At 42.5% G+C, this 72,089-nt stretch overlaps 1 protein-coding gene across 1 annotated transcript; it reads right to left on the reverse strand.

The window, feature by feature from the left end:
* Positions 1 to 3,550: 3,550 nt before the first annotated feature.
* nrip1b (nuclear receptor interacting protein 1b) lies at positions 3,551 to 47,434 on the reverse strand. Its single transcript, XM_034226797.1, has 2 exons — positions 47,177 to 47,434; positions 3,551 to 9,844 (listed from the first exon to the last, which is right to left on the reverse strand). Exon 2 carries the CDS (start codon positions 9,387 to 9,389, stop codon positions 5,769 to 5,771), a length of 3,621 nt encoding a protein of 1,206 aa, XP_034082688.1. The 5' UTR covers positions 9,390 to 9,844; positions 47,177 to 47,434; the 3' UTR covers positions 3,551 to 5,768.
* Between the last annotated feature and the right edge of the window lie 24,655 nt (positions 47,435 to 72,089).

Genomic DNA, 72,089 nt, shown 5'->3' on the forward strand with positions numbered 1-72,089 from the left:
TTGAGTAAAAGTAGAAGTACTCAGATCTTGTACTTGAGTAAAAGTAGAAGTACCAGAGTGTAGGAATACTCTGTTACAGTAAAAGTCCTGCATTCAAAATGTTACTCAAGTAAAAATAGAAAAGTATTGGCATCAAATATAGTTAAAGTAGCAAAAGTAAAAGTAGTCTGATTTGTTCATTTCAGAATAATATATATGATATGTTTTATAATGATTGATCTTTAAAGTGTTCTCAAAGCTGGTAAAGGAGCAGCTAGTTTGAATGCCTTTGTATACTGCAATAATAATAATAATAATTTCAATTTCTATAGCGCCTTTCACGAAACCCAAGGACGCTTTACAATGGGAAGTAACAAAACAAAACAAAACAAGTAATAATAATCATACAGATACATAGGCTGAAGGGTAGCTTGTGGATTTACTCCAAGTGGAACTAAAGTCTGATTTAACACTTGATTATATTTCACATCATTCATCCACATCTGTAAAGTAACTAAAGGTATTAAATACATGTAGTGGAGTAAAAGTACACAATTTACCTCTGAATCGTAGTGGAATAGAAGTACAACGTAACATAAAATGGTAACTCAAGTATCTCAAAATTATACTTACAGTACTTGACTAAATGAGTTACTTCTCACCTCTGTTGGTAATTTAATTCTATTTTGATGTCAATACTTATATACTTTTAGTAACATTTTGATTGAAGGACTTATAAGAGAGTATTCCTGCTCTCTGGTACCTTTATACAAGATGTGAGTATGTCCCACCTCTGGTAGGATGTCATTGAAAAGGCTCAACAAGAGTGAGCTTCCTCTGAAGAGGAGGCAGAAGAAGACATTGGCAGGTGGGGACTGACATTGCTAGTTCTCCCCAGCCAGTTTGTAAAACATTTACCCTTGTGCTTATCTGACAAGGCAATATCATCCATGTTCTTCCAGTGTCAGCCATCATCCCTCCAGCTGACAGGCTGCATGGGGCACAGCGCTCCCACTCTTCATGAATATTACATTGGCTCTGTTTGCTGCACATGGCCACCAATAAGCTTTACAAAACAGCTATCAATAATCAGATCAAAACCTACACTGAACAAACTGACACTTTAATGAAATGTATTATGTCAACATATTTCACATCACTGTATTATGTTAGTTGAACGCAATAATAAACATAATAAAAAAAACATTAGGTTCAACTTAATATTATTGCTTTCAACTAACCTAATACAGTTATGTGACAATTAATTTAATTAAATTCATCATTTCAGTTTTTTCAGTGAATGATTTCTTGCATTCTACTCTTTTGTCTTAATTCTAACAACAGGCACTCGTGAAGCAGTCTTTTCACATCTCCCCCCCCCCCCCCCCCCTTCTGCAGACTCTCTGCACATCAGGCTTTTTAGCATGACTAATATCTCTGCTTCATGTATGTGGATAAGGAGGCCATGGAAGCAGTGGGGGTGGGGGGGGGGGGGGGGTGGGGGCAAGAGGATATCAGGCAGGCATTAAGGGAAAGAAAGGACTTGCTGCCACTTGTCATATTTACACAAAATGTCAGAAGAATGGGCTGGAGAGGGGGGGTTGTATGCTGTGGTGTGTGGTGGAGGAGGAGGAGGATGGGGGAGGAGGGGTGCCACAGCTGCAGGCCGACAGTTGATCCTGCCCCGGGAAACAGGATCATCCAGGTCAGGGCGGAGAGGGAGGCAAAAGGTTGCGACCCCTGGGGGTTAAGGAACCGACTTCACAAAGAGGTACATCTTCAAACGCAAAGGCCCCACTGGGGGAACCAGGAGAAGGTTAGGAAAATAAACCAACGTGACCCCCCCTCTCAGAGCACCAGCTTCACAAGGTGTTCTTCACTGACTCTGCTCTCATGAAGGAGCAGGAGTGTTACTTCAAGTCAAAGTACAAAAGGACTTTTACTAGTATCTTTATTGGAGGAAACTTATGTTAGTTTACAATTTGTATGACTATATTCTGCCTCCAAGGTACTCCAAATCGGGTCATGAGACTCATAACATGCTAATTTACATTGTGTGTTTGTGTGTGTGAGTGTGTGTTTACATAAGTGAGGTCAAACCATGTGCTCAGAGTTCAATGACTTGTATGAGGTGATTGAACATCTGTCAGCATATTTATCACACTAATCACCATGACAACTAGTGACAAGTGTGAGCTATGTATGGCCTCCATGTGAATAAACAAAGCACCTAACAAGAAAGTGTCTCATTACCACTCACATGTCTGCACAATAGTAGTTCATGTGTTCCCATGTAGATAAGCCCCTTGATGTCAAAGCAATTTAATTGTTAGTCAGAAATCGAGTTTCTGTAAATAGTTTTTTGGGGCTAATTCTATGAAGTGCCTGTTGTGCCGCGCTCACTTCCTGTCAGTCTCATGCTGAGGTCAGGAAATCAAAGCGAGCAGCCTCAGACAAACAGCCGATTGTCAAGTTTTACACCTTGACCTCAGTTTAAACTTGTGACTCCCTCCTTTATGTTCGCCGCTGCTTTGGCAATCGGAGGAAATCAAGGGGTTACTGGCGGTTCAGCCTTGATAAGGATCTTGAAAAGGAGAAGTTCACGGAGGGGAAAGGTTACTTGGAGTTTAAAGAGAGTGCAGCCAGTCATGGGGAGTATTAAATAAAAGGGAAGTCGGCGCCGAGGAACTGCGCTGCGATTTTTAAAAGTGCACTGCAGACAAAAAGCCGTCTGTTCGCTCACTGGACTTCATATTCAAACACAGGGCAGGGGAAGTTTAGCCTGAACTCATCTTCACCTTTGGGGAGTCTCACGCTACAGGCTGCCTCGCTCAACTCAAGGAGAAATGGACAACTTTCTACAGAGAAAACAAGAAATAAGGTTTGTGTTTATACCATGGGGTTCTAAATAGAAGATACACTGTTCCACTCTGTAAGGCACATCCTTGGGCATTCAGTGCCCATGTGGTGACCTCTATGAGTCCCCCCCTTTCAAGGCCTTTCCTGCCTTTGTTGCACTGTAGTGAACAGCAGCCCTCTCAGAAGCAGTGGTTTTAGGCCAGATGCAGGACATCCTCTCACTCAGACCAGCCTTTGATTATACAAAGTGCAGTTTGGCTTTGATGTCAATTTCAAATGATAATATTCTTTACTGAAGGCAAATCAGATATCTACTGTAGATATATGGGGCCAAAATGTCCTTACAAGTGACTTTATAATAGGGTTCCTGAAGCCCTTCTCCACATGACACCAAAAGTCCTCACAGCATGGCTAGACACCTTGAAAGATGATGTCACAATAGAGTTTAATCACTAAACAAGCTTCACATTTCTTACCCTTAGTCAGGAAGACAACTAGGCTGCATACTGTATGACCCTTTTACAAGAGAATAGGAGAAAACACATGTACTGTTTAAGATAATATACACACATATGTATTCCCTGAAAGACTATTGCTGTCCCCAGATAACATGTCATGTATAATAAACTTGCCCACATCCTCAATTTGTCCGTAGAAAAACACACTTCTAAATGGCAAACTAGAAAAAGAGGAACACGTTGATACTAGGTCATGCATTTTAGTACTTTATTTTTGAGATATCAGTGCAAATGAACACCAAAAATGAAAACATAAAAAAATGAAATAATGTTTCAAGTCTTCACATGAAAAAAATGAAACATCTTTTTTTATATTTGCTGCTACAAATGTATTTCTCAGATGCACAATGCAGATCTATGATTGTACGTCAATCCCCCGCTATAGCCCGAGCTCTCTCCCAGAGCTTTGTTAACCAGTAACAGAAAAAGAAAATCACAAAAATATTCAATGCACGTTTATTTTTCACACAATTTAATCATCTTGCTCAACAGTCTGTGGTTATTTAGGGACTGTTCATATTCTAAACGAACCTCTCTGTGATAAAAAAGACCTATTTTAAGACTTGACATTTTCCCCCTTCACCAGTAGGGATACACAGGTAGTTCCCATGCGTCTGCATGCAACAGGCAGCAGTGAGGAGAGTCAGACATTATTACACAACACAGCGCAGGATAGATTATCATAACCACATAGAGACACATGCAAAGAACAAACCAACCAAAAACGATGGGCATAGCATCCTCTGCCTTTGTATGTACACTTGTACGCATATAATTCATATTTACATATCAGGGCATTAAAAACTAGGGTATTATCTTTTCTTAAACATTACAAAATAGTCATCTTTCATACTGAAAGTACTATTTACACAAATATATTTAACCATTGTGAAAATGTATTGATAATTGAAGAGGCGTACTTCATAGGTATATGTAATAAAAGGATCACAAGACTATATGAATAAAGCCGTGTCTGACGTTAACTGAAAAGAATACAGTACAAGATAGCAGATATCCCTCCAGACAGCCAAATGCTGCAGTGATGATCGGGGCCAGGTACACATATCCAGCTGTTTAGAAAACAAAGATGTACCTGTGGTCTTCTCTTAGTTATCATGCAATTATTTTGTGAGTTGAGAGACTGCCACGAAAATAAAGAAGATGTCCAAAAACCACAACAGTTAAAAAATGATGAAAAAAAAATCACAAACTGTCAAATTCTCAACAGATCACAATACTGACTTTTTTTTAATTACATGCCATTAAATTATTCTTAAAGAACACGGGGACTTCGATAGTGCAAACTTTAGGTGGTGCTTTGTATGAAGAGAAAAGAAAAAGCCATGTACTTGACACTTTTTGTGTGCATGAAGGAAACTGGTGTAGGTTTACCCAGGAAGGGGAGATGTGTTTCTCAGACACTGCAGCCTGTTAACTGTTGCTCTAGAAACCTGTTTCACACAGTTGCTCAACCGTAAGCACTACACACACTTCAACCCATCTGCTCAAATCTGCAGACACAATCTTCACACCCTGAGTTTGCACTGTTGAATATTGCCCTTAAAAGTTCCATTCAAATGAAAGCATAACTCACTGAATTGTGACTATCAAACCTCCATTAACATATTCCCCCTTTATTGGTAATCATGCCACACTGAATCTTGAGAAAAACCAAGACAAAGCATCCATCATGGTAGGATCCTCACTACCAAGACAAAGCATCCATCGTGGTAGGATCCTCACTACTGCAGTGTGTTTCAAGGTCCTCCTCTGGATGAATTGATCATGTACATTGTTGTAATAGACCGCTGTGTCTGCCCTAGAATGACTTTATTTGGAATCTTATCTAAAACTGATGGGTCTCTGTCTATCTGAAAATGTTCTGATGGAGTAAATAAATAAATGTCCACTGTGCTGAACGCTAACATTTTCGGTGTCATCAATAATAAATGTTGAAATGTTCTTTCTAAATGTGTTGCAGTGTATGTCAGGCAACAAAGGGGACATGGCACATTGATATGTTTACAATTCAGATACAAATTAAAAGTCAAACAGGGTCAAATTGTAAAGGAGTACTTGTTCATTGACTAAATGAAATATGTGGTGCATGATAATCACTGATGGGAAAGGTTGTGAGTTAGACAGTAGTTTTGGTTGAATCAATTCTACATGTTGCTAAGATAGACCTGTTTTGTACCATTCCATGACCTCAGTATTGAGAAAATTGAGAAAACAATGCAAGTATATGAAGTCACACTTGTTCTGTTACACCTTATAAAAAAACTGTTTTGTATTCTTCGTTATTTGTTCCATCAAACTAATTTGGCAAGTCATTCAAAAGAAAAAAAAAGGGGGGGGGTAAAGTCAGAGAATTTGATTCCGCTTTGTATTTTTTTGTAGTTGATACAACTTCTACTCATATGATTGGCTCAGCCCCTGGCTCTCATGGCTGTGCTTGTCATTGTGGTTGGCTGATTGCGGAATAGAGCTCATACTGTGTTCATATGCATGCAAGTCACTGATTGGCTCTTCTTTAACTCGGACCACAGACGTGGTTCCCTCTGCCTGATCCTGCAGCTCCTTCCTCAGCTGGATGCTGCCCTTCTGCAGCATGTAGTACAGGATGGGGTTAGACCGTGAGAGCCGGGGAGAGTCCAGGTTTGAGTCACATCCCTCCTCCTCCTCCTCCTCCTCCTCATTCTCCTGACTGCTCCATCTTGCAAGGCTCTCGGGCTCCTGCTTGACTAGAGTAGGGTGGTCCCGCTTTTGAGTGACTGGCCATGGAGCTGGGTGGTGGCTCCAGGGGGTGTGGACAGGGCTGTCGCCTGCAGGGGGGGTGGGCAGTGGTCTCAGATTACTCGGAAGCCCTGAGTTGAGGGAACCATGGGGGGGCCAGCTTGGCAGGTGGAGGAAGCTGTGATTGTGGGCAGGCTGACTGAGAATGCCGCCGTTAGCCTTGCCGTTGCCCTGCAGGACAGAGGGGCTGGGGGTCCCCCGGGGCTGCTGGGACAGCTCCTTCAGGCAGTTGTCTGAGAGCAGCAGCTGTTTGAGCACGTTGAAGCCCCGACTCTCCCTGGTGAAGGTTTCGCTCGGTGGAGCCTCCTCTTCCTTCACACTCCTCTGATGGTCAAGCTCTTCCTGAACAGCATAAGATGCAAACATGTTTCTGTCGCCACTGTCCACTGCTCTTGGAGAGATGGTATTATTCAAACTGTCCGTCCGGTCAGAGCAGAGGCGTCTCTTCTTAGGACTGGGGCTCGGGTAGTCCCTCTGTTCCTCTTTGACCTGCCTGGGCTCGGCCTGCACAGCAGAGCTAGTGTAGTAGGTAGCAGTCTGTTGTTTTAGCAGCTGGCTGAGCAGGCCGTACTTTGCAATGACCTCTGCAGGCCGTGGTTCTATTTTGAAGTCCTGCTGAGAATTTGAGAGGGGGCTATTCTTCTCAGAGCCGCTATGTCTCTTTCGGCCACTTGAGTCCTCAGACCTAGCCGAGGACGGTCTCACATCCTCCATGAACTCAGTCTTGACCTTTACGTCCAAAGGGGTTCCATTGGAGCTGTCGTAGGTGAGGGGGGCTCCAGGGCTCTTCTCGTAGCACCCCCCTGAAACCTCGACACTCCTCCGGCCACTGCCACCAGACCTATCTTTGCGGCTGACTGTAGCAGTACTGGAGCCTGTTCCCAGAAGAAGCTGCAGCACAGTGCGCCTCTCTAGAAGGTTCTCAATCTGTGACGAAGGAGGAGAGGCTTCCTTCTGACTGTAAGGTGTGCCGCTGCCTGAGGGTCCGTCAGAGAATGGAGTGGTGGTGATCCTGTTGATTGGAGCATTGAGCCTTTCTAATAAGGCGAGGGGTCTGCTGGCATCATGCTCCTGAACCAGCCCTTTACTGGAGGGGATGGGTGGGGAGGAAGAAGCTGTGCCACACTGAGCCAGATTTTGTAACAGTTTACTGGCACTGAAGGCAGGCTCTGAAGTCTTCTCAGCAGGGAAGGGTTTAGACTTACACAAATCCAATGGGCTAGACTGGACATGGGGGGAGGGGTAAGAGTAAGGGGATAGTGCACCACTAGGGTCACGGTTAAGTGAGTAGAGGGGCTGGGCTGGGACTTCAGATCTATCTAGGGGGCTCTTTGTCCTGGTCTCCTCCCAGGCCACGAGCCCCGTTGGTTGGCCACGAGACATGGTGGCCATAGTTATATCAAGTGGCAACTCCGGGTTACCTTTGTTTATTTTCCCCATCTCATTGTTTCTGCGCTCAAGAAGAAGCTGCATGAGTGTGACCTTAGAGTGTGACTTTGGGTCTGGGCTCATTTCAGGCTCCTTGTTCTTGCACACATTTGGGCCTGATGGATCTGGCTTCCACTTGTTTAATAAAGATTCTGTTAGTTTGTCTAGGGAGGAGGTAGAGACACAGGAGGAGGAAGAGGAATAATTAGCAATGGAAACAGAGGACACAGCAGTAGAGGATGGTGAGAAGGTGGCAGAAGGTTGAGTGGAAGTTTGAGGAGAAAATGCCACCGGGGGGGAGGAAAATACTGTCGTGGAAGAAGAGAGGGCAGAGGAGAAAGAGGAAAGGGAGGAAGAGGGGACAGACGTTTTGGGCCATGTGTAATGTGTTTTGGGCCGGCTTCTCATGGAGAGGTCAATGGGAGAGCAACTGGAGTAGGAACTCTCTGCATCGCTGCTATCTTTCGTCAGACTCCTCTCCTGGATGGAGCACTCGCTGTCCGATGTGACTGAAGAGGAGCCGCTCGCTGGTAGGATGCCGCAGCTGTCCTCAAGGTGACCGTTCTTGGTCAGCTGTTTCTGATTGTTGTGGTTGTTGAGCAGCAGCAGGAGCAAGCTGCTGCATGTCTGGGGGGGGCGACTTGGACGGGAGTCAAAGCCACGCTTCTCCCTAGGTGTTTGGCTGTGAGTTGGGGTTGGAGCCTTTGGGGGAGTGGGTGGGGAGCTTTGGCCACGCAGCAAAGAGGGGCCCTGAGGACTGGACAGGGCCGTCCGTGGGAGTGTTGTTGTCATTGTGGTTGTTGCCGTCATTCCATTTTGCGTTGTAATGGGTTTTAGTGTATCTGGGGTACTGGGCAGACTTCCCCCCACACTAGGCGGCCTGTTGTCTGGGCCTAGCTGCTGGTTTGCCATGGCAGCTAGTCTCTCGCTGGCAGATCTTCCAGAGAGCTGGGCTTTAAGTGCGTGCTCTCTGGAGTACTGCTGCAGATGGGCCTCACTGGACAGCAGCAGGGCCAGCTGACTACAGGCCACACTGGGCTTGGGTGAAGGTGCTGGACTAGAACGGATTTTCACCATGTTGGCCACCGCCTTCAGACGGTCGGCACAGGACACTGACTCTGCAGTTGTAGGAGCAGAGGGGGGCGTGGCACTGTGTGCTGACCGAGGGGATTCTGGTGGGCGGTCCTGGCTGTGTCCCCGGCGACTGTAGGGTGTGATGCTGTGGTTTTGAAGTTTACTCTTCCGCATTAGGCCCTTTAAGCGGCTCGAGGCAGTCCCATACACAGGATGGGGCTCTTTGTCTGCAGGTGGGGCCTTGGAGGGAGAGGAACACTCACTGGGGGGTTTAGTGGAGTGCTGAGACATTGCCACACTCTGAAGCCGTGAGCTGAACGACTGAAGCAGTGAAGCCAACAGGGTGCTCTCCCCAGCATGAGGAGATCCCTCTAGCCCTCCATTCTGCAAGACTCCCCCTTGGCCATTCAGCTCCATTGGGGGTGAGCTCATCCGCTGGGTCCCTGGATCATTCCAGGCTGCAGAGCGCAGTAGGCGGGCCTTTTTCAGGTTCTGCGAAGAACCTAGCGTAGGCCCATTGGTTCCAGCCTTAGGGGCGGTGGGGCCATGGTTGGGCAGTTGGAAAGGCCCGCCTACCTTGTCGCCCTGCTCCTGGTTGCTGTGGGCAGCCTCAGATCTCCCGCTCGCCGTGGCCCCAGGCCCGGCTACCACTGGATGCATCAGTAAACCTTCCAGATAAGTTAGAACAGCTGAATCCTTGTGTGTCTCAGGGCCAGGCTCCTCCCCATGAGTCATGTTCAATACTATGATCCACTCGTATGGTTCAGCACTGCTACTGGGAAACTAATGTCCACTAGGTCATCTGGCTGACGGTGTAATGGACTTCCTAAGTACCAAAAAGAAGGCAATGGAAAGTGAGTCTGCAGGGAAGGGGGGGGGGGGGTGCACTGACCAGATGTGACCCCTTTCTGTAGTGGGCAAAGTCAGCACTGTGGTGTAACAGCATCCATGTTTGCAGGCAATCTGGGGCAGGTGGGCCCCCCAGGCATTGTTGTAGGCCTTTAAACACTGTAGGATCCCAGAAGGCCGAGCTCCCGGCTTATATGAGGAGCAAGCGAGGAGTCAGCGGGATTTCACCGCAAATATGTTGACACATTCCGTGGCTGTGGATGTTTGGGATGTCTGTCCTAAGGCCTGGCTGAGGTTCCGTCAGCGGCACCTCGCAGCTTGGCAGATCTCACATGGGGGACCTATGGGAGAGAGAGAGAGAGAAAAGGGGGGAAACTGTGTGAGAAGCAGGGATTTACACAGCACTATATCACATTCATTTCACCACCTTGTCTGCCATCTATGTTACTTAGCAACATTTCAGATTGACTGCACACGGCTCCTTCTCTCTGCACTCTCTCCTCGCAGCCACAGAACAGACGACAAATGTAGATTAGGCCTGATTGGTTCCAAATTGAGAATTCTAGCCCACTACCTTGAAAACATTTAGGTCTTGAGCTGTAAGCCCCTCACAGCAATGTCTTTCAAAAGTGAAGGGCCTTGTAAGAGCTGTGAATAATTTCATATACAGCTTGTCATTTCAGTGGATTATCCTCCCCTGCCACCTCCTGCTCCTTACGCACTTGAGCAGCATCTCACATGAAGCAACCCCCGGTCCACACAAAGCCGCAGCCACCCACCTATATGCCCACAAGAGTAAACACAAGCATGAATATGCACATGAAGACGTGCTTACATGTGCATGCATACTCTTACACAGATTAAGTGAAAGCCGCTGTGGTGGCAGCTTACTCTCACCCCACCATTGTGTTTATTAACACCTGGCCACCTGTGAATCGTTGAATAGCTCAGTGCTTTTGAGCCTGAACTGTTTTCAAATGAGAAACAAGATGAAAGCAGTACACTGAAAAAACTCAAACGTTGACTTTAATTAAATCAACATAACTGTATTAGATTTCACATAATTGTATAAAGCAATACTATTATGTTTACATAAGAAATAATAGGTTCAATTTAATATTATTGCTTCCAACTATCCCAATACGGTTATGTGAAATGTGTTTATATTAAACACTCAATTCAAGTCAATTTTTCATTAATTTCTGTGTAACTGACTTGATGTGATGTGACTCGTGTTTACGGCTACAGTACAAAGGCGGTGGAGAATCAAAGCAAGGATATAGCTAACAGACTAGCAGGACTAGACTGTTTGTGTGTGTGTGTGTGTGTGTGTGTGTGTGTGTGTGTGTGTGTGTGTGTGTGTGTGTGTGTGTGTGTGTGTGTGTGTGTGTTGAGGGCTCGGGGGTGGTTTAAGGATCAGGTGCACCTGTCACACCACACAACTGTCAGTAGGGCAAGCCAGTGACACTGGGGTGAGCTCTATGCCAGTTGCCATGACAGTGTCAGCGGCGCTGCCCTGGGAGACCTCTGCTCTGAACCCTGTCAGAGTGGTTTCCGTGGATACAGGACACCTCCGACAGTCCTGGCCGCATCCCATAAAGGTTAATTAATACAGAGTTTCCACCTCGCCTCAGCTGCTGTCTGTGTCCTTCCCCGATGCCGCCCTCACCTTTAGTGTCCGCTGAGTGGACCGACACAGAGGGTCACACACCAGGACAGACACTGATTATGACGAAAGGCCACGGCAACCCAAACGGCCACTAGCCTAAATACTTCACAGAGTTCAGCAGCGAGGGCCAAAAACAACAAGGTAGCAGGCTTCTAATCAGGCTGAAATCCATCTATGAGGACAAGGTCCACAGGTTGTCATGACAGTGATGGCGACAAGGTGGCTCTTTAAATGCCACCTTGAAAATTAGCTGGGATTAGACGATGGATTTAGGTGGATCAGTGCGCAATTAAGTCTGAGTCGCAGTAGGAAAACAATCAGGTTGGAAACTTTAAGACCGTAAAGCATTGTATAAAATAAAACAATTTACAGTCCAAGGCCATTTCTAAGCTCATGACCTAAATCTGACAACAACAAAAGCCGACCTGGTCATACTGGGCCATCTGACGTCTGATGTCATGCTAATCTTAGATCGTCAGGATTAGAGCTATTTTCCCGCCAGTAAGCTTAGCGCAATTATAATAGAATGCCCTGTAACACTGCGTTTGATCAGCACAGTAAACAGTACACATGTTTACCTTAAATACAGCTTGGCAAAGTAACTAATATGCTGGCAAACAGCCCCACCCCCCCAGTTATTGAGAGGAAAAATGTAAATGAAAAACTGACACGGTTTCAACATGGGAAATGACGTTAATCTCTCTGCTGCTGGCAGTGAACCTTTGGAATTACAGTTGACCTTCTCTATGTTTTCGCCCAGAGAAACTTCAGAGCAGAGCAGACATTATGACTTTATGTATAATAATAATAATTTACATTTATATTGCACCTTTCAAAACCCACGGATGCTTATTGTATGACAGTGTCCAACATGTTAAGAGTGTGTTGTTTAATAAAGTATATAGTAAGAGCTTGTTTAAGATCACCCTACAGTATGTTTGTCCTCATAAGTCCTACGTTTTATGGTATTTTCTCTTTTTGTTTTATTTGATCTAGTTTTATTTGTATCAATTTGATTTTGTATATCTATCATATCTTTTGTAATTTTCTTGTAATTTGAATGATCTATTGTTAATCTGTAAATCCACTGAGACAAACATATTTTATGATAGTAGGCTGTATAAATAAACTTTGATTTGATTATATACAGAGCTGCGGCATTCACTATCTACTGTAAAGAACAGATAACTCTTTAAACAAAGTGCTCTTGAGAGACACTTCATGACTGAGTCGGTGTCACACAGCAAGGGCAAGAAGAAATCAGTTGTCCTCAGTGACAGAGCTCTGCGAACAGATAAATGACCTTAATATAGGGAAAGCTGTCCTCTGCGCTGAGCCCTAAAGCACACTCCTCCCTGCTCTCCTCACAATGTGTGATGTGTGCATTACTATTGCATTATCACCCCTGGTCTATACATTGAAAATGACCTTACACATCTGTTAACATGTCATCTCATTCATGGTGGCACCCAAAAAGCCTGACCTCCACCGCCCCACCCCCCCACCCCCCTCCTCCACCGTGGGACACCAGAGCACCAATGAGCCGTTTCTGTGGTGATTATCCATTATCCTTGACAATGTCAGCCAATGACAGAGCAAGCACCATTCTAAAGTGATTTTTACCCCTACAGTTGGCCACGTACATGTGGGAGGGAGGGGTCCACTCTGCGTCTATTCCTCTCTGTGTTCCGCTCCTCTTGTAGTTAAAAGACACCAGAAACAGTAAAGGTCACTGCACTCTCAGCCGCTGTCTAAGTTACATAGAATTGCCAGAAGGCCAACGTGAAAATGTGCGGATGCAGGTGCCGTGAATTTAATCTCAATGTGACCTTCATTTCATTCCTTCATTGACCTCCAGATTACACCCACACACACAGGAAGGAACACACTTGCTTGTAATACAGCCTCCTTTTTTTATCTTAAAAATAAGTGGCTTTCTGAATGACCTTCGTTGCCTGGAATGGTAATCCACTTAGGCCATTTAAAATGTATGAGACCAAACAAAAGAATTAAAAAGGGGAAGAGCCAAAGGAGCGGCAGTTAAAGTCAAGGTCATTCATTCCGCCAAGGCTTTTTCCACTTGACGCAACAGCTGGTGTCCATGCAAAGCTCTGGGCGTTAATAAAAAGTGACAATGCTGCCCAAGCGGTGTGTATTACTAATGTCTGACACCAGCCTGGCAGATGTGTTCTCCCTACATTTAAGGGGAGTCAAGGTTGAAGGAATTTAAAAGGAGAGGCGATGCCTAAACAATATTATTTCATGTAATCTGCAGCCCAGCTCTGCTGCACTCTCTCATCGGGGTAGCTCACTTACACATGCTGCGTGACCGCTATTTGTAAATTCAATATGGCCTGACATGATTAAATAAGACAACACATAAGCTACCTGACCAAACGTGGTTGTCCCGAGCCTCCACAAGTGACCGAGGAGGAAAGTTGAATTAAAAGCTCTTGTTCACCTTGAGAGGGGTAAACAAGAGAATAACACGGTTCTGAACAGCGGGAGAGCTACAGCAAGGAAATGTTTTTGCAGATAAGTCAATCAGGACAAAATACACAGACCTATGCACACCCACACAATGAGAACTAGGGCACTGTGACCCACTTCTAAGAATGCATTGAGCAAACAAGCCATGCATAGCAGACATGCCTCCGCGTGGGTGTACCACACATAAAGGAAATGTGATACATGAATGCTGAAGACTGCGACCTGTTGTGTTAAGTAGCACAGGCCATCCATTGGGAGGAATCATCCCATTCTTGAATGTGAGGAACAGTGTGTGAATGCTAATATCTCAGACAAAATGGGACTGAGTGCTAAAGGCTCGGCCTGCGAACGGCCTTGGATGAGGGGGCGGATTTTAACTCAATCTGTACTCATGAGTACAAAGAGTTCTTGGGGTTAGGAGAGAGCATGGATGAATGCATGCACACTGATGAGTCATCTAGCCAGTTCATAGCCCAGCTGATGGGGGGGACCCAGCCAGAGTAGCCAGTGGAAATGATATCATGGCGCGGATCAGAGCCCAGGACAGTCGCTCCCCTCTCCTTACATGTTCAGGCTCGCATGGATGTGCTTACGGAAATGTTTGTGTCCATAGTAAATATTTGTGTGCCATTTGGAAGACCCACCCAAGGGCCATTTCCTGAGCGGCTGAGAATTAGTGCATCAATTAAACACACACACACACATCCCTTCTTAATGAGCCGTGGCCACTATCAATCTATACCTCGTTCATTTCTATTGGGCTCCGAGGTAATCTTCTGCTTACATTGTCCGTCCAAAATGAGGCTCATTTCCCTCTCGAAACAACACACATTTTCCATTTGTAAACACTGGTGCTGGAAATAGGAACAGATGATTGCCCCACGGTCGGCACGCCAGCAGGCAGAGCGGGGCTCTTGAAGCAGACTGCAGTGGTGATGTCTGAGGGAAATGGGCCACTTTGCAATTGAGATCAAATGCTCCACTGTCAGCTGGAGAGAAAAGCAGCTTTTCCATAATATCCTTGGCATCCGCCCTAAGAAGGCTTTTGCCTTGAGTCAGCAAGATGTCTATCTTTATTGGGTTAAAAGAGTTTTTTCTTTTCACTGCGAGTAATTCGGGACGCGTTGGAGATATATGGCGTGTGACAGAGGTCTGAGGGACAGACAAATAAAAGGGAACATCTCTGCTTTCATTATGCCTTTCATAACGCTCCCATTGACCTACTTTCTGTTTTTTAAATCATCCTAATGCTTGCTCTGAGGGACTTGGAAAATGATATTAGAGAGCAGGATGGGCTGTGAGGGGGGCATTCCATTAGAATCATTAATAACGTGGTTTATTTATTTAGATAAGAATATAGTCATATTTAATTCGGTAAGAATCCAGTCCTATTCAATGAAGCAGTGTGGTAACGTTGGCACAGATATATTTATTTAAGCATAACTGGTAAACTACCTTACTGTTCCCCTGCACCTGAACACATCCCCCAATCTCAGTGCTATAAAAAGACAGAGTAAACCCCCCGTCGGTATAAATAAGTAGGCAGGTTTTGTTCTTTGTTGATCTAGCTTAGTCAAAATAACCTCTTTTATGCCTCCTCTTCATGCGTCCCCAGTCAACACGTGTTGCCCCAGTCCACAGAGTGCTTCTGACAGGTAGAGTTTCCCTAATTATCGTTCTGATTTCACTAGCCGGATGAACTTTCTGTCATTATTTAGTGAGTTGACTGACTTACCTCCTAATGAAATGCTCTCTGGTAGGAAGTGATGCAGTGTTTATGTCTAGGGCTCTCATTATGAAAATGAAATAGGGAATTTAGTCAAATTAGTCTTTTGCATGCTCAGTGCGTCCGGCAATCACGTGCAGCGCACAGTCCTCTGAGCACAAGGATAACATGCTTTGATTACATAAGTGGAGTGAATAGATTTGATAGTTTTTGTATGATATTTCAATGAACCAGCAGACAGTAGCCAAAAGCAACGTTTACAACTTGTTATCACCATCTGTTGGTTTTTGTTAGCTTCCTGTTGCCATGTTGAATGTAGCTTGATGCTAATTTAGTCGTTTTTTCCCACTTTCATTGTAAAACATATCTTTTTTAAATTAGGATGAGTTTGCACATACCCCACTTTGTCGGCCTATTACTCAAAGCACCTTTCCCAATTATTTATATTGCTCGCTCGCTGAATGCAACATTTGACACTGCATGCTTCAGGAGTCAAATCATTGTTTAGCTAAATATGAATTCTGTCTGTTTATGACAAGGGCTAGGCAATATGAAGATATATCATCAAAGTTGTCTATACATGTCTATCATGTGTATCATTTCTAAGCGATGTTGCAAAGCCAGAGGCCAAAATGCCTTACTGCAATCCTGATATCATTAGGACCACACTTTCATTCTGTGCATTGCACATGGAAGCAAAGTTGTAGCAAAGTGTTGCTAACATGAACAGAGCATAACATGCATTAATCACTGAAAGAGTCTCAGCCAAACCCAAACAATAAATCTTGGTTACAAAGAGTCGGAAACAGAGCAGAAAAGCATCTGTGGCTAAGTTTGCTGTTCCCACTAATGGGCATGTTGTACTGCAGGCTGTCCATGGTAATGAGCTGGGCTTTGTCTTCCTTACTTTAAACAGAACACAGAAAGGCCTAAACCCACTGTTTTCTTTTTGATTTACAGCATTAGCAACTCGTCCCTTTAAATATTTGTTAGTCCTGTTTTCCAACTTGAATATTCCTGGGCATTTTTGCAACCATAGTTCTAGACAACTTGAAATGCTCCTTGGGGCAAAAACCTTTTTTAACCCTTAGATGCATAAGTGGGTCTTTTTTGACCCGGTGAGGTGGTTTTCTTAGAGTATCTTTGCAATCAAAAATGTGTATCATTTCATATTCCAGCTATTCCTCAAAAGACATGTTTTGGATATCATGCCATTCAAATTTTAAATTGTATACATTTTAAGAAATTGTAGTTTTTGTATTACTACCCCAAGCTTCCATAAGTGGGTCAAAAATGACCCGCATGCATTATCTATGGAATTTCGTTTTTTTTTCAAAATGTAATTTTTTTTTCTAAAATTATAAATAGTGAAAAATTAAATATTAAATATTTCTAGTGTGAACCAAAATATAATACTAAATATTATACAAGTGATTTTTCTTAACCAAAATGACAAAAATGGCATAAAAACACATATGATTCTAATACGGGTCCTTTTTGACCCACTTATGGAAGAGTGTAGGGTCCAGTCACTCTAAGGGCATCTAAGGGTTAAGTTGTAATAGGTTATTGTTGTTTTGGAATGGGGATAAGAAATGACAAAAAAGGCTTTGGCCGGTGTTACACAAACGTGGTGACGCTACGTTGTAATTCAGTTTCTAACCTGGGCCAACACTTGACTAAAGCAGTTAGTAAAGTGGACTAATACAATGGAAACCAGGGGAGGGTCCCTGTTACACTACTTCATGAATCAACTTTACTTCTGACTAATTCATTGAATTCAAAAAGTGATTGTAAATGAAAACAGATTGGAATACAGAACTCTATAATTTGACATTTGAAAAACTCAATTGAAATCACAAGAAACTCTCTGGAAGCGTCCAACTCTACAAGATAAAAGGATGACTGACCCCAATGACTTGTTGGGGATCTAAAGAGGATTTAAAATAATATCTTTGTATCAAAAGAAAGATTGTATGCAAACACACTTGACAACATAAAAATACAGTTTTCTCTGAGGATTAAATAGAGCAGGAAGTAAGGCCAGTAACCATAACCTCTAAAAAAACTCTCTTTTTGACTTAAAGTCCTTTTCCTGATGATCCCCAATTGAGTTAGAAATAAATCCATATCTTATAGACATGAGGGCAGAACCCTCTCGATCTAGCTTGACCTCCTCCTTATATTTAAGCCTTCCCTTCACAAGTAAGTATTTAAAGCTAACACACCCCCTCTTTACTTGTGCTGCTCTGTCTTTCCAGTATCTGTGGACAGGCTCTGGCCAGGACCTCTAATACTTAGAACTGCATCCTTTTAAAACAGGTGGACTAGATAAGACTGGGCATAATCTACTTTCAATAGTCACATTTTTTCAGATAATAGAGGGGTCATGATTCTGTTCAAACGGTGAATTCAAATCCAACAGTCAAGTTGAAGTGATCAGGGCTCTGAATACAGATATCACAGTGAGACAGAAAATAGAATCATTTAGAAGTACAGTAACTAAGAGAAAAACGTCTTTCTTTACAAATTGAAAGTGAAGAATGAAGAATGAAGTGAACAGAAGTACTAGGCTTGTTTGAGACAAGCAAGACCGACGCAGACCTGCGCAATTGCGATCAACGTCTTGCTCGTGCGTTGCATGATGGTTAGTCATTTTGTCCGACTTGCTCTGGAGGCTCGCCTACATGAGACATTGAAATCTCGCGGGACAAAGACGCCCGCAGCCTTGAGAGCGAGGCGCGGCGAGGTGGCGCAGTTCCTCTCCACGGGCTGCGGAAGCGAAATGCTTGATGGGAAACGACTCGCTGGTATATCGAGCTGAGCGCTCATTGGTGGTTTTTACCCCGTGCTGCTGATGAAACTCTCCAATTGGCTGGCAAGAGTTTGTTGTTGTTTTGTGTCAGTTTTACGTCTCCACTTCCATTCACATTTTTCATTATTGTTCCACAATATTTATCATCATGAAATTAATATCTATATATTTTATACTATACTTGCACTGCTTACCGTTTTCATACTTTATATATCTTAGCATATTCATACACACTGTTCATACTGCTCACAGGCTGCTGTGTGTATCTAGTGTATTCATACACACTGTTAATACTGTTCATAGGCTACTGTGTATATCTAGTGTATTCATACACACTGTTAATACTGTTCATACTGCTCATAGGCTACTGTGTATATCTAGTGTATTCATACACACTGTTAATACTGTTCATACTGCTCATAGGCTACTGTGTATATCTAGTGTATTCATACACACTGTTCATACTGCTCTCAGGCTGCTGTGTGTATCTAGTGTATTCATACACACTGTTAATACTGTTCATAGGCTACTGTGTATATCTAGTGTATTCATACACACTGTTAATACTGTTCATACTGCTCATAGGCTACTGTGTATATCTAGTGTATTCATACACACTGTTAATACTGTTCATACTGCTCATAGGCTACTGTGTATATCTAGTGTATTCATACCCCTCACTGTTTATTCATCATTCAATTCATTCTATATTTTATTCTGTCTATTGTGTACATTACTTTTCACTTTACTGCTTGTTGCACCTGGTTAGAAGCTAAACTGCATTTCGTTGTCTCAGTACCTGTAATATGTGCAATAACAATAAAGTTGAATCTAATCTTGAGCAGGAACAAATGTATTTACTTAGTACATATCTGACATTAACGATTAAACACATTTGTGCATTCTTTATAAATGCAAACCGAGTCAAGCCGACTCCGGAGGTGGCGGTATGCACCTTCAAGTTGTTTGCAATCCGCCAAAAAAAAATTAGAAGAAGAAGAAGACGAAGCCGACTCCGAGCTGTCCGACTTCAGGCGAGCTTTTTGAGACCTCCCCCGGCTGCGATCGGCTATTCTCGTCTACTTTCGAGGCGAGCCGCAACGCATCTCAAACAAGCCTGCTGTGTCTCAGTCTGTGGGTCTCCGTGTGCTGTCATTACTCAAACTACTGCTGGTGATCTATCCAAGCAGAGGTTCATTGCAATGAATTGCCTTCACCTGTGAGACCAGGTGTCATTAGTCCCTGTTTGAGTATCTACAAAAAACAGCATTGTTAAAAAGCCTGACAACTCAAAGTGAACTAACATAAGGAATAGGTTGTCATTGCAACGTTTAATCGACAAAAGTCATGTATTGCATTTTGCAGTATTTGTTCTTTGTTAGAATTGATCAGGTTGTCTTTACTGTAATCAAGAGATACACACTAGCTGTCAGCATGGTGCACTCGAGAGATGGTATTCACAAGTATTCAGGTCTTTGACTCAAGTAAAAGCAGCAAAACTACATTTTAAAAATACTCTATTACAAGTAAATTTCTGCATTCAAAAGTATCGGCATCAAAATGTAAAACAACAAAGGTAAAAGTACTTGCTGAGCCTTAGGCCCATGTCAGAAGTATACATGATAAATGACTGGATTATGCTGATTGAGATATTAATGTGTTCATCAAAGCTGGTCAAAGTGGTGCTAACTTGGTATTTGATAACATGTATAAACTGCTGCTGGATATTTGAACCTATAATAATATGTCTATATGTATTTTTTAGGGATGCACGATATTGGTTTTTTGAAACCGATACCGATAACTTCCTGCTTCTCAAGACCGATACCGATAATAAAACATTTTTTACGCCACTAATTATTTTAACGCGATTAACGCATGTATATTTGTTTTCCTCGGCCGCCCCGTAGTTTCAGAGCGCATCGAGTTTAAAATACCATCTACAAGCTGATGCTGACAGCCCCGCTCCTGTCGCCCGCTTGTGGCAGACCACACTTCTACGCTCACCGGCAGGCACCGACTGGCCATCTGGAGGACCGGGAGGGTGTGTGTATGTGTGGCCCGAGCGAGAGAGAGAGACCTTACGTGCATTGTTGTTGTTAGCATCTGGTGCTAGCTAGCTGCGCTAACGGATATACGGAGCTGTTTAAATGAAAACAGAGGAGCGACATTTCGCTGCAACTGCACCGAGCACCTGACTTTATGCAGGAAGCCAGACAGTGGGACATTGTACGAAAAGTCAGCACACTCAGCACGGATAGTGCGCAACATGATTGCAGTGTCCAGGCAGCTCCGGTTCGAGCATATGCCTTGAGTTGCACATAGCTCCAACGCCCATACCACCGACGACATGTTTGTTTACTGTCCTGGCTTCACGAGTTAGGGAGCGCTGGATTTGTGAAGAACTCCCCTCTTCCTAAACCACTAATACCACAGTACTGGCAAAACGGGAGGAGCCGAGTGAAAAACAAGCGCCCCTCATCCCAATCCACCCACACCGCAGTATTTTTTTCTTTTTTTTTACCCAAAAAATATATTGTATATTATCGGGGCTATTAATACTGGTATCGGGTTTATCGGGATGACGTCATAATTCCTAATATCGGACCGATAATTATCGGGCCGATAATTATCGTGCATCCCTAGTATTTTTAATAAACTAATAATCTGAACATGTACAGTAACTATTGCTGTCAGATAAATGTATTGGTTTAGAATGTACAATATCTGCTAGAGGTTTAAAGTAGCACATTAACAACACATACTGGGATCAAATACATGTTACTACTTAAAATGATACTTTGTGGTACAGTACTTTGTGGTACAGTACTTTGTGGTACAGTACTTGAGTAAATGTACTTGCAGCTAACTGAAGCAGGTCCCTTTGGTGAAGGAGATGGAGAGGACACAGAGAACAAGCCGGTAGTAAATGGAATAAAAAAGTTCCCAACAAAAAATCCACTACAAGCCGAACGCTAACAGGGTAGGGGGGGGGCAGACACACATCACGCTCCGTAGCTTGTCATCCTTAGCTGTGGAGGCTGATACAGGTAAAGTGCAGTAATCAATTTGCTCTCCTGGCAGGAGCGCTCCGTTGGAATACTAATCAGCCTCCCCCCCCCTCTTTCTCTCCATCCCTCCTCCACCGCCCCCTCTGCTTTTCTCCTTCCTTGTTCACCTTTCTCATGACTTGACACCCCCCCAGTGCCCCAGACCTGACCAAATGCTAAAGGGGGGAGAAGGTGGGGGCGCTTTTCTGCACAGATAACTGCTGCCACTAATCAAGCCTACGTGCACCGGGGCGTGGGATTAAAAGAGCTTGCACAGCTTGACTCAGGCACTGAATGGTGTTAGCGTGCGCGGGCAAACACACACCGGGTCAAAATAAAAACCTTTAGGGGAAGCTGCTCGTCCTACAAACACAAGCGCCTCCACAAGAGCAAACAACACAACAAGGTCAACTTAAAAGCTGATGTTAGGTGAACATTCTCGGGCTATAAAAGAACACTCACAAGAAGATTAGATCTAAATGTACTCCGCCAGTCAAAACGGGACAGTGGTGAGCTATCTCTCTGAACACATGTCACGCAGAGAGCTGCAGTGTTGTGCGCATTGAGAGCGGAAAGAGGAACAAACTCAGGTGTGAAGCGACAGGGCCGCGATGCCTGTTCATTTCTCATCGGGAGGCTTACAAGAGGGGGGGGGGGGTCTCTACAACACCACCATATCAAACATACAGGAGTTGCCTGGAGGCTGTAACAAAGCATCATCGATGTTACACTGCATTCACACACACACACACACACACACACACACACACACACACACACACACACACACACACACACACACACACACACACACACACACACACACACACACACACACACACACACACACAACACACACACACACACACACACACACACACACACACACACACACACACACACACACACACACACACAGAGAGAGAGAATAAGCGTGTGTGTGTGACAGGGGCAGAGAGAGAGACCACGCCACCCTATGCATCAGCAGGGATATTTCATTATGTACATAACGAGTGCCATTAATCGCTCTTAACAAGAGGACACAACCTCACCTTGGCAGTCTCACACACACAGCAGGAAGGTAGGGGGGGGGGGGGGCACTGGATACAAATCCACAGTGCACACAGAAATTAAAATTCACCACACTCGAGGATCCGCCGCCTACTTTTGACCGAACGCGGCGGCCTCGGGGTGAGGTGGAGGGGAGCCAGCAGGCGTATAGGAGCTCATCTGAGAGACACATAAAACACATAAAAGAGTGGAAGAAAGACGAGAGAGGGGGGGGGGGCGGGGAGGGGGTAAATATATAAATAAAAAGCAGAGGGGAAAATGCCGCAGTGGAGGTTGCCAACGGGGGCTCGTGCCCTTGACATACTGACACGGGTGGGCGAGGGGTGCTGTCATGTGACATTCTTGTCATTCGCCTGATCACCAGCCTGGCACACTCCCCCCCCCCTCACCCCAACATCTCGCCCACCTTCGTGCGACCTCATCCTCCCCTGACCTGTCGCTGCATGCCAGTTTCGTGCGACCCCGCCCCCCCCCTCCACATATGCCCACCTCCCCCACTCTGCAGTCCTATAGCACCCGTCTGCCCCACCCCTAGCACTCCGTCTCTCCCCCCCCCTCCCCCGCGGCTGTGCAGCAAGGTCAGGCAGGTCACTGTGTCCTCATCTGTAATCCGCTGCCATTCGTCAGCAGAGAGAGGGGGGAGTGAAGTGAGAGAGGAGAGAGAGGGAGGGAGGGGAGGAGAGAGAAAGGAGAGAAGCAAGAAGAGAGGAGATAGAAGGAGCGAGAGGCGCTCGGACGAGGGGAGAATGCCCAATTAGGAGCTCACACACATTCACACACACACACACACAGAGCAGGAGAGGGAAGGAGGGAGGCAGCAGACAGAGGAGGGACGTACATGCATCCTCAGCTGTGCGTGTCTGTGTACTGTACTGTTATGTGTGTGTGTGTGTGTGTGTGTGTGTGTGCGTGTGTGTGTGTGTGTGTGTGCGTGCGTGCGTGCGTGCGTGTGCACGCGCGTGTGTGTGTTTGCGGCTGCTACCTGAGGCGTGTGAACAGGAGGGGAGCAGGGTGTGCAGACTTTGAGGATACAGTAGTTAAATACAGTGTTACAGCGTGTCTTCTCTGTAAGCACTAAAGTGGGCCGGGTCAACACGTACTGCCACACTGAAAAAACTTAAACGTGGACTTTAATTAAATGTATTATGGCAACAGATTTCACATAACTGTATTAGGTCAGTTGAAAGCAATGATATCAAGTTGAAATACAGAATATTAAGTTCAACTAAATATTATTGCTTTCCCCTGACCTACTACAGTAATGTGAAATCTGTTGATATAATACATTTAATTAAAGTCAACGTTTCCGTTTTTTCAGTGTGGATTTGAAAGGTAGCACGGCACTGACATTCTTTACAGTAGCAGACTAGCAGCAGATATCAAATGGGTGACAAATATCCAATAATTGGGTCGTTCATCACCATCTGTTTTGAGTAATGGGAAAACTAATCAGCAGAAATGATACAGAGACGCCTCCACGCCAGGCACCCGCAAGATTTATGCTCCAGTGATTCCGGACTCAAGCCTGTACCTATTGATTGTTTCGTCTAAATGCTTTTCATTTAATCAAAAGAAAGAGTCAAAATGGTCCAGTGCCAGCCGGGTGATGAGCGGATTGAAACTCTCTTCACACTCTTGTCTCCCTCAGCTCCTCTCTGAATGTCAAAGTTCATTAGGGTTCAGCGCAGCTTCAAATCCAGCTTTGAGTGGTTAGTGTGCAAACGGATTGCATCACCAGCGCAGGGGACACTTATCCAGCAAATCCTGTCTGAGTAGAAAGTACAGTTCATAGAGACTTACTCTACATGTGATGCAGCGGGATACATAGGTTGCTCCACCTGGGACCACATATTCTCTCAGCAGTGTGTGTGTGTGTGTGTGTGTCTGTGTGTGTAAGCCTGTCCTATGCCAGGCACAGGTGAGCAGGTTTGCAGTTAATTAAAGGCACCATTCATAGAGCTGGGCTGTAACAAAGGCAACATGATGAGCAGTGGTGGAAAGTAACTAAGTAAATTCACTCAAGTACTTTGGTAAAGCTACTTTTTGCTACTTCACTTCTATCTCACACTATTTGGAAGAAAAAAAGAACTTTTAACTCCACTACAATTGTTTTACTTGATTACAACATGCTGCAGGACATTTCAGCATCAAGTGCATTTTCTGAAATCAATGTAAATGATATCTGCAAATAAATCTGACTTTATAATGTGAAATATGACCATACAGGTCCCCTACGTATATAAGAAATTCAATCTATTACAATTTGTTGACACAGTTGAGCTGAAAACAGTGCTGCTATAGGACTGCAGAGCGCTTCCAAATGAAAGTCAGCAAGAACCCAACTAGGCAAAACAAACTTTATGTAGAAAGCTCTACAAAACGACCACGTTTATCGAGTATTAGTGTTAACAACACAAATCAAAGTTTAGGAATATTTTACTAACAGACAGAAACGTATCTTTATCACAGATTCTCATATTGACTTGCGCAGTTCCGTAAACCAACATGTTATGTATTTGTAGAAGAAAGCACTAGCTATTGTTTTTGGTTCATCTTTAAAAATGATTGAATATGGTTATAATTTCAAATATATATTTTAGCCTGTGTACATGACTTCGTTAAATTGTTACCCTAAGCCTTGAATTTATTTGAATGAATTAAGTTTAAAACTAAATAAATAGTTAAAAAGTTTGCAGTTATTTCAGCACAAGATCTGTTCTTTTGAACCAAAAACAAAGTATTAGACAGGAGGCCTTTTCAGTTGTAATCCATGCTTCCTGCCTAATAAACAAAAAATGTATACATTAGGAAAAGAAGTTCTGTGATACTGTTACAAACAAGAGATGCTAAGAAGCTGGATAAGGTCTTTGCAAAGACGCACCACGGGACCCGATGGGAATACTCAAGTCATTTCTGTCAGACTGTGTATCACTGCGCCTCCACCCATCTCTCAGATTGTTATTGTAATGACTCAGTGTTTTGTTGGCCAGTTTCTTGCTCTGCTCTTCCAGCACTGAAAGTACCTAAAGTGCTCCCAAAGTCTTAAGATTGTTATCTGTGATGTCATATTGATGCATAGCCAGAAGCGGCTCCATTAGCGGCCTGGGAGACTGACTCTGTGGACTCATACAATGTCTGCCTGTACTTGTACAGCTGCGCGGAAATGTAGATGATAGTAGGGCTATTAGTTCTGTTCCAGAAAATATAGCCTTATCTTCGTCCAAAAATCACCCCTATACTCCAGCCTTTTGGTGTGTCAGAGGTCAGGAGGCATTTCTCATTTCTGACTATGGATGATAAAACGGTATTAGTCTAGGGCACATGTGTCAAACTCAAGGCCTGGGGGCCAAATCAGGCCCTTGGTGGATTTAATTTCGGGCCGCAGGATAATTTTTGATTACTATTAGATCTGGCCCGCCGGTATATTGCACACACACCTTCACTCCATCCTGAGGATTTCCTCAGCTCAGAGCCTGAGCCCAAACATTGATGAACTTGCACCCGAGATGAGATGCCAAGTATCTGGCTTGAACTAGCATCACAGAGCAATCACAGAGCAGAACACTGAGTTTCCATGGATGTTTCCTTCTGCACTTTTTTTCTTGCGACAACAGGGCATGTTTGTTTTTTTCTTTGAGGGAAATTGTTTTTTGAAGCTGTTGTTGGCCTGTGGAAAAATGTAATCATAAGAAATGACTCTGGAAAAGCTGCAGATAGAGCCATAAGAAATGAATGCAACAGATTATTTAATGTTTAATGTTGTTTTTATAGGCAATAATTTAAGCTTTGTTAGTTCCAGGTTTAATATGTGCAATAAGTTCATTTCAATACGTTTTGCAATAAACATTGAACCAGTCCGGCCCTCGACTAGTACCCATTTTTTTTATTTTGGTCCACTGTGTATTTGAGTTTGACACCCCTGGTCTAGGGGAATCACACTCTCAATGCCACATTAGCTGTATAAAGTAAGGAAAAGATAGTACAATGAGGCAGTGATTATAGTGAAAGGAATCCCAGACAGAGTGATCTGGACTTTGAATCAAGGTTTCAAGGTTTTGAATCACCCGAATGGGTCAAAATGATCATATTGCTTCCACTAACTAAAAATAGCCCGTTTAATAGCGTACCATGGCTGGAGCTGCAGCGATAGCAACAGAAACTTTACATGACGTCAGAACAGATCTAGGTTTTTAGCCTTGTACTGTAACTGAACAAGTCTCATCCCATTTTCCATGAATCTTTAAACACTGAAAGATCCTGTGTTCTTTTTTCCTTTTATTTACTGGGGTCACTACAGTTAATGTGAACGTTCTGTGCTGTCCGTATTGAATACTGAATATTCAAAAAGTATTCCACAGTGTTTTCTGAAGAAGGTGTTTTTTGGCAACAGCTGATGTTGAATTGACTGGACTTCACTCTGCGGATTGGTATGACAGCACATAGTCCTTTGATCAGAGGTCTGCTATCGAGAAAGATAAGATCATTGAATGTCCCGTTGACCAATTAGAATTCTTATTCAACTAAGCCGTGTAATAATAATAAATAATGGGATACTTTATTGAGACAAATCCAATCTGAGGTCATGAACATGTAGTAGCTGCTCCTGTTGACTGGGAAGGGGGAGATAGTGTTGTTTCTATCTGTGAATCGTCTTTGTGTTTTTGTGAATCGCTTTTAGTTATCACTGTGTATGAAAGGTGCTATATAAATAAAGCTTGATTTGATATTCAGTGACGCACACTTTTGTCACTATTAAAACAAAAGCATTACTGCTATATATAATGTGCATTAAAAATAGCTATTGATTAACATTCAAGTTGACTTGCAATACCTATAGAGGGACAGCCAATGAAAAATAGCCTTTTTTCTTACTCTCACTATCAGCAATGTCCTGGGTAAATGAACAAAGTATTATTCTGAAACCCCCTCTTACTTTACTCGAAGTATTTTTCCGACTCGTGGGAAACACTGAAGTTTAACCTGTTAAGCCCCGAGCCTGTTTTCCAGGTCTCAGGCTCGAAAATGACATTCCCAGAACAAATGACCATATCTTCACTTCTAAAAAGGGGTAAATTAATTATCTTTTTTCTCAAAGTAATGATAAACCTGTGAGTTGGATGTAGAAAAGTCAGAATCAATATAGATTTTTTTTATTTTAAAGTAAATTCAGATTGAACATAGTAAAACATTTTAAATTATAGTGTGCGTCCAAAATTACTTACAGTGAAAACCACCCTTGAATGATGGGATGGTAGACTAAAAGCTTTAGGAATCCAAATTATAACATATAATAAGTACCCTGTATCAAGATTGATGCAAAACAAGTGACATTTGACCTTTTTAGAGCGGTTTAGCAAAAAAAACACTTCTGGGGTCAATTGGGTGCATTTTCGGTTGATTTTGATGATTGACACCTCTTTTGAACCGTTAGAGTCAATAGAATCGAGGGGAAGTTCCTAAATCCATCTAAACATTACCATTGAGGAGTGAGAGTGCACGCAGTTTGCCCAAAACCGGAAGCTGGGTTGTAGCTCTAATAGCAGCTCTAATGGCAGCTAATAGCAGCTAATATGAAATCTCCGTTCTTGACAAAAATTGAATCATTTAAAAGTGATACAGACACATTGGATTAACCTTCAGCAGCGTTATTCTCATTTTAATTGCCATTGAACACAACTTTTGATCAGAAAAAAAGTAAAGGTAAGACATATTTGCCGTTTTGGCTCCGTAAAGCTACGTTGTGTGTTGTCTGGGTTTGCCTGAGCTGCCGCGAGTTTTGGTCGCACAGTGGTGATACCGATACCTCTAGAATCTGTGGAATCTCAGCTTTCATATGATATCTTGTTTGTGCAGATCCAATAAGTAATAAAGTATTTATACCGTGAGTTCTGTGCTAAGTGCGTTAGCATTTTTAGCTCAGGGCTAATTCAGAGGCAAGGCAAGGCAAGGCAATTTTATTTATATAGCACTTTTCAGCACGTGGCGATTCAAAGTGCTTTACAGATTAAAAGCAAAAGACATTTAAGAACAAATACAGCATAAATACATTATTAAAAAGGCATTTAAAAACAGGCATAATAAGCAACGGTAATGAAATAAATAAAAATAAATAAACATAGCAGGTACAGAATACATGACTAAAAAGGCATACTGTAGTGTGAATATGGGCAGCTCAATTAAAAGCAGCAGCAAATAGGTGGGTTTTTAGTCGGGATTTAAAAATAGGAAGTGTTTCGGCGGACGTGCACGATTTAGGAAGTTTGTTCCAGATTGTTGGGGCATAATAACTAAAAGCTGCTTTTCCATGTTTAGTGGTTATTCTCGGAACAGAGAGCAGACCCGACCCAGAAGACCTGAGACTCCTGGATGCTTCATAGTGATGGAGGCAGTCGTCTATATACCTCGGTCCTAAGCCATTAATGATTTAAAAACTAGCAGTAGTATTTTAAAATCAATTCTTTCTTTCTTTGGCAGACTGGACAACTAGAGTTGTGTTTTGTTTCGGTAAAAATGGTTCATATCGTCAGTTAGCTGAGTTTCTTCCCGTTAAGTGGGTATGACACATTAATAGGTTGTTAAATGTTAAGAAGCCCTCAGATGCTGTTTCTTGCAGATGTTGGGGGGCCATGGGGCTCAACAGGTTAAATGAGCACTTCAGGGGCCTGTACTACGAAGCTGGTTCAACCTAACCTGGATATGTTTGAGTTAGCCGGTTGGCCTAATCCAAAACATACGCGCTCTCACTAAACGGTCCTACGACGCTGGTTATCAAGTGAATCGCTCAAGCCAGCCGTGTCCTATCTAGTTAGGTGCGCGTTCACATGAAAGGGGTGGTATCTGGAGCATTCGACCAATCACAAACATGGAGAAGCGTACTGACAGCGCAGCGTCATACTTCCTGAATGAAAAGTCAACTATAATATTAGACATATGAAGAAGTTAAACTTTAAACATCCATGACTTAAACACTTTATCCAGGATCAAAGCCACAGAGCTGCACCTGCAAGGTGAATACAGCTGGAACAGTGTTTGACAGGTTTATGATATCACTGCCCCGTCTAAGACACGATCTGACTTTCATTACATTTGTCTCGAGTGTTTCGTCAACTTAATGTGTTGCTTAAAATAATACTTCTGCATACAGTATGTGACACTGTGAGTGTTGCACGGCCAAATGCGGCTCAGCTGACTCAGATAAGGAGATATATGATACATTATGATGTGATGTGATATGAATGATAATGGGACACATCGATGTCTGCACTCACAGTGCCGCGGACTGTACTTAATGTTACTCTGATCCGGTTACTTATGTTGTGGCAGATATTTAAGTAAGCTTTCTTAACGCTAATGTTATAATAGTCAGATTGCTCTGAAGATGGAGGTGATATTCTATTAATGTTCACGTTCACACAGTCGGTGATTTTTGCCGGCGGTCTTTCCTGCAACGGCAGCTTTTCTGTATTTCCGTTCTCCTGTAATATGACTTGATCGCTTTAAACTCCGCACACGGAGCTCTGATTGGTCAGCAGGCAGTGCTTTCACTGAGTTTAGCTCTTAGCCTGCAACCTAACCTGGTCCTGACCAGGTTAGCCGCTAAGCATAAGTTACCATGGAGATCTAGCCTGCTAAAAAGAGAACCAGCTTTGTAGGACCGGAAAGCCGGAGTTTCCCCTGAATTTAGCCGGCTAAGCGAAAATCCTGCTTCGTAGTATACCCCCCAGGAACCCACTGAGAGAGAAGGTTAACCTAGTTTTGTAGGCTTGACATAATAATAGTTCAACAAATGTTTGCACATAACATGTCATTCAGCTGAGCCTGCTAATCTCTGCGACTTACTATAAGTAACTACGGTTACATACGTTAAACCCTGGACATGTGTCCACAACTCCAATGCTGGTTTACTACGGTTCGACTGGACAGCACAGTGTTAGAGGGGCTGGGCCAAATGACGGAGTATATGGTAAAGAGCGTATATACAGTACAGTATGAACACACTGAAATGTGATGTCACATCACCGTTTAAACAGCAGTAGCTATTCTCACTAGATCCTGTAATTCTCATGTGTTCTTGCAAATTACACAAATGCAGCTTCCTCACAAGGTAAGGTGATTTATCCAGACATGAAGGAGGGGGGGTGACGGATAGCTCAACTGGTGGAGCTGGCAGCCCATAACCTGGGGATCAATCCCTGCTGCAGCAAACCCCGGTTCAATTCCAATCTGTGGACCATTTACACAAGTCATCCCCTCTGTCTCTGCTTTTCAGATCTGTTTCTATAATAAAGGCACTGATGGCCCAAAAAAAGGTGACTCGAAGGAAGAGAGTAAGGTATGAATACAGAGGAGGAAGAGAATGAGGAAGGACTGTCACATGATCACCAGACTGTAGGCACTTTAGTATATTAATATGTACTGTAGCTTCCTACTCATTTGTTAAATGTATTTATGTGTGCTGTGCAATGTGTGACAATACAGAGTAGATTTGATTACACACACACACACACACACACACACACACACACACACACACACACACACACACACACACACCACACACACACACACACACACACACACACACACACACACACCCCCACACACAGACAGACACACACACACACACACACACACACACACACACACACACACACACACACACACACACACACACACACACACACACACACACACACACACACAACACACACACACACACACACACACACACACACACACACACACACACACACACACACACACACACACACACACACACACACACACACACACACACACACACACACACACACACACACACACACACACACACACACACACACACACACACACACACACACACACACACACACACACACACACTGTGTGAGTGTGTGCATGTCTGTGGCTGATGGTTGCTGCCCCCCCTCCTAAAGTCCCCTCTTCCTGTTCCTCTTTAATGTCACAGGGCTGCTCAGATGACCTTGAGCAGCAGCGTTGGCACAGCAGAGCGAGAGCCTGCGGGCGCCCTTGAACTCGATCTACAAGACAAAAAAAAAAACCTTCGCGCGGCCTGATAGACATCTCAGCCCTCCTCCTACACCCCCCCACCTATCCTCCCCCTTTCTCCTCAGCTCTTTTATTCAATCTATGCCACTCCTTATCTGGTCCCCCTGGTGAGAAGAGATTTATCAGAATGCTGTATCTTTAACCTCTCTGTCAGACTGAGATAGAAACAGAATTTCAAAACCACCTCCTCCTCCTTCATGCACAAGGCCCGGGCCATTTCAGGAAAGAGGTGGGGGGTTGGGGGGTATGAAATACACCTGTGTGATGAGATGGCCCTCCACCCCAGAGGTGTTTTGCATGCACATGACTGTGTCCCAACTCTGAGCCATTTCCACACACTGACGTGTAGCTTCAAAACCGATTTGCTTCAGAATATTGGCCAATCACGGCTCTCCGACTAGAAGAGCGGGATGTTGCCTTGGCGCCAGTGTTTTTGACAGGTTGATGATGACCTGCCGGGTCCTAATGAAGAACACTGGAGTTCCAAAGTAAACACCATGGTCCACGGTCCAAAGTCTGGCTCTGAACTGTCAACTGAGAGCAGCTGAGTGTAGTCTACTGTAAAAGCACAAAGAAGGGATTTATCAGCGTGCAAATATTGCGGCACCCTCTCTGCAACTCAGGCCACCAAGGTTCAAGTGATACAATAAATATTTGCATTCCTTGTTAGAAGCAGTGTGTTCAAAACTGGGTGTTTGAAAAACCTTATAGGACTTTGAACAGAACACACTAACACTGCACAGAAGTGTGTGCAGTAGGGTGGGAGGTTTCATCACCTCCACCAGTGTCGCGTCCTGCCATGACATGGATGTTGCAACACCTTCATCACGTGACACGCACACACATGTTTTGGTTTTAGCACACACAAGGGGAGAACTTCTTAGCACAAAACCTGATGAACTGTGTTACACCCACACAGGTCATACTGTCTGTGATTCAAACAGACTGCCTCCCTTCACCTGAGTGTGACCTGTAACGGCTGGCTCTCCTGAGGTGTGTACTCCTCTAGAGATCACTGCTGCACGCTGCTTTAACACTCTGTATTTGCAGACATGTCATGGGCATTGTGTTTCTTTTCTTTTTTTAGACAGCATCTGTTTGGTTGGATTGTTTTATCCTTAAGATATTCCCTTACATTGCCAAAAGAGTGAAAACACGTAGAATCCTGCGTCCAGTGGAGTGTCCTTACATTTTGGAACACAGAGATATAATACCGCTATATGCTAATGTGAATTTCAGCTTATTATACCCTCCCTCAGTGTGTAAAGTACTATATTGGATGTTCGGACACTGTGAGCCTGGCAGAGCCCTCCTCCTGGTTCTCTTCATGCCTGACCTTTGAAAACTGTAATGTTATCACATGTCACACGCAGGCCTGCTGGAAACCATCTGCTTAAGGCACTGCGATGGCTCCCGACCACCAAAAAAAAGGGAGAGAAAAAGCCCAACACAACACTGGAGAGGCCAAGAGCTGGTTCTGCCCGCTTTACTGCCCAGCATGCCTCACCTTCACACATATACACTCAGAGGAAGGCAGACGGCGTACACCCCCTCAGAGGCTGTTGTTGAGCGACATGAGCCATGAGCAGTCTCCTCAATTAGCGTTAAGGGGCTTTTGCACAGAGACATGAAGTTCTGGGCTAAGAATAACATGGGACAGGTCTGCTCCTCCTGGCGAGGGCCGGGTGTGTACGAACCGGAGTCTGGCTGCTAATCCGATCCCCCGCCACGTTTAGCCCAACCTTGGAATATTATGTTATGTATGTTAGTGTGACACATATACGGCTAATAAGGCCTTATATGGAGCAAGAACCATATCATCAGTCCGGACTGGGATTGGGAACAGACTCATGAACCGTGTGTTTATTTGCAGTGAAATCCCTCTCATTGTCTCATTTGATCACGATCGCAACACGGACTAGGGCAATATTCAAATCGCAGGAAGCACAATATTTGTTGAAGGCAAAATATGTGTTAAAATAACATTTTGAATGAAGTTTTGAAGCTGCAGGGATATTCCAGCCTACGAAAAGTGTTCTAATAACTTAATATACATGTTTGGTACACACACTCTTAAAAAAATCAATCTATGATCTATCTAACAATGAGAATAAATGTGAAAATGATCAATCCTTTCAATAACTTGAATCATTTCACAATCGCAATATCAGTCAAATAATAGCAATTAGAGATCAAATTGTGCGGCCCTACCTCCGATCCAAAATAATCTAGTTTTCATAGCAGGGAGATTGGTGTGTTGACATTTAGCAAAAGGCCCACAATAGATCCCCCCGCTCGGCTGTGGAGGCGCCACAGAGTCCTACCAGATTCATTACAGGCAGATGTGTTCCTCATAGTGAAATATGAGTGAGCTCTACCTCCTGGACATTGCATGGCTCCATAAGCAGACCCCTGTGCAACGATAGTGACGCTCAATCTGAGCACTTTCTCTACTTAAGCTCAATACAAACAGACACAGCAGGTATATGCGAGGTGGAGGTCCCGAAACTGAGAAAAAACGAGATGACACAAATGGCTGTAAAATGTATTAATATTAATGAATAATATTTGATATTGAAACTGAAATCGGGACTATTATATCCAAAGTAGTTGATGAGTTGCATAGATTTTCAGGCCTACAAAGTGTATTATACAGAATGAACCTGGCAGTAAATATCAGCACCATGATCAATTGAATGTATTCTTCAATGATGAGAATAATGATGGGAAAATGCTCAATCCCTCCTATATTGTAATTGCAAAAAATTATTTTTTTCAAAATTGTTAAGGCCTGATGGCACGGACCCATTTACAATCAATATCAAAATATATGGTGGCTGCGGATTATGGCTCCCCTATGGCTGGAGGGCAACATGAACACAATGTACCCAGGACTCAGTCCCTCATGAGATTTGTGATGGGGTAGTTCAGCCAGCACTGCAGACACTGGGCTTCCTTTGAAAAGTCAGAAGTATATCTCCCATGCAGGAAAATGACCTATTCACATGTGTGGCATTGGCGCATATGATACGCAAAGAGGTCAGTGCAGCTGAATAAGCATCTGTATTTCTAAACCACAGTTGAACTTGGTACAGTAAATAACCTGACCTGAATAGAGTCAAGCAAATCTGGGAGAAAGGGGGCTATTTTTAGCAGACAGCCACCCGTGTGTCAGAGAAAGAGAAATGTGAACAGATCCTGTAAGTGTATGTGGCTCGGAGCTTTGAGCCGTAACCAAACGCTATTACTGAGAGGGGAAGAGAACTTATAGGAGGGGCAGTGCTTCAGAGACTCCTGCTTTTGTGAGGCTTATATGTGCGTGTGTTTTCAGAAGTGCTGGGCTGGGGAGAGACCTCAGTGCTCAGCTCGGGGTGTATAATCTATGGTTCATTTGCAGCTTTTCTCCCCAGTATGACAAGCCGTTTACGAGACGTAGCCTCTGCCGCTGACCCAGTTCTGAGTGGCTGCGTCTCACGACAAGGCCCTGCCTCCCCATCAGCTCCTCGTCTAACTGACGATAACACCGCCACCCTCTGCCTCTGTGAACTGTGGGGAAGAAAATAGGTCGCCCTGACCCACTTTTCTTCTATTTTTTTCTCTCTCCTGCCTAATATCGTGCAAGGAGTTGTGCAGAGCATGATCGAGGGAGACAGCAGGAGGCAGAGAGGGAGGGGAACAAAGGAAGAAAAGAGGTTGAAAAAGACACTCAGAGACTCCTCTGTGACGAGTCCATGTATGTGGTGATACTTCATGTGGCCCGTTACATGTGGCTCTGCTGTGTGTCTGACATGCCTCAGTACAATGGGGTTACACCAGCTACAGGCTTCATCAGTGCTTCATCAGTGCTTCATCAGTGCTTCATCAGTGCTTCATCAGTGCTTCATCAGTGCTCCACCGCCTGACACCCCGACATGATGTCTTTGTTATAGACAATACTTTTAGAACCAGTGCAATTATTCAACTGCAATACTCATACCACAAAGAAAATATTAGATTGTACGTTTCAAATACTAATCTGGTTTTCATCATTGATGTCTTTATAAATACTGTGGTGGTTGGTATGTTTTAAAATAGTGAATGTGAATATAGACATTTTAATATATGAATCATTGTGATATTGTAGGACAAAGTGCACATTTTTTATTTAACTTCTTATGTTCCCATAAATATTAGTTTTCTATATTATTCAATTTTTGACTTTTGACTTTCACTATATAAAATATATGTTATTATTATAAAGAGGAAAAGGACATCCATTTGCCTGCACAGTATTGAATAACTTCTTATGTTTACATACATATTGTTATTATATTCTATATTTTATTTTACCTTACACATGTGTCTAAATTATTAAAAAAAATTATAGCACAATTTAATTTGAACTTCAGATGTTTTCATAAATATTTGTATTCTGTGTTATGTTATTCTACAATTGTTTGTCACATGACCTAATTTCCCATTGGGATCAATAACATATTGTGATTCTGATGACCCTGATGATTCAAAGCGCTGAATGGAATCCTCTACCTTACCGAGACGTACACACTGCTCTTTGACACCTATTATAGTTTGGCCTCTCTTCTAGAAAAGTGATGATGTCTTTGCTATATTCCGGGGCTGGCTGATCAGGGATCTGTCCTTATGCCTGGTAGCATGACACTGACCCATGCCTGTGTGTTAGCTCATATTATATCTGATCACACAGCGGGCTCTCATGCAAACCCTGCCCATTAAGCGGCGCTCACTCATGCATTGCTCCTGTAATCGTCCACACATTAAGCATGGCTCCTGGACACACGTCCCCCTGACAGCAGCTGACACTTTCATCCCTTTACAAAACACATTCTGCTGCCCTTTGTATCACTGTTTGAAAGCCATTGTGAAATACCTAATCAACGCACACCTTTGACTGCTAATTTAAATATTAATGTGCCGGACGAAAATCATCACTCACTGGTGCCTTGGTGTCGCCTAGCAACCATTGTTTAGCTTCTGTTCAAGAGCTATATCTGGAGAAGTGAGAGTGACATTTAATTATCACGCTTTATCTTACAGAGGCTCGCTGAACTCAATAAGCCCACAGACTAGTGTGATTCATCCTAATAGCAGTAGTAAGACTTTTTTCGGAAAAAAAAAAACTTCATATTTTGAACGATATTGCAATTTCGATAAGATCCACGATATTGGCCTAATTGATGATTTTTGAATAATAATGAAAAAAATAAACAGTATTTTATTTCTGTACAGTTTAAACAATGATGTTTTATTAAATCTGTAGATATGTAGGCCAGGATATTTCTGCATATTTCCACAATTATTCATCCAAAATGTATTTGAACACAATTAGTCTTATTGTGCTTCCTGCGGTTTGAGTATTGCACTAGTCCAAACTGCGATCAAATGTTTTTCTATTGTATTAGTGATTTTACACATAGCCCTTCTGAACCACATCATTGTAAACACAGATTTGTTTTATTTGTTTACACAAACCTCTGACCAATAGACTGTAAAATAGCTCTGTGAACATTAGCGGGCCTTATGTAAGCACTCTGCCGCACAGTTTCCCTGCGCAAGAACATTAGTCCCACCAGATGCTAGCCACTACATGTGTTAGAGAGTGTGTGTGTGTGTGTGTGTGTCCTCATTTGCATCCACAGTTTGACACTCCACTTTAAAAACCAGAGGAGGGTTGACCTGCCGCTAAACTCTCACCAGCCCGGTGCTAAGCCCATGCGTGCTAATGGTGACCCAGTGCACACAGCCATGTTGGTGCCACGGAGACGAGTCATGGAGCCCTCTGCTCCACTTTCTCTGCTGCCAGGGCCAAAACACGGGAGCTGTGCTGTATCTTCATTTGATTTGTCGCAAAAAAGACCAGAGACAGAGAGGAAACGGCCTTTAAAGGAAGAAGAAAAAGGTGTGTCCGGTGTGTTTATTCGGTGGTGGAGTTCCAGTTAAGGAGGTGGATGTAGGTCAAGCCCTGCCTCCTCATAAGCACCAAGGTCAACTGCAAAAGGAAGGGAAGGTGGCTTAGAGAGAAAGAGGCCCTGGATAAAGCATGCATTCGTCTGGCTCTTGTGCCAGCAACAGCCAGACATGTAAACACAGACAAGCTCACAGCACAGAGAGTGTGTGTGTGTGTGTGTGTGCGTGTGTGTGTGTGTGAGCTCACACGTCATACACACTTTACTGTAGCCCCCATAACTCTTATAACCAAACAAGGCTCAACTTAAAATAACATACGAGTTAGCGACACTTGTGTTTTGCTGCTCTATTTGGACATAACAGTTAACGGGGGGGGGGGGCACCCCTGCTGAGGCTGAGATCAACATCCAAAGCTACAGGTTCCTCTAGACTCTTGTGTGTGTGTGTGTGTGTGTGTGTGTGTGGTGTGTGTGTGTGTGTGTGTGTGTGTGTGTGTGTGTGTGTGTGTGTGTGTGTGTGTGTGTGTGTGTGTGTGTGTGTGTGTGTGTGTGTGTGTGTGTGAGGCAGGCAGCAGGCAGCAAATGATGTCTGATTTTAAAATGAAATCCTAGCAAGGGATCACTTTCATTTTAGCTGTAAAAACTCTGCACAAAATCAAGTGGAGGCAACACTGAGCTAACAATGTCAGGATTTAAAGTGTTATTCCCAGTGGGGTCATCATTAAAACGTTTTTAAAAATGTTTTTAGGACATGCGATATTAAGTAGGCAAATTAACTCAAACATGTCACAATTATTTTGCTGCTTGCTACAAAAAGAAAACTGGCGCGGCTCTCATGTCAGGGGTTCTTGAGTGAGAGACATGCAGGCTCTGCATGCACAGCAAGCCACCAATCACAATCATTCTTGATCAGATCGCAGCAGGACAACCGAGCTAGCTCAGCTTGTTGCTCTGGTAACTTAAGATCCAGACGTCCGTGACTAAAATCCTTCATTCGGTTAAATATTGTTAAAAAAATACCAATTGTATGCATTAAAGTTCAAGAAAGGATGGTTTGCGGACAAATAAAACTGTCTTTTCTTCAATCCCTGTATTTCTTCATATCAGGCAGTGGGAGATTGAAGCAACAGGAGTGAATTATTGTCTCATAGTGTGTTGATACATTTTGATATCCAACCAGGGCTAGAGAAACCTTCATTAATATCAGTTATTTACACTTTTACATCTCCATCTTCTGTATCCTTCTATACTGTCAACTATTTGATTGAATTGCCTCTTGGCCAAATGCTCTAAGAGAATATAATGTCCTCCAGGTAGGCAATGATTGAGAACAACAGCTTTTGAGAATGACTTATTATTTATCCACACAGAGTTAGGAAACAGTACATTTCTGTGAAAAGAAAATGGAAATGTAGTTGTGCCATGAAGAGTCCTTGTGTGCAGCCTTTTATGCCAAACACATATTACATTCAGGGAATATCTATTGAATGATCAGATTCAGTTTAGATTCTCAACTGATGACATTATGAGCAGAATTACAATTTGGCTGAATTTGATCTAATTCAGGCCATGTGTTTGCTTTGTACATTCCAGGGAGAAGTTGTAATATTATATTTCAGTTGTGGCTTAACACGTTAAGAATAACTCAATTATAAAATGTACCCTTCTTTGCACATTTCCCAAATGTGATCCAAAAATAGTTAGGTTATAAAACAGGATTCACTGACTGTATAAATATTTGAAATGATGCGTGGTCATCACCCCAGACATACACATGAAAACTGACAGCATAACAGAATGGAAACTTTCCATAACAACTGTATTTAAGGAAAAAGTCTTGTTTTCTGTAACAATTTAGGTTAAAGGAAAGCTGCAGCTAGTGCCCCCCCCCCCCCCCCTTTGATTTTCCATTTCTACAACAATAATGTGGAGACAAAGCAGTGCAGTAGATTTCCTAAATAACCCATGTGATTGACTTGTATTTGGCTAGGATGTGTTATAGCTTCATAAATGGATGCATCTTGGAATAAAAATAACCACAAGAATTACAAGTTCATACCTTTGACGATCGATGGGAAAGATGTGTGAGGTACACAACACAAAAACCTACCAATGGCCCTCCTGTTACATGTGACAATTATAGTACGAGAATCAATAATGTATCCATTATCCGTCGACTTAATCCTATTGATTTCTTTTCATTTGTTATTGTTGTTTCTTGTCTTTTTCTCTGATTTATTTATGCCCTGTGAGTATGTTATTTCTTAAATCCCCAACCCCTTAAAAAAAGTGTATATTAAAGTATGTTTTCACAAAGTAGGCCGGCCTCCTGATTTACCCAGCCATATGGTAAACATATCCAGGGGGCAGAAATGTTAACGTACTAGCATAAAAATACTCTGGAGCAGAGACAGTGAGCCAGCGTGCTTTAAACAGCGGGGCAGCTGTAGGGAGTGAGACATGAATCACTGTGGACACGGGACGACCTTTCCCTGACATACGCTGCTATCGGTGATTGAGAATTGAGAGGATGACTAAACCCGCTCGTCACCGCGCTCCAACAGGGCGGAAACTTTTGAGCGGCTGTTCCAAAATCCTGCCGCACTGCTCTCTCTGACACGACCTTGAACCTGTTTGACCTTGGACAGATTACCCGATTGAATGACAGCCACATGCATGCCTGTGGCAAGCGTCCCACCCCCTCATGGCCGCAGACATACAAGGTCAGGAGAGAGGATAGGGGGTGAGGCTGGGTGAAGGGTGTCACATGATTGGATCTCCTTCTGGAGACTTACTTAAAAAGCCTCCTCAGCAATCAGGTCAAGGTCATGCTCTAGCCCTAATGCCACAGGAAAGAGGAGAAGTGTGTGAGTGTGTGTGAGTATGGAAGAGTGCACAAAAACAGAGGAGATGGAGGAGGCCTGACTGCCTGTATATGTTCAGCTGTCCTTGATAACTTCAAAACACAAGCTATGATTCTATTAGCCGCATTAATCTTCCTGCTTAGTGGACACTTTTATTCAAAGTCACTTACACGATTATCACACTCGCACATCTCCTTCCATTTCTACAGCTGGATATTTACTGGAGGAATCCAGGTTAATTGCCTTTGCTCAAGGGCAGAGGGTGAGCAGAGTATGAGCCAGCAGTCTTCTGGTCACCACTCCATTTCCCCAAAGTAATAGGTCACACGGCTGCCTCCAGTCATCAGTGCTCTCCATCTCCTCGCAAATGGCCTCTCTACTACCGCTCGCCTTCAACAGTCATGAGGAAGCTGCACTTGTTTACCCAGCTCTATGAAGACACGCTGAATAACGCCACGTCGCTAATGGATTTACAGGTTTACAAAGGGACAGCATGTTCCAGATATTCAAGAAACCTCTTTCAGGGATAGACGGGGGCTGAGGTTATGCAAAATGTCCTCGGTCCTCACTTTGTGGTGTGGGAGTGCTTTCATTTCTTAATTTAGAGATGTGCCACTTATTGAACCATGCAAAGATTTTTCTTATATATAATTGATGTATTCTTTGACACCTTCAAAATAGTGTGAAGATATTTGTAATGTAACCCTAACCCTAGAAGACTCTTCCGGACGAACACATCAACTCGCTGGGAATAACATACAAACTAAAGTATTCAAGGTGATTCAGGGACATTCCTGTACTGGAAGCCGTGTACTGGGCTGAGGATCTGTGTGAACGCTCATAGCTCCGACTCCACGGCCACCCGCTCAGGTCTCTTGTTGCCCGGCAACAACCCAGCTCATCACTAGAAGCAAAAACGTTTCAGTTCAAGCCAAAAGGGTTTGAGGTGAGGAGCATGTAACGTTATTCAGCAAGTTATATCCAACTTCTATGATATGTGGGACTGAAGGAATGAGAGCGTGGGGAAGCCCCCGCTCTTGCGTCTTCCTCCCACAGAGCTTCACTGAAAATACTCCAAATATTGACGGCAGAATGGCGTCCTATGCACCCTGAAGGGAACAGCTCTCAGGCACAACGTGTATTGCCGAATTTCCTCAAGCCACCCCCGTTTCGCAGTGGAAATCAATCTCACAGCATATACTGCATATGCATCGCCCCCCCTTCCCTCCCTCCCTCCCCTGTTCCCCTGTCATCCTATGAAATATATCCATCATTCATTCATACATTCTGAAAACTCCTCTTAAATGAATTGCCTGGGAAAATGTAATTTCAAACAAAAGCTTTTAAAAGAGAAAGATATAATTAAGTTGCAGGGATCTCTCTGGCCCCTCCTTGTCAGGGGGGAGGTGGGGGGGGGACATGTGCTGTGAGCTGTGCAGCTCTGCACCGCTCTGCTCCGTGTCAGGGAAGTCATACACCCATGTTTAAAGCAGAGCGTTACGTAAAGCCTCCCCCTCTGCACAGGCTTACTGCACCAGACGCTGTGTCCTTGCCTGGGCCGCTCAAGGTTCCCAAAAGGACAGGCTGCTAAGAAGTTGGGAAGGACGGGCCCTGTGATAGCCTGCAAAGAAGGGGAGGGAGGGGGCGAGGGATGGAGGGAGGGAGAGAGCTGCTTGCCTGTGACAGCTTTGGACTTTGAATTCAGCGCCAGACAGGCTCATGCATCAATCCCTCAACTTACAAAGACAAGCCACTAACCTTGACGAGGCCAGGGACTCTTCAGGAATGAGTGGCATTTTCACTTAGCCCCAGCCTCTCCCCTGCACTGCCGCCACGTAACACGCAGAAAATAAGTCACAGTTGAATAACAGCCGACCTTAGTTTCTGGACTTTGTGACACGTTGTTCTAGCGTTCGACCCTTAAGCTGCCTTCACACGATACGCTCACCGCGATGTTGGGCGCCAAGCGTAACAGGTAGTCAAACAGCTAGTTAGTTTCATTTCTGTGGTTAGCTCCTCTGCTAGGTTGAGCTGCTTCAGACACAGAACAAACTGAAACGTTGGCTTCAAATGAATTATATCAAATAACTGTATTAGGTTAGTTGAAAGCAATAATATTAAGTTCAATCTAATATTTGTTATTTAAACTTAATAGTATTGCTTTCAACTAACCTAAAACAGTGATGTGAAATCTGTTGACATATTACATTTAATCAAAGTCAACGTGCACAGCCGTTATCTGATTGGCTGTGCGCCAAAAGGTCAGCGGCAATTAGGTCAAAGTTGAAATTTGACCTTTGAGTGGAGCACTTGGTGACCATTTTTAGCGGTGCTCAACAAGGGGGGGTAGTGCTTCGCTCAAATCGGGAAGCACCACTCTTTCTAAAAGGAACACAACGTCAGCAGAGAGCCATTTTACTGCTGGTCACAGAAGCTTAAGGCTTCTTGGACTGAATGCAATAGCCTTTATCACTCAAGGTGCAGTGGCCTTGTCTGGAGGCCGGTCAGAAGCTGCTTTGTTTGAGCGAGGCATGACACAGGCTTGATGTATTATCACAGACTTCATTAAACACAGGCTATGACTGTTGTAGCTGAACATACAGACAAGCGTTAGAAAACAAGCTCATCACATGATCACACAAGCTGGGTTTTCCTTCTAGCTCAGAGCGTCTGTCCTCATTCCCTCTGCAGAACGCCCACTCTGTGACACTGGCCTGCCTGTGGCGAAGCAGAGACCTTCCCCTCTGTCTGACTGAAGCATCCTGGCTCCCCACAAAGGTAAAGAACCCTTCGTACGGCCCCTCCACAGCCCGGGGGCCGCAGTTCTGCTACAGGACGGGCTCCTCCACTGTGACCAGGAACAGAGTCAGATTCTCTCACATCAGCCAGGAGGTCTTTTACTCCACAACTAATCTCAGTTACCCAAAACTAGATCAAATATGAAACAGAAAAGAGTCCTATCCAGAGCCATGGTCAGCTGGAATTCATTGCCTGTCAATATCATTCAGGACAATTCCCAATTACATTTCAAAAGTTTGTATCGCTGTATCAAAAAGCATAATTGAACTGTGTCTGTGGGTATGTACAATTATTTGTATTATTTTAGTTTGGCTTAATGATGGTTAAAATAGGATGATCTTTTTGTTTTCCCTTCATGTTGAATTGTGAATTGCATGATGAGCTGTTTTCAGTGTTGTTGTCTGCATGTTTGAGTGTGTGTGAGGACCCGAGGAAGAACAGCCAACGCTCATGCTAGCTCTAATGGGGATCCTAATAAAGAAGAAGTCTTTACTCGAGGTACAAGAGGAAGGCTGTTGAGCTGCTAGCCCGAGGAACAGGTTGCTTGATGCAGTCTCCCTGCTCCTCACATTGATCGCGACAGTCAGGCTTACACAGCTGTTGTTTTCCAAACAGGCCGATACTTCATGTGGGTAACATGTCATTTATTGAACTGGCGATATCTTCCTCTTACCTCCCCTCTAGTGCGTAATTTCAGCAAAGTCTAAATAATTCACGGCAATTGCAATCAGCAGCGATCAATCGGCGGAGATAATTGAGGGGCCTGTCATTGCGCCAAGGCCAAGGTGACGGGTGCAGGCAGAGGGGTGGAGAGTCGGGGGTGAGGGTGAAGAGGGAGGAGGCGGGAGGAGAGTCATTCAACAGATGGGCTAGTATAGCTCTCAGGGGTTGTAACGGAGGCGTCCATCTTTCCTCCTCACATTTTGTCAATCCAGCCCGCATCCAGGAGGGATGGCTGTAAAGACGCATTTAGCAGTTCCTGCCTTGTCATCAAAATGAGTCCCATTGACTTTGGTTGCCTCCCGTTGATGACAGAAGCACCTACAGGAGTGATTGTCTCTGAATGAGATAGTGAACCGAGAGCCCTTACTAAAGCTTTTCTTAAAAGCAGCAAACAGTGGGAATACTTGAAAAGTGCCCACACAGTGTTCAGTGTTTCCCCTAGGTGTACTGCTGTGGGGGGGGGGGGGGGGGGGAGCAGTGAGAGGAGTTGTGGATTATTGTTATTTATTAACGCATCAGTGTTTCTTAGGGTCAAAAACACTAAACTCACAACTTCAAATGAAAGTCAGTCGTTATCCGAGTCAAATCTGAATGTGAAAAGTGACCGTAGATAGATTGCTTCAGTTGCAATTTGGTGCTATATATATATATACTTTTTTTTTTTTTTAAATGTCAGGGGGGGCACGGGGCTCCGTTGACGGGATAGTGTTGCATTGGTAGTTTTAATATCTGTGTTTATATGTTCATTTGTTATCCTTTTGTTGGCTTCGTCATTCTGTTTACACTTTAATAGCTCAAGCCTTGACACGTTAGCCTCGTCTTCTTCATATCCATTTCAAGACCATTTATTTTCAGATGTTATGCAACCTAGCCTTATGTGGTATGAAAACTGTTGTGCGTGATGCCTTAATCTGTTTTTCATGTATATATTGTGTTTGTGATCCCTTTAGTAATAACAGCAGCAGTGTTTAGTCGTAGAGAGCGTCTGCTGAATGCGCAGACGATCAAATGATTAGGCTTAATGCATGCTGCACACAAAGACTAGAGAAATGAGCTCGTGGCCAAAAGGTCTGTGGTTTGAATCCTCAGTGGGCTGAGAGTCTGTAAGTGGATGAGAAATGCTTCTGTTCCTCAACATCTACTGTCAAAATGCCCTTGAACAATTTTCGGTGGCCAACAACACAAGTGCTGGGCAGCTCCCAGGTCTATAATAAATCAAAAACTCTGCAGTAAATGCATGACACTTGTTCTGGTAGATTGCACATTAGTTTTTTTGCCCGAGTCTCTGCTATGAAAAAGTGGGATGCCACCCAAAAGTGTTGTCTGCACTGTGTCTCAAGCTATAGTGACTGACACATTTACACAGGGGGGGGGGGGGGGGGGGCTTTGAGTTGGCACAGAAGAGATTGATAGTAAAGAAAAGTGCCTGGGCAGGTACTCCTGTGGCATGTGTCTGTAGAGAAATCCTCCAATCCATTAACAAGGGAATGGACTGTAACGTTGACAGATTTCACACACTGTATGAGGTTAGCAATAATGTTCATTTTAAATAAAAAATATTAGGTTCAACTTAATATTATTGCTTTCAACTAATCGTTAATAGTTGACATAATACATTTAATTAAAGTCAATGTTTCAGTTTGTTCAGTGCAATGTGATTTCATGCTATAATGAAAGATCTCCTCCACATGTGGATGAGCACACGTAAACACACTCGTCAAAACATGACCCTTTCATACAGCAGCAGTGTTTTGATGGCAGATAAGATTTGCTGTCATTAAAGGCCGTCACTGGATCAGAGCAGAGTGCAGAGTCCAGTCTTGTGACTGAGTCAGACGCCTCCACATCATTTGCATTTGGCCATTTACATGTCAGGTCTGGTTCTGCTGCAGGTTAGTGCACATCACTCAGCAGCAGATGGCCCGGCCAACAGAGGCTCCTTTGAGTTACAGCGCACTGTGCTCCAACATAAACTTTAAAGTTGGGCTATAAATGTGCAGGTTTTAGTTATCTGTGGCAAACGAGGACACGCTGAACTACCTTGAACATCTTGTGTAAGTTCAGGTCAAATAATTAAGCAGCTTAAATGCTCAACAAAAGAAAGGCTAAAAGGCAGTCCTCCAGACACAGACAGTATTTAGAAGGCTTTAAAAAGTTTGACTTCTCTCCATGTTGCTATGACTTCTAGTCTTAGTTACAGACAGTGCTTCTGTGAAAGGTAGCACAGTAACTGAACTCTGTGTGTTGTGTTTTCTATCCTCATATTACAACATCCAAACAGGCTGCCGCTGGGAAGCTTCGGAAGTTGCCCTTTTGGAACTTGAACTGGAGTTCTCTGCCCTCGTTCCTGTAACTCGCAGCGAGCCTCAGCCCCTGACCTTTTGCGTCCACGCTCATCCAAAGTCCAATGAAGCAATAGGACATCTGAGAAAAGCCACACCTACGCAAAGGCCACTCAAAAAGATTCCTCCCTGGCACTTACTGAAAACATCCAACCATCAAAACATATCGGACATGACGCCACAGTGTTCTGACAGAGCGCTGCACACTGGACTGAAACCCTTTTGGTTAAAGGCCAGTGGTATCAGACAAGTGGATACTGTGTGGTTTCAGGCAAAACTAAAAGACCGTTATTGGGATTCATAAACTAAACCATGGCTGTTTATGATGCATTAACAGGCCAAATGCTTGGTCTGGTCCACATTAAGTATCCATCCTATGGAGGCCTACCCTGGACACATTTACATTCTTACACCTCAGAAAACCCATTTATATCTCAAACTCAACATAGAACAACACCTAAATCCTTTCCAAGGTCTTGGGGGTAATTTAAAACCCTTCTGGGACTTTTTTAAGGAGCAGGACCTGCCAAATGTAATTTACAGAATAGTGCAACTGGGGAGTGTTTCCCATTGGTGGTGCTAAAACTACTCCACAATATGAGGCTGTCTACTGTTTTGACCCAATGTGATTGAGCACATTAACTGAACTAACGTTGCACTCCGGCCCTTTGACATGGACAGACAGGCCTGGTGTATTGTTCGGTAATAATAAGCCATGGGCTGGTATTATTTGCTCAGTGTGACAGTAGCGCTACAGTAGCCTCAGATACACTCGGAGAACTAACAGGGCGCTTTCATTTTGGAACGCTCCGTACATGACGATACATTCACTACAATTGGTATTCATTGCATCAGATTTGGACCCAGATAAATGCCTCTATAGTGGGCCTAATTTACCGGTCATATGGTAGCCAGGAAACACAGACAGTGGCTGTTATTACAGCGTTTATGCAGCGTTTTCAGCGCTGTATCCATATGCGAGCCTTGCGACACTCGACAAAACAGAGAATTATAATCTAGAATAATCCTCGACATGGCGTCCCGTATACGTGTATATTTCACCCCCCCCGTTGTTTATAATAATTGTACAGATATGACAGTGCGTTTATGTGTGGCACGTAGACCCCCTACCTGCGGTGTCCACCCACAGTCAGCCGGAGAGGCGCATCGCTATTATTCGACAGGAGGAGGCAAATCCAATGAAAACGCTCGTATCAGTCTTGACACTTCTGGTAGGAATAAAAAAAATGGCGAATCAGGCTTTGAAAATCAAATTTAAGTCCGAAAAATGCCTCGTTGTTTTTTGTCTGTGCTGCGACTGTGCTCTCGCGGAGGTGTAGCGTGCAGTCTGTGGGAACTGTTTATTCTAGGAGTCCCCGGGCTGAGAGCAGAGCAGAGACCGCCTCACTCCTCCTCCGCCTCCTCCGCCCAGCGCTGCTGACACCACCCTTAAAGGAACATGCCTCCACTCAGCTGCTGCAATTTGCAAACATAACGGGATGATAATAACACTAATAATAACAACAACAATAATAATAATAATATTAATAATAACACTTGTGAAAACAACAGTTATAATAATAATGAAAATAATATAATACCAATAATAATACCAATAATAATAATAACACTAATAATAACACTAATAGGCTAATAATAACAGTCATAATAATAATAATAATAATGAAAATAATAATAATAATACCAATAATAATGATACTAATACCAATACAATTGTTGTAATATTAACAATAATATAATGATAATAACAATAATTATAATAATAATAACAATAATAACAATACTAATAACAATAATAACAATAATAATAACAAAAGTAATAATGATAATGCAAATAATAATAATACCAATACTAATGATAATAATTACAATAATAATGGTAGTAATATTAACAAAAATATAAATTATAATAATTATAATAATAACAATAATGATAATAATCATAATCATAATCACCATAATGATCATAATAATTGTTGTTTATGTTCATGTAGGCTAATTGTTATAAAGTACAACTGTATTTTTAAACTTTTTCATGATGATTGAATAGTATTATTACATGACTTTACATTGTATTTGATCCAAACTGCCTCCACATGATGTTAGGGATTCTACCAGAGGCCTGTACTACGAAGCTGGTTCAACCTAACCTGGATATGTTTGAGTTAGCTGGTTGGCCTAATCCAAAACATACGCGCTCTCGCTAAACGGTACTACGACGCGGGTTATCAAGTGGATCGCTCAAACCAGCCGTGTCCTATCTAGTTAGGCAAGGCAAGACAAGGCAAGTTTATTTATATAGCACTTTTCAACACAAGGCAATTCAAAGTGCTTTACAAAAAATGAAAGAGATTAAGAAAATGGCATTTAAAATCAGTCATTAAAAAGAAAAGCTAATAAAATAAACATTAAAAGAAAAAATACATGGATAAAAGTTACAGTGCAGTCAATTAAACATTAAAAGAAAAAAGTACATGGATCAAAGTTACAGTGCAGTCTAAGATATGAATAGTTCAATTAAAAGCAGCGACAAAAAGAAAAGTCTTCAGCCTGGATTTAAAAGTAGTCAGAGTTGCAGCGGACCTGCAGGTTAGGTTAGGTGCGCGTTCACATGAAAGCGGTGGTATTTGGAGCATTCGACCAATCACAAACATGGAGAAGCATACTGACAGCGCAGCGTCATACTTCCTGAATGAAAAGTCAACTATAATATTAGACAAAAATGAAGAAGTTAAACTTTAAAAATCCATGACTTAAACACTTTATCCAGGATCAAAGCCACATAGTTGCACCTGCAAGGTGAATACAGCTGGAACAAGTGTTTGAATGCGTAGCCTACATTAACAGGTTTATGATATCACTGCTAAGACAAGAGTGGATCTGACTTTAATTACATTTGTCTCGAGTGCTTCGTTAACTTAATGTGTTGCTTAAAATAATACTTCTGCATACAGTATGTGACACTGTGAGTGTTGCACGTCCAGATACGGCTCAGCTGACTCAGATAAGGAAATATATGATATATTATGATGTGATATGCCGTGGACTGTACTTAATGTTACTCTGATCCGGTTACTTATGTTGTGGCAGATATTTAAGTAAGCTTTCTTAACGCTAATGTTATAATAGTCAGATTGCTCTGAAGATGGGAGGTGATATTCTATTAATGTTCACGTTCACACAGTCGGTGATTTTTGCCGGCCGTCTTTCCTGCAACGGCAGCTTTTCTGTATTTCCTTTCTCCTGTAATATGACTTGATCGCTTTAAACTCCGCACACTGAGCTCTGATTGGTCAGCAGGCGTGGTGCTTTCGCTGAGTTGATCTCTTATCCTGGAACCTATCCTGCTTCGGAGCACAGACTAGGTTCCAGGATAAATCACCATGGAGATCTAGCCCGCTAAAAAGTGAACCAGCTTCGTAGTACCGGAAATCCCAGAAGTTATCTTGCTAAACGAAAATCCTGCTTCGCAGTATACCCCCCTGGTTAGCCGCACAGCATAAGTTACCATGGAGATCTAGCCCGCTAAAAAGAGAACCAGCGTCGTAGGACCGGAAAGCCTAAGCGAAAATCCTGCTTCGTAGTATACCCCCCTGGTCCGGCGGTCCTACTCTTTCCTGAGGCAAACAATGGCAATAAGAGCCCAGGGCCCTTTACCACTGGTCATGTGACAATAATTACAATCAAGTGAGGATACAAACTCAGTACAGCAAGAAACCTCCAAGTACATTAGCTTCAAATAATCCAGAAGTACTATATATATTTTATTATTTTAAGGTGCAGTCCTACAGGTGGTTTTATTGGAAGTGATTGTTCCACCATCAGCAGAAACCAATACGAGGGACAGGGCTGTTAGCATTGCCTGCAGTGAAGCGGGTATTGCTGACTTTAAGAGTAGTGGTGTTGGGCAGTAGTGATGTGCAAAAATGAACAAATAAAACAATTTGAACAAACCATTTAGTGTCCCGCACCAGGTAAAACAATGTATGCCAGCAATAATAATGTAAAAGTATACATGATGACTGCAATGCATTGAAGAGAAGTTATATGGGGCGAGTGCACTAGCGGTTAAGTGTACAAGGACTATTGTAGTGTCACGGAGAAACTGATGTTATATTATGCTAAAGATTAAAAACTCGAAAGGTTTGAACCTTTCAAATGTAACCAATTCTTTAAAAAGAGTCAGTCTGCACATCACAAAGCATACAGCAGCTTTCACAGTCATAGCATTGTATTGTATTAAGCACTTTTGTTAAACATTGTCCAAAACTCCTTTATAGTAAAATCAGGAGAACTTCACCAAATAACATAAGGCCCTGACTCTCCAAACTTGACAACAAAGAACTAGTTCCAACGATTCAGACTCTTGTGTCATTATCGGCTCCAAATTGACCGAGGGCGGATAATGGACTCGGCATGTCAGAACCTCAAAGGGGGTCACCATTACATTACATGTCATTTGTTAGACACTTTTATCTAAAGCGACTTACATACATTCAGTATTGTGGACAATCCCCACAGGAGCAATTTGGGGTGAAGTGTCTTGCCCAGGGACACAACGACATGCTGACTGCAGTGGGACTCGAACTTGCTATCCCCTGATTCGAAGTCCAGCACAGTTTTATGTAGACATCAGCCTGTCATTACAGGGTTATATCATCAGTGATTAGATAATGACATTTCAAACAGAAATCCTGAGTTTCAAACTGGGGCAATGTGAGCATTTACCAGGCAGGAGAAGGTCAAAGATGCTAATAAGCAGCATAAGGGAAAAAGTGTGACCCTTAAAAAAAATAAGGATCAGAATATCTCAGCCTCAGCTACAGCTATTTTTCATGGTTTTTATTAATGAGACTTAACTTTGTGGCGGTGCAATACCAAACCAATAAGGCTGCATATTTTTGTGATTTGTTAGTTAGCTACCTTTGTTTAAAGTTCCCACATGATGAAAAGTCAAATACCAATTATTGGGCAGTCTAAAATCAAAAACCTTAATGGAGACTGATAACTCCTTAACCCTGATTGATGAGTGGATGAGAAAAAATGGCCTCCAGTTACACAAAGACTTAGGTAAGAAGTGCTTTGACCGATCTTTTATATACCTTTTCCACCAAAGTGGTTCCAGGGCCAGTTCGGAGCCAATGCCTGATTGCGAACCAATTTTTCCTGTTTTCGCAGAGGGGCTGGTTCTTGAAAATCAGCAACATAAATGTTGATGTCATGATGAGGCATCGCGGTAGAACGCAAAACCAGTTCTTTTTTCAAAGAAGCACCAGCACTAACTAGAACCAAACTGGTTTTCAGTGGAAAAGAGGTATTAGTCAGCATCCATTAATACAGGCTATCCTGGGATGAGGTCCAAGAGGTGCCTCCTGCTTTCTGCCACAGTAATGTCCATCCCAAATGTAGCTTTATGGCTCCTACTGTGCTGCGCTTCTCCGCTTCTCCACTCAAGTAATAATATTCGATTACATTAATCATGTAGTGTGAAACGCCACACCGCAGATGAGTTTTCGCCTATATTAATGCTACAGGGACAAGTTGTAATGTTGGCCAAGAAATGAACTGACTGATATTTGATAGTTAAAGGAATGTATCAACTGCCCCAGCACACAGTGACCAAGTAAAGTAAAACCCATCATTGAGGTGCACCCCCCAGAGGCCTGTAGGCCTACTACGAAGCAGGATTTTTCTCTTAGCGAGCTAACTTCACCGGAAACTCGGGGTTTCCGGTCCTACGATGCTGGTTCTCTTTTTAGCGGGCTAGATCTCCATGGTAACTTATGCTGAGCTGCTAACCTGCTCCGGAGCAGGTTAGGTTGCAGGCTAAGAGATCAACTCAGTGAAAGCACTGCCTGCTGACCAATCAGAGCTCAGTGTGCGGAGTTTAAAGCGATCAAGTCATATTACAGGGGAAAGGAATTACAGAAAAGCTGCCGTTGCAGGAAAGACGGCCGGCAAAAATCACAGACTGTGTGAACGTGAACATTAATAGAATATCACCTCCCATCTTCAGAGCAATCTGACTATTATAACATTAGCGTTAAGAAAGCTTACTTAAATATCTGCCACAACATAAGTAACCGGATCAAAGTAACAGTAGCCTACAGTCCGCGGCACTGTGAGTGCAGATGTCAATGTGTCCCATTATCATTCATATCACATCATAATGTATCATATATTTCCTTATCTGAGTCAGCTGAGCCGTATCGGGCCATGCAACACTCAGTGTCACATACTGTATGCAGAAGTATTATTTTAAGCAACACATTAAGTTGACGAAACACTCGAGACAAATAATTAAAGTCAGATCCACTCGTGTCTTAGACGGGGCAGTGATATCATAAACCTGTTAATGTACGCATTCAAACACTTTTTATTTTGCCAGCTGTATTCACCTTGCAGGTGCAGCTCTGTGGCTTTGATCCTGGATCAAGTGTTTAAGTCATGGATGTTTAAAGTTTAACTTCTTCATATGTCTAATATTATAGTTGACTTTTCATTCAGGAAGTATGACGCTGCGCTGTCAGTACGCTTCTCCATGTTTGTGATTGGTCGAAAGCTCCAAATACCACCCCTTTCATGTGAACGCGCACCTAACTAGATAGGACACGGCTGGCTTGAGCGATCCACTTGATAACCAGCGTCGTAGTACAGTTTAGCGAGAGTGCGTATGTTTTGGATTAGGCCAACTCAAACATATCCAGGTTAGGTTGAACCAGCTTCGTAGTACAGGCCTCTGGTGTCAACGCGTGACACCAAAGTGTGAAGTAGGGTGTACTTTATACCGCAGATGTGCCTATACACCATTGTTAAACGACTTGAAGTATAACTCCATGTTTTCAGTCGTCATGAGTAGTTTAAACCCATATGACTGTGCTTCCAAGTACTTTTTCTTTCTTTATTTTCTGACATCTTGTGCTAATCTGTGCTATCAGGTCCACAGGCCCACAGGCGCTGTTTTCCACATGGCCTTGAACAAAATGTCTCAAAGGACCTGGAGAACATCAGAGTTCCCATGAATAAGAACACAACAACATAACCTACTTCTACCCCTCCCTGGCCCTGTTTCCCTTTCACATCTAGAATGGGGGGTAGTGGTGTGTGTGTGTGTGTGTGTGTGTGTGTGTGTGTGTGTGTGTGTGTGTGTGGTGTGTGTGTGTGTGTGTGTGTGTGTGTGTGTGTGTGTGTGTGTGTGTGTGTGTTTGTGTGGGTGGTGAGTAGCTCCTCCCTCCCACTGCTCTGCTATCACATCAAGCTGTGTTATTGGCCACTTGTATACAGCCAGTTGGATACCCAGCCTTCTAACCTGCTGCAACCCCGCCGAGGTGTTTAAACAGTAATTCAGTTCATTGTCAGTAGTATAAACAGAGAGACACTTAACATGTCAGTCAGATAAATTGGATAGTTTTCTTTTACAAGGCTGTTGTTCACAAAAGGTGTTACCTGCAATTTGCATTTTGAGTACAACAGCAGTTAAAAGTCTGATCAAAGTCCTGGCCAAAGTGCTATTCATAAAAAGTTGATGTTGCTTCGTTTATTGTTGTTGTGTGAGTGCACCACGAGGGCCGCTCAGGACATTATTTGTGTTTGGGCAGTTAACATCATCCTTAACTTAGCTGACTGGCTCAGCACTTTGGATGGTACTTCACCTCGTAACCTCTGAACTGGAGTGACCTCTCATCTTTGAACTCTGACCCAGAAAGCCACATAAATGGAGATACAATATCCTCCCTTTCATTCCTTCCCCCCAACCAGAACAGGCTGGACATTGCCCCTGAAGCTTTTCACAGAAATGTGGTTCGGTAAACTCTGTCCTTTGACCTGGAGTGTACAGGTCGATTGTGGCTAACACAGAAGTCTGAGGCCTGTTTAAAAACACTTTGTCAGGATTTCATTAATGCGTGTGATTGAACAGTGAGGAAAAGAAAGCTGTCTCACATGTTAACAGACTGGTTGCATTGTGGCTTAATACAGCTATGGTCAATCCCAAGAGACGTGAAGAAAAAGGAGAAAGTGTGATGCATCATAAAAAGGGAAGTTACCATGTATTTAAAAGTCATTAGGAAACAGACTTTGTTGTTTTACAACACTGACTTTTTACAATCTTGTTAACACAGTTAACAGTTGTAGTAAGTAAAACAGAGGGTAAATGAGTCGGATTTGTTGACTTCATTGATTAAAAAAACAATCAACAACTGTAAATTGCAATGCAAATTAGAATTGTAATTGACATGGATAAGTGAAAGTCTTAATTTAAGTCAGTAATAAAGGGATCTGTCCCCAGCCCTCTTTACCCTCTCAATATCTCTAACAGGCTCTAGCGAATCAGTTGTAAAGCTATTGTGAGTTACTGGTCCATGTCAAACCAGGTCATGCTAGCTTGTGGGTAAGAAGGGAAAATACTGCTCCAAAGTAAGACCACATTTTGGAAAGGCTTAAACTGGCAATGCCACATCGCAGGGGTCCATTGGACCCAATAAGCCAACATTTGTATCAAGTAGCCATTTCATTTGATGCCCCTTTCACACCAACGCGGTTCCCGTTCTAGCTCCGTGCTAGAGCTTTTCTGGTTCGGAACCCGTTTTTCTTTTCAGCCCCCGTTTTGTTCACAACGCCCAGAGCCCGACTGGTGCTGCCGCTGCTGCGTCATGACGTCACCGTTTACGCCGCTGATTTTCTCCCCAACAGCGTTACGGCGCTCACTGCAACAACAATGGGGGACTACGTCAGGTCGATGATCGTGTTGCTTTTAATCATACGAAGCCAGATAACGACTTCTCCAACCTTATACTTTTCTCGTGCCGTGGTTCATTGTTTATTAATGTGTTTCAGCGGCATTTACCGACCGCTGCAGTGCTGCTCATCGACCGGAGCCCCCCCATGACGTAAGCGTGACGTATGCGGTTCTTGCTTCTAGACCGACCATTTTTTGGTGCTTGAAACGAACCGGATTCCGGTGCTTAGAGGCGGCTCCGCTGTGGTGTGAACAGGAAAAAGTGGTGCTTTACAGGCTCTAGCTCCGAACCGGCCCTGGAGCCGCGTTGGTGTGAAAGGGGCATGAGTGAGACCATCTTCTGGAACTTGACCTCACTCACTGAGCTGTTGTGAACTCATTCAGTAACAATCAGAGCCTCGTTGAAATGTACAATTACCAAGTAGAGACGAGGGGAATCAGAGGATGTGCCTTTGCTATCCACAATAAGGGAGTTTCTGATCAGAACAATTGCAGAAAAATGCAATTCTTCCAGAAATCTCTAAATGTCAAAAGCTTTTAATACCTATAATATCTATAATCAAAGCATACGTTATTTTCCATGATGTTCCTGAAGTTATTGGTGCTTTGAGGTGGTATTTGAAGAGATTTTGATGACTTTTAGAGTAGTCAAAAATGTAAAAATGTGACACCAAATCTATGTAACATATGGTATCAACACATGAAAGGATGCAACAATTTATGAGCAGAATAGAGAATGGAAATTGCCATCATATATTTATATATTTAATATTCACAGTTATTTAAGTGTGCATATGCTATTCTAAGCCCTTATGCACTTTTACAATTCATTTAAAAAAACTAAAATAAATGTATGATTAGAATAACTTAAGACACAGCGATGACCCTTTGAAGTAAATCTACAGGTTCCTAGCTTTCAGATGATGTGAATATGCTGCTATAATGCATCTACTGTTCACTTCCTATCTCTCCTTTAACCTCACCAGTCTCCCACTCTTCTAAAAAATGATTGGAGGTTATACACTTTTACTGTACTGCTCTGCATGTTTCAAGCTAAGCTAAATAGAGGGGGAAAAAAGCGCCTGCAGCGTGGTTCTCGGCAGAGCAAACACAGGAGAGTTGAGATTCAGATGCCTGATTGTCTTACAGGGAGGGAGCTGGAGTGTCAGCAGACATTAACCCTCCAACTTTGACCTCTACTCCCCAATTTCAGCTGCAGCGTCTCCCAAGGTTGGGAGTGAAGGAAGGCCCTCTCGGGGAGGAGGAGGCAGGTGCGAGCTGCAGTGGGAGGGCCCGCTGGAAGTCACACCATACTGTAACCTTTGAACTGGAATGAGTATGGGATGGTTGTGACATTCCCCACATATGCAGCTGCAGGGAAGGTTCTACTTAAACCATATGATGCAGATAAACCTGCCGTCAGAGAGGCACATGAGGCCATAGGTGGCGGTGAAGGTCAGGATAGGGAAGGCTAATATCTGACTGTTTTACTTTTTTTAAACACCACAGAAGATTTTACACTGAAAAAAACTGTGTTAGGTTAGTTGAAATCAATCATTTTAACCAACAGTAACACACAGCAAAGGAGCTGCAGGGGGCTTGATGTTTATAGCATGTTTTATATTTCAACGCAACAATCAATAACTAATAGCTTACTACGCTACAGAAAAAACAGATTTAATGATGCTAGGTTAACTAGCTAGTTGCACACAATTGAAATGCAGGTTACGTATTGTTTAGCGTTATGCAACAATGTAAATGTTATACCTGTCTGAAAATGAGCTGATCAGATTTTGGACACGTTATGATGTCATAACGATTTTTTTGGCTTGTGTAACCATTAGCCAATCACCAACCAAGGTAACACCCGCTCACCTTATAACCTGAATCTCCTCCTAGAGCACCATTAGGCGCTTTCACACCAATTACTTTGCCGTACTTAGTTCCTAGTACTTCATCAGAACTCTTTAGTTTAGTGTCATCTCAGGCCTCAATAACATCCTGAAAACATTTTCAAAATGTTGCTTTGAAAATGTTCTTCATTTGTTATCATGTAACATTGAGGGAACGTTTTATAAAGAACATCTTTAATGTGTTACCCAACAACGTCCAAAACACATCCTTAGAATGTTGCAGGCAAAATGTTCCACCTTTGTTAACATATCACATTAAAGAAACGTTTTATAAAAAAACTTTCTGTCATCTCAGGCCTTAATAACATCCTGAAAACATCCTCTGAATGTTGCAGTTAAAACGTTATGTCTTAGTTAACCTTAAACCTTATAGGAACATTATTTGAAAAAATAAACATCCTAAAAAGGTTCTTTGAACATCAGATTAAAACGTTTCTTTAAAACCTTATTAGAACCAATAGGTAACATTAGCCAAAGTTGTGAGAACATTCCCCGCTAGCTGGGTTCCAGCAGCTTCTACTGAAGCCTTCCGAGTAAATCGCCAGAACGCCGACACCTCCTCATCTCCACCGCTCCCATGTTTTATTTTGTGTTGCCATAAGTTAGTCTCTCTGCGTTGGTGCCCTGGGCTAATGCTAATGATAATAATGCTAATGCCAGCAAATACAATGGCGGCTTCACAAAACTTTTCCGAGTTTTACGGGGCGTGGTTTGCAATCCGCCCAGCCAATCAGAAATGGGAACCTTTTTCTCCCATGAAAGTACCTGCTCTCTAGCAGGGACTAAAAAGGGGGTGAAAAGGTTCTCATGAACTAAGTTCTAGTTCCGGATTTCTTTGGTGTGAACGCAACATTTCAAGAACTATAGGAACTATACTGGGAAAAGTACTCCGGTGTGAAACCGCCTAATGTGTTATTTTTAACCAAATCTCTCTCAGAGGGGCGTGGGGAGTGGCTCCTTATTTTCATCTAAAGTAACAGACGGAGAATCAGCACTTTTGAAACAGGGCTGAAACAGAGGGGATTATGGGTAATGCTGCATTGCATGATCTGTTTGGTATTTCAGCCAAACATTTCAGAGACATATTTTGTATATATCTGAGGCCGATAATATATTGATGACAAATAGAATAATAGATGACCTTTAAAACAAAGTTAGCGCCCTGATAGTGCAGCATTCTTCTGTAAACATCTGATATTTAGAGTTGCAGGACAGAACAATGATTTAAAGCAGGTTTGTATTCCCTTATAGTGACATATTGCAATTAATGTTGCATTTCTAAACGTGAGGGATTACCAGCATGATTACAATGTTACTAAAAACCTAAAAAGATCATACTGTTTGTTGTAAAGGATCAGATGTTACCTCTTCTCTGTAAGCTGTACTGTTCTGTAGGCTAATACTTTAAGTGTGAATCTATACGCCTACTGCCTGAATCTGCTTTATGGTTTTCACTTTCTTTGGGTCATTTGTTCTGTTTTTAAGCAGGTGAACTTATGTTCATAACATAGTGTGTGTGAGCTTATGTGTATTAAACCAAAACAGAGAATTTTCTGTTAGCCTTCTGTGGCTGAAGCCAATTTGTACTATTCATCAATAAACAAAGGAAGATGCTTCTAAATCTAAATTCAAAGAATTGTTTTACAAAGGTTGTTGCCACACATTGTCATGAAAAGGACATCCTTTTACAGGCTACAATACTGGCTTTGTGATGAGTGGATTATTCATTAACGAGTGAAACTGTCTTTATTGGCGCAACACACTGGAAAGAAAATGCGTGACCTCTGTTCAAAATAAACAGACAAGAGTGATTATGACTGGATTATGGCAGATATGCTAAACAGCCATCTCAGTTGTCTCAGTAAATATTCCACTTTTGTCCTTGAAGAGTGTCAGGGAGATGAAACTACGTCTGATAGACGAGACAGATAATTCCCGCACTACGCACTGCGCTCACAGAGGAGATACATGAAAGTCACAGCTGCCACTGTCATAAAAGGTGTGCCAAACTACTGATTCAGTAAGATGACCCCATCTCCCCCATTTCACATTATTCCCTCATCAGACTCACAATCAGAACGTTCCCTGAGTTATTTAAGTGTGCGCTGCCAGGAAAATAGCTCCGGGAAAGCAACATTATATTTGAATGAGGTCATCATGGGACATTGAGAAATGTCTTCTGGGTATTGACACGCAGACAGTTGATATTACTGTTACCAGGTATGTCAGGGTTATTTAGTGCAGCAGCTCCGTGTTGAGTTTCTGTGGAGACAGAAACTCAGCGCAGGGATATCATGATGTTGGCCTCACAATAGAGGTGGTGTCTGTTTTCCCATTCAACAGTTTCTTCAGTCCTCCACTGGTAGAGAAGAATAGGCTTATATTCACCTATAGTTTAACACAAAAAAAGGAAAAACTCAAAGGCTATCCGCCCTGGAGCAGATACCTTACCCCACATGACCTGAAAGCACATGGCAGTGAAAGGTTAGAGGTTAAACCATTCAAAAAAAGACATCCTCATTGGTTACTCTTATCCGAATAACCAAATGCTCTGCCTGGGATTCAATTCTGAGGCTGCACTGACTAAACTGAAGCTTTGACTTTAATTAAATGTATTATATTATGTCAACAAACTTCACAAACTGTATTAGGTTAGTTCAAAGTAATAATATTAAGTTGAGCCTATTTAAACATAATATTATTTCCTTCAACTAACCTAATACAGTTATTCGAAATCTGTTGATATAATACATTTAATTAAAGTCAACGTTTCAGTTTTTTTAGTGTAATATTCAAAGTGGAAGTATAATGCACAGTTATGTACAGATTATTGCAGAAGTTGAATTGTTTAACTAAGGGACAGCCGCCAGTAATATTAATAAAAACAATTATGAAGCAGTGTATATATATATGTATCTATATATGTTGCACATAAGTAGTATCACACTACAGACATTGCTCTACATGACCTGAATGCCTGAGATGGCAGTTAGAGGTTAGAGGTCAAACCATTAAAAAGAGGACATCCTGACGTATTAAAACTGTTAAATTCATAATTTTGCTTTACCCAGCAAAGCAAAGGGATCCAATCGTGAGGCTGCTGACAGCGGTGGGAATGTTTACATCTCCCCACGCCTGTCCTCATATATGATGACCCAGACCCACTTGCTCTGAAATAGAAAAATCAAGGGGAATTTTGGAGTTGTATTTGGATAACTGTCAAAGTATGGGAAAACAGGTCACTGCGTTAGCACGGCTGCCGCCTCTGTGAGAGCACTGTGTGTGCGTGTGTGTGTGTGTGTGTGTGTGTGTGTGTGTGTGTGTGTGTGTGTGTGTGTGTGTGTGTGTGTGTGTGTGTGTGTGTGTGTGTGTGTGTGTGTGTGTGTGTGTGTGTGTGTGTGTGTGTGTGTGTTTGTGTGTGTGTTGCCTTGCGTTCCCCTAACAGGCACCGGCTCTGCATCTTGTTGACCTACTTGGTGCTCTTTGACTAATCCCTGGCGGTCCTGCGGGTGGTCTGGGAGGAGCTCTCCTCCAGTTTCCTCTGCATTTAAATATCAGATGGCAAAGGCGGGGCCTCGCACAAAAAAAACACATCTCTGAACTGCCAAGGGATTTGACTGGAGCGCCTGCCAAGACAACATGCAATGTTTTTGCATTCCTTCTCTCGTGTGCTGGCATGGGGCTTCTTCTTCTGTCCACTTGTTAGAGACAATAAGCAACACAACGTATAGCTTTTTCACCCACTGGTTAAAGGGACACAGATACTTTATGTATTGTTTGTTCTGTTTGATAATCACAATTAGAAAACCAAACTACCAGTACAGTTTGTATCTTTATATATTTGTAAATATGTAAATGTAATTTAATTTACGTAGTGATTTTTATCTTGTATCCTTCTCTTCTGCTTTTACATTGTTACAGCAAAGGGACAGTGCAGATAACATGCTAAATAAAGTTAGATAACAAATAAATCAATAATAATAAAATAAAATGAGTTCACATTCATGGTAAATAATATGTAGCAGCACTATACAAAATGGAACATCTGAAATTGTTGAAATAGCATCCACTTATTTAATCGACACCATTGTGAGAACAAACAATGGTAAGCGCAACATGTACTTTATTTGTCTGTATTCATCTTATTACTGCTACTTCACTTGCTTTTATATCTTCCCCTATCCTAACCATCATACATTTTGACACTGGATGTGCACTTATTTGATCTATTTTATTATATAATATGTCACTCTACACATTTTTCTTTTATTTGTATCTGCACTGCCCCCTTTGCTGTAACAGTGTTAATTTCCTCGCTGTGGGAAGAATAAAGGAGTTCTGATTTAAATCAACAGTAGAGAAGTGTATGGTGTACATAATAGTGACTACTCTGTATATGATGTAACAGTGTAGTGTAGTAGATGAGAGCCGTGTTGTGTTGCTGATCATGCAGACATCCATACCCCTCAGCTATCAGTTCTCTCAGCTTACACATGTAACACACAGCTGACATGCACTCTTTTTGTTTGAGGTTTTATTACTAATGTTTGGGTAATCCAATTACCCTTTCACCTTGTTTCAGAATCCCCCTATACACACTATGCACACACACACGTCACATTTACCCAATCATGTAAACAATTTCTCACACCCCATACCTTGAGCATTTTTGCACAATGCCACCTCTTTAAAAAACTGCACTGCTCGTCTGCTTTATATTTTGATATACGGGACAGATATTATTTCATTAGTCATATTCTTATTTAACTGACTTTTTTGTATATTTTTATCATTGTAAGGATTTATTTTATTATTTAACCTTTAAAATAAGATAATTATATTTTTGGTCCTTTTTTTCAAAATGTAATTCCTTCTATTGTTTATGCGTGTGCTATTATACCAAAGCTAATTCCATACATGTGTAAACCATAAATGGGTTTCTGATTTTGATAGTGGTTTAAACAATGGATTTCTGTTAAACAGAACCTCAAAAACAAGCCTCCCCTTTAAAGCTAGTATCAAGTTTCTAACAGTGATTTGGATCTGTTTTCTGATTAGATAGTGGACACATCATGGTCATATTTGTTTAACATGTCTGTGACACATGTAGCAGCAGAGCAGCGCCCAATCTGTCAGAGCTGCTGTGATGATGTTGGTTTTCCACTGGAGCAGCTGCTTTGTTTGACTGAGGCTTTACTGGTGGACACAGCGGGGGCTGGGATAAAGAGTCAAATATCAGGGACAGAGGCACCTTACTGTCCCTGCTGCTCTCACACACACGCACACACACACACACCCCCCCCCACACACACACACACACACACAGAGATGGTGGTGAGCGAGGACAGTGAAAACACAGCTCAGTCTCCCTGCCCTCGTCCTTCCTCCACCCGTCCACCAACAGCCGTTCCCACGGGGCCGTTAACATCCTATTGACCCTGCTCACTCATTATCAGATCAGCATGGAGCACACTGGGACACTTTAACCCTGTGTGTGTACTTACACACTCACCCTGACACTCAGTGCTCCAACGTATTGTAGTACATTTACTCAAGTATCTGCTTGAGTACTATTTTGACACACTTGTTTTTGTATTATTTTTTTAACTGCAATTTAATTTTCCCACTTGTAAAATGTAAGTGTACACAGTATGCTATGTTTCCATTTTGTTGGTAGTAGGTTGGTCTACTAACTTATTCTGTGTATTTATATTGTGTATTCAATAGAGATACTCTACCGTTACAGATATTTCACTGTTGATATGCATATATTTACTGTTTATGTTTACTTTATTTTTTAATATTGTGCAATGCTTATTTATAAGATATGTTGGAGTACTGTACAACTAATCTTTCCAGTATTTTTAAATGTAACTAAAAGTGTTCAACATTGACGATGTAAAACATTAAAATAACATAAGATGTATTTGTTAGCAGTGAAAACAGAACAATAAGATTTAATAATACTACTACTTGTACAGTTAATACTTGAAGTGCATTTTGCTGTTAATACTCTTTACTTGTACTTGAGTTACATTTTCAATTCAGGACTTCAAGACCATAATATCTTTACTTGTACTTAAGTAAAGGGTCCGAGTACTTCCTCCAACCCTGCTGACACTCACCCACATGTTTTAATCAACAACATTAATTTAATTAAGCAGTCATACTTATTAGCTACTTTGTACGTAAAAAACGTACTAAGACTTACTGTACTGTACTGTACAAATACTATTTCCAATATTTTTACATTTTAACATCTATAAACTACAACATTCAAATGATATAACATGTATTTGTTAGTGACAAAAACAGAATATCATTTTATATAATCCTGTAAAAATCTTGCTTTAACAAAACCCATGATAACCTTCACATTATACATCACTAAAGAATACCTGGATAATAACTGTTACAAAAGGTACAAAATATCCAAACTATTACAAACAGAAAGAAAGTCCTGCAGCATACATGAATACTTTTATCTACTTACTATCTTGTAACAGAACAATGTTTACAACAGTTAAATCTACCTGATGCATTCATATTAACAATATAATATCATAGCATATATTATAATATTTCACAAATGGAGGTAATTTTATAGCAGTTTGAGTACCTTTACTTTGAAGTACATTTTGTTCATTTCACTTCTTAATTACATACATTTTCAATTCAGGACTTTACCTTGTTATGGAGTATTCTAAGACCCTAATATTTCAACTTAAGTTAAAAAGTGCTTTTTCCACCACTGCTGAGTGCTGACACCTAAAATCGCACAGTAGGGCGCTAAGCTACCTCCCTCATCAGTGTTGTTGTGCCCACTGCTATGTCTCCTCCACAGATGCTGGGGGGTCCCGTGGGACAGCCTCGGCTTCCCAGCATCCCCCGCTGATAGTCAGTAAACGTGTTGACATAAATGTATAGTGGCCACTAATGAGCTGCCAGCCAACAACCAGCGTCAGACCTGCCAATACGACAAGGAGGACGGTTTTAGCTCATTACAGATGTCTAACAATAGACATGAAAGAATAAAGATCACAGTATTTTATTCATATGAAGGCCGAATCATCGGGGGGGGGGGGGGGGGGGGGAACGTCACAGACATTAGAATGCAGCGTGGACATGTGTAGCGTGTGACAGCCCCTTCCAGCAATTGAAATTCATGACAGGTTCCGAGGTAGTGTGATCCTCATGTAGGCATAAAGCCTGTACATCTAATGTTTATTGATAGCAAAGCCTACATAGGATGTTATTATTTCAATGCAGTGTGAGAAGGCTTAGTTTCAGTGTCTGCAGATGTCTGTGTGCGTGTGCTGCCAGGGTGTGTGTGTGTACACGGCCTCAGTGTTTGTTTGTGTCAGTCACACAAAAAGCAGATTAGTGAAAACACTGAGGTAAAATAAGCAGCCTGACCTTGCTCTGAAACTGAAAGGCAATCCTCTGAATGATCCGCGGGTCAGTAGCTTCGTCCTTCAGACAGTTCAAGTCTATCCCTCAACCCCCCCCCTTCCTCTCCCCAGCCTGTCTCACTGTTTCCTCCTCTTCCCCTCTGCTTTTCATCAGTTGCATTCACATTAAAGAGCTCTTTTCATGCACTCTTTATTTCATAATTATTCTCCTCTGTTCTTCCCTTCTGTCTTAATGTGACACATTCAGAACTCTTGATGTGCATGTCATCTTTTTAAGTCTGCTCTTTGAACACGGCTGTTTGTGTTATTTCGAGGCGTGATTGTTCCTCTTGTCACGCCGTGATGGCACTGATGTGTAAGATCTGCCGCCGCACCTCAAAGGCAGACGAGCAAGACGAAAAAAGGCGGCAGCAGATAGCAGCCATATTAAAGACTTCCCCCGCAAACTCTTTGGAGTGTTTGACGCTTTGAGAGCATAGTCAAAGCGGGTTGCCCCCCCCATCCCGTCATGTAAAGGACGCCTCAAGAGTTGCCACATTCACTGGAAATTGCAATTGTGTCAGCAAGTTCCAGATGTCAGTTATGCAATGCCTAATTACAGCAGGAAGCGTGGCATGTTGTGTTACAAAGGTGTGTGTCTTTATATATGCATGTTCAGATGACATCTCATTAGAGTTTATGTTGGAATGGACAGGCTTGTAATATAACATGTATTTGAACAATGGTGATACATCTTTTACAGTTAGGTTGGCATTTGTTTGAATCAGTCACATGAAATCATAATGTGTTTTGTTTAGTTCATTCAATGTGTGTATTGAGAAGGAGTTATAATAAGTATATACAAGTAGTAATAGATATAAATATATGTGTATCATTTGGGTAGGCATAAAGAGGTAAAGACCTTCTTTAGGGCCCTAGTGGTCTGAGGGTAGGAGTTCTTCCTGATGTATCCGGTACTTTGTTCCCAACATCAACAGGGAGAGAATGCCGTTATCGAGCTGGTGGTCAGAATCCTTAATGATTCTCATAGCCGTTTCTTGCAGCAACAATTGTAAATATTACTTAGGCAGGTTAGAGAACAGCGTGTCGTACGTCATTGCTGACTTTAAAGCAAAGTGCCAATGTTTTACAGATTACATCCTAAAAACAGCACGAGTTGGTTTTTTCACAAGCTGGAACAAAAACCCAGCATACAGTCCAGGAAGCGTTACGCAGCATTTGGTGTTAACACAGATGAACAGATCATGGAGAGGTAGATCTCCGGACCATGAAGGACCAATAGCATGGATTGCTTTAGCTTATCTGTGACCTGCTAGAGATGGACAGATAGATGGATATACATCAGCATCATGTTCTTTTTCAAAGTAAGATCATCTTTAGATACGCCATTTATTTGATATACTATGCTGTACAGGTCGTCTCGGGCCATCCAAGCCCTAGGACCTTAGACCTGACCTGGGAACTGTTAGTGGTGGATCTAAGTTGTATACAGTATGTTACCTTGGGTTCCAGGTCTGTAAAATGAAGCGTGATACCCGAGCGGATCTGAGGAGACCATGAAAAGCAAACACTGATCATGACTGAAGTGCTGTGTTGATCAGAGGTTTGACTGAAATTAGCAAGCAGCTATGTCAACGAGCAATTGTTATTATACTGTCGTCAGTTGAAGATATCTTTATCATGCTAAATGTAACAAAACATAAAAACTGATTCTAAATTACTTGTGTTTGTCGTCCATCATCTTGACAGCAAGTGGATGTTTTAGCCGAGATGACGAGTTAAAAGGCTGTGGCAGGAATAGAGAGGAATAACAGCTTTTGTCTTTTAAAACATGATACCGATTCGTTTTTCTTTTTGTGGTGTGGCAGCAATAAGCTGCTGGAGCATGGCTCTGGAAAAAGTGTACACGCTGCCGAAATCCTCCGCTGGATCTTGTCTGCAATATAAATCAATCTGATTGGCTGTTCAGCTTAATTGAATCAGTTAACGAGAAAAGAAAAGGATTCGAGGAAAACCAAAGTAAATGACTCAAATCAAGAGGGTACATACAGACTCTGTTTTCCTCTGATCATTCTAAGACTTGCATATTTTACATTAACTAGGTGAATGAGAGTGGTGTGAAATTCATTTTATATTTGCATAATAACAACGGCTTGTATTTCTACATTCGTACGTTTTCTGGTTTTCCTTCTCTGAATGACGCACAACAATTTGCTCCTTCTTTCCACCGAAACGAGTTCTTTGATGTTGGTTTGGTGCCTCTATAGTGACCTTTAGATGTGTCGGTCTGCCTCCTGTCCACACGGACAGTCGTGCATTGACTATCACAAACAGAATCCACCCATCACTTGGAATGGAAAAAAACACCTTACAGAGCATGTGTTACTTCATGAAGCACTATAGGAGGAATTTATATTCTATGTAGACACGGAGCCTTTTCCCTGTAGGCTTCCACAGATACAGTAAAGTGATGGGTTGATCTACTAGGTTGTCAGTGTGGTTATAAATACAGCTGCGTGTGCTGATTGTTAAAAAAGGCCATCGTGTTATTAGAGCACACTGACCCCCCCTCCCCTGGCTAACCCCCACCACCTCTACCACTGCCTCAGAATGACGGATCGATGGAAGAGTGACAGCAGTGAGGAAATAGAGAGATTCAGGATTTACATCGTCCTCTGACACGCTCATATAAACGCCCCCCAATGATAAAGAGACTACACTCTGACAAGGACACCAGTGCTCGTTTAGATGCTCACAAGTTAAAAGATTTGCCATCTCCCCTCCCTCTTTCACTCTCCCTCTCTCTGTCTCGCTGTCTTTTAGCAGATTTCAGTGCAAAGCATATAACCTTTGTGAATTATTTAGTTTATTGACCTCTGCAGGGATTTAATATGAAGGTCGTTTCCGGCTGGCAGAGCGAGCGCCGGCGGGGTCCTCAGGTGACACGGCCAAGGTCGCCCGTCTCCCTCCAGTTAATAATATATTTGTCACACGCAGGGTGTTAGCCCCCGCCACAGCGCTACTGCCTTCCACTTGATTAGTGCAACCAATAAGGGCTGCCAAAGATAATAAACTAGACATTGGCTTAAGGAGATGTGTCAAATGTCCACAGCATCTCTCTCTATCTCCCCCCCCACACACACCGAAATTCACACCCTCTCTTCTTCTCCGCCTCCTCCTCCTCCTCCTCCTCTCTGTTCTTGTTTTATTGTTTCCTAGATGAAGGTTAAAGGGAGATGCTGAACAGACAGAACAGCCTGAGGGCCTGGCTGCGGCAGGCGGTGTGTGGGCACCAGCAGCAGCCAACCTCTGCACCCCCGCCCCTCCCTTCACACAGCCATACAGCGCTCTGGTGTGTCAGAGGGGCAAGAGGGTGGGTCGGCCGGAGCCACAGGGTCAAATGGGTTACAGCATATGATGTACAGGGGGGGCAGTAGAGAGCGGCTGGCCGCTGACCGGGCCTGTCACTGATAATAATCACAGAGAGCTATGGAGCCTTATTAGCACTGCCGTTTGGCTGAGACAAAATGGCGCCCCCGAGGTGAAACCCAGGTGAATTATGGCAAGGGGAAGGAAAGCATTATAGTGAGGGTGGAAAATATATTCTGGCTCAGTACTGTAATGAAGTTGGTGTCCGTGAGGATATGGAGAGGGGGTTTAAATCTTTAGGGGTGCAGCATTATTGAACTGAATGAATGAGTGCAGGTGATGGGCTCAGCAATGACTGGCATATGAAGGTGGTGCAAAAGGTGCTGCAGGCTGTCTCCTGATTTCCCTTTTCCTGGAAGAGTTTGCAGCTGGAGGTCAGTGGAAGGTGAGTCTGGCATGTAGGGCGACAGACAGCTGGAGATAACAGCAGACAATGTTATCAGCAGGTATTACAGACATGCAGGTATGCATACACTACAGACACACGCAGTCTGTCCTTTGGAAAGCTTAAAGATTGTGTAAGACCCATTGTGCAATAAAGTATATATTTCTAAGAAAGTGGAAGCTAGTTAGCTTAGCATGCTAGCTGTAGCACTAGTTACTTTTTGTTATGTTATTTCATCCACACATCCTGTTTAAAATAAAGGAAGGGCTCTAACTAGCATTAACTAGTAATTAAAACACCATCATTGCAATATACTGTCCAAATACAAACTTTTATGTTTTGATGGTCTTGTTCTGCTTTCAAGAGTTCGATTGGTATTCAGGATAATTTACAATGCTACAACACCACCATTGAGCGGCTTTCTTTCAGCTTCGCCGTGAGCAGAGTTGCAGAAACTCAAGATCTGCAGTAAATGCAGATAACTGTCCCTCTGAGGCGCACTGCCTTTGCACAATCTGCATTTTCATTTACGGCCATCGAACACTGGAATATTCTTCCAGTTGAAGTTAACACCTTTACTGACTTTAACTCATTCTCTCATGGTGCAAAACAAATTGATATTAAGCAACCAGTCATGCCAACATTAATTCACTGTAATCTGAATTTTCCAATTGTATATTTTAACTGTGCTATGTATTATTGTATTGACCTGTACTTAAATCATGTTTTATAATTGTTTGTGTGATAGAGATGATGCAATGTGTTTTGTGTTTGTTGATTGTTATGTACCTGCCTGAGGACTGCAGATGGAGATGAACTATTAGCTATAATCTGTCATAATTCATTACTTCTCCTTTCTGAGATGAATGGATTTGTATGCATGGTCCTCTTTGAAATACATAATATATATAACTGTCTTTATATTTTTTCAGCAAATAGACTGTGAAAACCCAACAATAATCGTCAGATCTGTAACTTTAGCAAAGTCAAGGAGGATAATATTTGGAGTGAAATCCCAGATAGTATTACAGCAATTGGTCCGAACATTGACCCCTTAACAAATTGTTTGCCTGTTGGAAGTGATATTATGAACTTTTTTAGAACCAACCAAATTACAGTACCAACAGTGACAAGCTGTCGGAGGACCTTTACATATTTATATGGATTGGTAAGTGGAACAGTCTGACATTCAATAAGTGAATAGCTGTTAGCTGTAACAAACGCCTTATAAAATTCACAAAGCTGCCCCCCTAGCTGTTGTGATTTACTGAAAATATCTTGTCAAGTTCTATGACCTGTTAGGTTAGCAAAACACACCGTCTAAAACAGATCCGACTGAAGCTAGCTGTTGTTGGGAGTTCTGAGGAGTCAGCTGTCAATTAGGGTATAAAGCTTGGAATACAAAGTGTGAATAATGGGTTTTGATAAAGTGTAAGTCGCTGCAAGCATGAGAGGTCCTTAAGCATACAGTCATAAACGTGCACACAAAAATAAGGCAATTGGGTGCTGCAGAATTGGAGATTAGCCGTGGACAAGAGATGAGATGTGATCACACACACGCATGATCCCAGGGACCAAATAACAAGGCAGGACCAATTGAGTCAAGACAAATACATGCTGATTCCTATTTATTCTAATTTCTCTTCAGTTTAATACATTTGTTAGTTACTGATATAAATAATAATGTTTTGAAACTGTAGTGATGCCAACAGAAAGAACCCTCCCCCAGTTTTTATGCTTAACTGCAGGTGGAGAAATTCAACAACAAAACCTCTTTGAAACCATCATATGTAAGTGCGTCCGTGGGAGTTGATTAAACGTATGTCATCCCAAATTAAAGAGTGGAGAGCAAGTCAAGATCGGAGGTGAAATCTGCCATAGCACTAGTATGATCTATGATACGACTGGTGAAAGGACACAGTACATTTCCACAGAATGAAGAGATTTGTCTAGTCTATTAATGACCTTCTATTCTCGACCTTTTACTCTATTATACTGCACAGAGCAATCCATAACTCGGCCGATTCCTATCTTATAAATCATTGTTCCTGTCCCCATCTTTGCTTTATCAGGTCAATTAGGCTCAATGCTAGGAGTCGTGTTTGCTAAATCCAGATGAACTCCTGTATCTACAGAACATAGGACTAATGGATACAATGCGTTCCATTATATTTTAGACTGTCTTGTGTCAGAAGGACTAACCATTTAAGAGACCTTTAACATGAAATGGAAAAAATCCCTTTGTACACAAAAAAACTGAAACATTGACTTTGATTAAATGTATTATGTCAACACATTTCTCATAACTGTATTAGATTAGTTGAAAGCAATAATGTTAAGTTTCAATAGGTTCAACATATTATTGCTTTCAATCTAAGTATTACCCTAGGCAGTATAATATAGGTGTGCATGTAAAGATAATAGCAACCTGCTGTGAGCATCTCCTGCACCCCCCGGGCATCCAAATGGAGAGGTCACCAGTGCAGACACTTATTGGCCTATTCGTTAAGGCAGGTGGGGGCAGAAGGCTAAGGTCTCCACTTCCAAAGTAACTGTGCGGCTCAGACCTCATTTGCAACCAGACAAGCCTATTGTAACAGCAAATAAAACAATATTGATTTTGCAAGTGGCAACAGGGCTGTGCATCTTATTGATCAGGATCAAGCACTTATCACTCTCCAGACCCAGAGTGTGCAATGTTAAGCGCAGGTCTCAGGTCTTAATTAGGACGGTGGCCTTTACATGTTTCCTCACCTAATGATGCTCCAATAACACCGCTGCGTTTGACCTTCCTATCAGCCAGCCACACAAAGGTGTCGTTCCTCTTTCACAGGATAAAAGGTAACTGTTCAGTCATTTTATAAACAGAACGGACCTGTGTTTGACCTTTGTGTTGCATGCTCTTGTTATTTCATCTTTTATGTCTCTCCTTGGTGTCGTATCTACTTACAGTGTTTTGCTCTCTCTCCCCGTCAGTGGAGATCCACAGATAGCTGAGAGCCGGAGAGGTGTCAGGGCGACCTCGTGCACAAAGTGACTCCTGTGTCAGAGGAAGGTTGCAGTCACATGTTTGACCCCTGAGCGGAAGAGGCATATTCTGCTGAAGTGCTCAAGAGCAAGGCATTTAACCCTTGTGATTTAAATAACTGAGTATTTACTCAAGTAGTGTTTCTATTTGTTCTCTACTTATATGACTCAAGTACATTTGGCTCCACTGTGGCTAGCTACAATGATAACATGCTACTTTTGTGTTAATGCATAAGTTAGGATATTTAAATGATAAGATATATGAAAATATAACATACACTACATACTTAGACTTTAAAAACTTTTGTTATTTTTAGATGATACAGTTTTACTTAAGCATAAGTAAAATCTTGAATGTAGGATGTTTTGCACAAATCCACGATGAAATCAAATGAATACCTGTTGTAACATCCATCACAGTTTACAGACAGACTTCCTATAGTTTAGCTTAGACGTGCTGTACTTACTGTGTGAGGTTGAGTAGCTGAGGGGTGAACACAGAAGTTAGCACCACATGGGCTCCTTCAGCAGAAACAATAGGATTTTCCCACTGGATTTGGGAAAACTGCTGAAAATAAGATACGTGGTATACACATGTTTATGATACTTACATGTATATGGTTTAGCATGTTTAACACCACTTGTATGATTGATGCGTTAAAGTTATCGCCAGAAATAAATATCTAACTTTAGGCTGTAAATGAACTACATCACAATCGTATTATTTGAAAATCGCCACCCAGCTACAGGTGGCTAATTTTTGTTTGTTTTTTTGTTTGTTTATTTATTTAAAGGACAGTGCACATTAATCCACATTGCTGTAAATGTGCCAGTATTAGCCAGCAGGCTAATTTTCAACTGTTGTCCTTGGCAAGATGTTAAATAACCACAACAAGACTAGAGAAATAAAAACATAATTAAAAAGAATACAGCAGACAACAGCAGTACAACAACAAATAGGAACAGCAGTACAACAACAAATAGGAACAGACAAACATGCAAACATTAAATACTATCATACTATGATACAGTTAAAAGTGTTCACATTTCTGATTGCTTAAAAGCCAGTTCTTATGATAGTGGTTAAATGTTTGATAGGAGGTGTTATTCCTTATCTGTA

Source organism: Gymnodraco acuticeps, unplaced genomic scaffold (assembly GCF_902827175.1).
Source record: "Gymnodraco acuticeps unplaced genomic scaffold, fGymAcu1.1, whole genome shotgun sequence".
Lineage (NCBI taxonomy): Eukaryota > Metazoa > Chordata > Actinopteri > Perciformes > Bathydraconidae > Gymnodraco > Gymnodraco acuticeps.

What these genes read in the sequence shown, in the direction of transcription:
- nrip1b (XM_034226797.1), bottom strand. Translation starts at nt 9,389, where the DNA reads ATGACTCATGGGGAGGAGCCTGGCCCTGAGACACACAAGGATTCAGCT.